Source organism: Bufo gargarizans, chromosome 1 (assembly GCF_014858855.1).
Source record: "Bufo gargarizans isolate SCDJY-AF-19 chromosome 1, ASM1485885v1, whole genome shotgun sequence".
Lineage (NCBI taxonomy): Eukaryota > Metazoa > Chordata > Amphibia > Anura > Bufonidae > Bufo > Bufo gargarizans.
This window is the reverse complement of record NC_058080.1, coordinates 494,682,688-494,754,776: the sequence shown is the minus strand read 5'-3', so window position 1 is coordinate 494,754,776 and position 72,089 is coordinate 494,682,688. Positions and strand designations below refer to the sequence as shown.

Here is a 72,089-nt window from a genome sequence, read left to right as displayed (position 1 = left end):
CGCTCTGACGTCATTCTGGAGCTCCCCGGGAGCCGCGCGGACTGTAAGTATACCGCTCCCCCGCTCCCCGCTCCTACTATGGCAACCAGGACTTTAATAGCGTCCTGGGTGCCATAGTAACACTGAAAGCATTTTGAAGACGGATCCGTCTTCGAATGCTTTCAGTACACTTGCGTTTTTCCGGATCTGGCGTGTAATTCCGGCAAGTGGAGTACACGCCGGATCCGGACAACGCAAGTGTGAAAGAGGCCTTAAAATGCATCTTAAAGTTGAGAAAGTTTCAGTAATACAAAGTGGTCAGCATTGTGAAAGGCAAAGAATAGCCCAATAAGGGTCTTATGGATTTTATAAGCAGAATTCACAAACTGGGGGACATTTACTAAAGGTTTTATGCCACTATTGTGGAGTAAAAAAGTCAGAAATTGTGGCGTATGATGGTGCCATATGTGCACAATCATTTTTCGACTTTTTAAGCTTCTTGGCAATTTTTCAAATGGGGGAAAAAGGCTGGGGCTTTACAAGGCCCGTCAGATTCACTATAATTTTCACCAGAAAGTGGCATAAGTTATAGCTGACATCTACGCCAGTCTGTAGTTGGCGTAGACTTCAGTTTTAGGTGCATCTCACGCCAGTGCAGGAAGATCAAGACTGGCATATGGATACACCAGTCATGATAAATGTTCCTCGCTGTCTTAAAACCTAAACTTTTGAGCCAGCCTACAAACCTGTACCAAAATGTACTCATGAAAAGAGTTACACACACAATACAAGAACCATAAACTGACAGACTGGTAGAAAAGGAGAGAGGCCCTACAATCTAAATCAGATTCCAGAGTACAGTATAGGGGAGGCCCAGGAGAACTCTTGGAGATACTTATGAGAGGAACAGAGAAGAGATTGGCAGAGGAAAATGGTGGATTAAGTGGGCAGCAGAATTGAGCATGAATTAGATGGGCATAAGAGTCATTACATATATGAATTTAGCTCTGGCGTTTTTACCTGTTTTTAGCAACCTGCGGTATTTGGCATTTTTCTAGTGTTTTTTTGCATACAGTGGGAAGAATTTATCATCCACTTTCGAAGGTTTTCTAGCGTAAAAAAAGTCACAAACCTTTTAAACGTCATTGTGCCTAAATCTAGGCACAAAAAGTTCTTCTACAATGCATTTTCATTCATTTATGCCAGATTTCTGAAGTAAATGATGACTGAAATCTACACCAGCTCGGTACAGTTCAGCTTAGGCACAGGGACTGCCAGAGGATGTGCCTAATTTATGACAAGGTGAGTACCTTGGGCAGAATAGGTTGAAGAAAGGTGAGGGCAGGGTTGAAGATGAAAAGTCAGGAATGGGATAAGAATAGAGGTGGTGAGGTGAGACGTGGAGATTAGGAAAGTCGGTCATGTAGATTTAAAACAGAGCAATGAATATGTGATTAAAGAGAGCCTGTCATGTAAAGTTCACCAATATAACTACCAGCAATGGCCATCAGAAGGTGTAAAAAAAAAATTATAACCATACTTTTATGTCATCTGGATGTTTATTCCATGTCCAGGAAAAGCACTTTTATTCCTATGAAAAACAGCTCCCAAGTGCCCAACTGGGTGGACCTTCCTTTTCAAAGTGCCAAAGCCCGCCACCCTTCCTAATTTTGTGCTCCTCTCCTAACCTAAAAGGCTTTCTCCCCTCTCCCTTGACATTATTATTTCCCATATAATAACAATTCTGGAGCATCTATTCTTGAAGGGTGCGAGAGTGCTAGATGGGAGGTCATAAAGTAGGATGTTGCAGTAATCTAGGTGGGAGATTATTAGGGCATGCACTAGCATTTCAGTTGCTTCAAGGGTGAGGAAGGATCAAATACGAGAGATGTTCTTGAGTTGAAAGCAGCAGGTGAGGTGAGGGTCTGGATGGGTGGCTTGGAGAGGGCAGAATCAATTGTTATTCCCAGGCAGTGGACCTGTGAGACTGGAGAAAGCATCATGCTAGTAAAGGTAACCTCTCACAGTAGTTATGCCTACATTGTGCCCCCTTACAGTAGTTATGCCCTCTCTGTATCCCTTTCACAGTTGTAATGCCCTCTTTGTGCCCCCTTCACAGTAACAGTCCCCATTGTACCCACTTCATAGTAATAATCCCCATTGTGTCCCCTTCACAGTAAGGATGCCCATTGTGCCCCCTTAGAAGTAATGCCCACTGTGCTAGTAAAGCCCTTTGTGCCCCTTCCATAGTAGAAATCCCCATTGTGCCCCTCCACAGTAAAAATACCCACTGTGCTCCCTTCACAGTAATGATGCCTACTGTGCCCCCTTCATAGTAGTAATGCCCTCTGTGCCCCCTCCATAGTAGTAATGCCCTCTGTGCCCCCTCTGTATTAAAAAACAAACAAAAAAAAACTAACTATTCATCTTGTTTCGTTACTGAAACTCACATACCTCTCTTCCCTGCAGACACAGATTGCTCTGCAGCACAGTATGGGCGGAGCTTATGCAGATTTCCAGACTACAGGCTCCGCCAACACCGGCTGGCGCGATCTGTGTCTGCAGGCTGAATGGTGGAGCAGGGAGAAGTCTTCCTGCTTCGCCATTCTGTGCGCCGCCGGCCTGAAGGAGGGGAGGAGCGCGGGGAGCTGAGCGGTGAGTGACAGGACCGAAACTCCCAGCGCTCCAGCAATGAGAGCTTCCATTTGTATTGGCTTAGACCCCCTGCAGGGAGGTTCTCCTGCAGGATCAATGCTGTCTGAATTGGGTGTGAAACTGTAAAAAAAAAGGTGGCCTGCAAGAAGTTCCCTGCCATATAGCTGGCGCTTTGAAGCAGGGCCCTCCTGTGGAGTTCACTACCTCTGCTATCTTTCAGCAAATGGTGGGTGTGGGGACATGGATGACAGTAAATATTAATCCATATTCCTCCCAGGAGGTAAATTGAAGTTTTCCATAGGATAATGTGGCAGAGGAGGCTGTTTCGGTGGGTGTTAGCCATGTTACTGTGAGGCCAATGAATGTATGTTTTTGGGAAATGAAGAGGTTGTGAATGTAGGAAAGTTTATTGCGAACAGAACAGGAGTTCCATAATGCTCCGGGTAGAAAGACTAGGGGAGCTGGGGCCAGGTGAATGGGTATGAGGTTAGAGGAGTGAGAGCAGTAAGTAGTACGGGTTCAGTGATAGAAGGTAGATAAGAGAGTGGGGATTTGTCTAGGACAATGATGGCTGAGTGTCCAAACTGTAATCGAAACCCCACATATTTATCGCAAAGTCCCAGCACGGCAATTTACCCTGAATACTGCAGTCCAATATAGTATATCCTCCATGTACTTTATCATTTAGCTATAATAGCCTGCCTACATTCAATGTACTGTCTGTGCTGTTCATAGCGAGCCCTGTGCTGATGAATGGCAGGAATAGTTTAAGGCTTATTGGCACACCATAGAGGGCTCTGAGTGTCGCCTCAGAAACCCGTGCCACAGGTTCGCCACCACTGGTCTAGGGGGTCCAGGACTAGGAGATATGTCTCCAGAAGTCAGAAGAAGATAAGAGAGTGATAGCAGGTGAGAGAAGGCTAGGGCATGAAATGGCTGTGTGTGTTTAGAGGAGAAGGTTTTTGTATTTAGGAGGAGGTCAGCAGACATAGCTAGGCGAGAGGATAGAAAGGATGGTGAGATAAATAGCTCCTTGCCTGGTGTAGGGATAGTGGGGTAATGAAATATTCAGAGGGAAATGGAGGAAATGGTTAAAACAAAAGAAAACATGTTTAGGAGATATAGATGTAAATGATAAAAATGGCAGAAAGTTTAAGGGAAGTAGAGTTACTTTCTGGTCACTTGCGGTTCAATTCCTGGTATAATTCCTGCTGTACACTTAAACATTGCAGTTAGATGTTGTGTAAGGCTGGTTTCACACGGGCGTTGCGGATTGGGGCCGGATGCGTTCAGAGTGCGTTCAGTGAAACTCGCACTATTTTGCAAGCAAGTTCAGTCAGTTTTGTCTGCGGTTGCGTTTAGTTGTTCAGTTTTTTCCTGCGCGGGTGCAATGCGTTTTGATGCGTTTTTCACGCGCGTGATAAAAAACGGAATGTTTAAAAACAACATCTCTTAGCAACCATCAGTGAAAAACGCATCGCACCCGCACTTGCTTGCGGATGCAATGCGTTTTTCACGCAGCCCCATTCACTTCTATGGGGCCAGGGCTGCGTGAAAAACGCAGAATATAGAACATGCTGCGATTTTCACGCAACGCAGAACTGATGCGTGAAAAACAACGCTCATGTACACAGACCCATTGAAATGAATGGGTCAGGATTCAGTGCGGGTGCTATGCATTCACGTCACGCATTGCACCCGCGCGGGAAAACTCGCTCGTGTGAAAGGGACCTAAGACCGTGAACCGTGGAGGGCTCCCCAGGATACAGCGAAGTCACAGACAAGCAAGGCAACACTGACACCAGCTTTTGCAAAAACAGAAACTTTACTGAACAGTAGAATTAAACACAATCTCAAATGTAGTGAAAATGTCCTGAAGTTACATACGCTCGGCTTGGACGCCCAGACCCCTGTGCTGCACAGCACGGCACCCCAAGATGACCAACAGACACACCCTTGCAATACTTGACCTATTGCGAGCACAACTATCACTTCCTCACTTACCTATTATTACCCTAAAGAACGGGAATAATTGTGTGGGATGCAAGATACAGGCAGCCCGCGGTGCAGCACAAGCCCTCACAATCTTAAAGGTATATACTATAATTTTCTCTTCCCTTGTTCCCAAACGACACTATTGCATGTGTCCTTAATACTCCCAGCCAAGACGCTGGAGTAGTGAATAGTTTCAGAATCTTTGTAACACAGTCCTTGTAGCACAATCTTTTTAACACAATGCTTGTGACACGATCCTTGTAACCTCCTGCACACAGAATCCCTATCTGTCTAACTAAATGCAGGCTAGATCACCGTCTCTAGTTTTTCCAGGCTCCCACAATATACTGCGGTGCTTGCACGATCTGGCTTACCGACGACCAGGGTATGGTCTTTATCCGATGATGACTTAAACCGAATTACAAGTCCTTCCATCCACCATGAGGCCCTGCAGGGTGTGTAGCTCCATTCCACGGCTCTTCTAGCCGTCCGGGAACCAATCCTCTCTTTTCTGGACGACATCTGGATTGCTGACAGTCATCAGTCACTTCCAACAGTGACTCCGGCCATCCCGAGTCTCACTGACGCACCGATGCCACCCGATGTGGTCTCCCAGCCTCTGTCTCTCCAAACATGTCTGCTCTCTTGCTTCCTGTTTCTTATCATCATCATCATCATCAGCAGCAGCATGAGTAATCTGCTCCACCTCTTATGCATATTAAATTACTTAGCAAAACTTAACTGTGTGGAGGAACAGCGGCCAAACCGCAAAATAACAGTTCTAATGAAAAAATGTGTACAGAATCGGCATGAGCTGTTTCTCCATCTTACAGCTGCACGGGGGAAAGCACACGGCGGGCTTGGGTCTGATTTTCATTTTTAACAGTAAAGTGATTTTCCAGGAGTTCAATATTGATGGTCTATCCTCTTAATAGGTGATCAGTATCTTATCAGTAGGGGTTTGAATCCCGGCACCCCCTGATGATCAGCTGTTTGAAGCGGTCATGGCGGCCCGGTGAGTGCTGCAGGGCGGCCAGTGATGCAACGTTTGTTGGTCACATGGTCCATTGTATTTCAGTCCCATTCAAGTAAAAGAGTCTGGGCTGCAATACCAACCATAGCCGCTATATAGTATGCAGCGCTATGCTTGGTAAGCTTTGAGGAGACTGCAGCCCCTTCAAACAGCTGATCAGTGGGGATGTAGGGTGTCGGACCCCCAACAATCATTTATAAGTGACCTATCCTGATGATATTTTGAGGGATAATTGAACTCTTGGAAAACGCTTTTAGTTAAGAAATTCATCTGAAGCAAATTGCCAAAACTTTAGATTCGTTTGGAAGACTTTTTGTGAAATTCACGACCAATCTGTTTAGTTTCGAATCAATTTGCTTATTTGTGATAAGGACAAAAGAAACACATGAACACTGATCACACAAATAATAAGGCTAGAACACTAATTTAGGGGGTCTCTTCCACACCTTACATGCTGATTCTCAAGTCTTGGAAGTTATTCTTAAAAGTAGGCAAGGATAATGTATTTTAGAACATCTCAATGATGTCACCAATCCCAAAATGAATCGGAATATATCAAATGTATGTAGACATTTTTTACAGATACATAAAGGTTCATTAATGGGGCTGAAGGTAATTGGCATGGAGAAAATTAAAAAACCTTTCAGAGGAGGTGATGTCATGGATTTGTTACATAATAGGGAGGTGTTTTGGATCTTTCAATGTAATACGATATACCCCAAACGGCCTAAATATGAAAAGCGAGATAATGTACCATTATTAATTTGGTCCGTGCTGTGGCAGCGGTTCTTTCTATTTTTTGTAAAAAAGTGTATGAGGTATGGTATAATTATTGACATCTAGCTATTCCTGGTGTGAACAACATCTAAGGATAATTGTGGAGTATTTGTCTCAAAAATACATGGGGGTATGGTGTGATTATTGACGTACAACCATTGCTAGTGTGTGCAGAGTATTCACTGTAAGCATGTGTGGGACATACTGCAATTACTGACATCTAACCTGTCTTAGTGTGAACAACATCCAAGGATAATTGTGGAGTATTTTTTGCAAAAATGCATAGAGTATGTTGTAATTACTGACATATAACCATTGCTAGTGTGAACAGCATCCAAGGATAATCGTGGAGTATTTGCTGCAAGAATGTATGGGGCATGTGTAATCACTGACCTTTGACCATTGCCAGTGTAAATAATATCCAAGGATAATTGTGGAGTATTTTTTGCAAAAATGCATAGAGTATGTTGTAATTACTGACATATAACCATTGCTAGTGTGAACAGCATCCAAGGATAATCGTGGAGTATTTGCTGCAAGAATGTATGGGGCATGTGTAATCACTGACCTTTGACCATTGCCAGTGTAAATAATATCCAAGGATAATTGTGGAGTATTTGTTGCAAACATGTATGAGACCTGGTGTAATTGCTGACTATCCAACCATTGCTAGTGTGATCAGCATCTAAAGATAATTGTGGAACATGGTGTAATTACTGACTTCTAACCATTGCCAGTGTGAACAGCATCCAAGGATAGTATGGTGATTCCAATCAGTATTGATAGGAATGGTGCTAGTTTATAAACTCATGTTAGTTTATGTGATACCCCTCCATATGGTGATTTATTCCTCTCTTAAACTGGTATTATATGTACATTTACTTTATTACAACAAGAATTACATGGGGTTGGGGTGTTGGAGGATTTGTTCTGTTATTTAGTTATTGTATTTCATTGTGTTTTTACAAGTTTTAGTGAGCAGTAAGCCCCATTGCAGACGAGCGTGTCCGGATTAGGTCCAGATGCGTCCCGGTGCATTGCGGCAAACCCGCGCGAGTAGGTACGCAATTGCAGTCAGTTTTGACTGCGAATGCGTTCCGTTGTTCAGTTTTTATCGCACGGGTGAAATTTTTCTTTGCACACGCGTGATAAAAAACGGAATGTGGTACCCAGACCCGAACTTCTTCACAGAAGTTCAGGGTTGGGTTCAAGGTTGTGTAGATTGTATTATTTTCCCTTATAACATGGTTCACCATGGAGAATGCTATTATTTTCCCTTATAACCATGTTATAAGGGAAAATAATAATGATCGGGTCTCCATCCCGATTGTCTCCTAGCAACCGTGCGTGAAAATCGCACCGCATTCGCACTTGCTTGCGGATGCTTGCGATTTTCACGCAACCCCATTCATTTCTATGGGGCCTGCGTTACGTGAAAAACGCACAGAGGAGCATGCTGCGATTTTCACGCAACGCACAAGTGATGCGTGAAAATCACCGCTCATGTGCACAGCCCCATAGAAATGAATGGGTCCGGATTCAGTGCGGGTGCAATGCGTTCACCTCACACATTGCACCCGCGCGGAAATCTCGCCCGTGTGAAAGAGGCCTAAAGGGTTAAGTGCAAGGAGTGGCTGACATCATAATCACCTGTGTGGTAAAGAAAATCCTAACCTGGTTGGTGCAGTTTTTTGCTTCCCAGGTATATAGGAGCATCATACTTGCATTTACCCCATACCATGATTAAAGATCGTATACATCGAAACGCATTGGTAGCGTCACCATCATCTATGTGAAGAAACTGCATTCTTTTACATTTATGAAATAAAGACTGAAGATTTTTATTTATCTCGGTGCTGGACATCTCTTACTACTTTTCTGGATCTGTACGGACTGGACCGGGTCCTTGCACGAGACACCATATGTGGAGGTGCTGGCTTAGGCCTCATGCACACGACAGTATTTTTTCACGGTCCGCAGAAACGTGACCGTTTTTTCGTCCGTGGGTCTTCCTTGATTTTTGGAGGATCCACGGACATGAAAAAAAAGTCGTTTTGGTGTCCGCCTGGCCGTGCGGAGCCAAACGGATCCGTCCTGAATTACAATGCAAGTCAATGGGGACGGATCCGTTTGACGTTGACACAATATGGTGCCATTTCAAACGAATCCGTCCCCATTGACTTTCAATGTAAAGTCTGGAGTTCTTTTATACCATCGGATTGGAGTTTTCTCCAATCCGATGGTATATTTTAACTTGAAGCGTCCCCATCACCATGGGAACGCCTCTATGTTAGAATATACTGTCGGATATGAGCTACATCGTGAAACTCAGATCCGACAGTATATTCTAACACAGAGGCGTTCCCCCCCCCCCCCCCCGCACACTGCCACCAATGTATTAAAACAATAGAGGGAGGAAGGGGGGGCGCACACTGCCACCAATGTATTAAAACAATAGAGGGAAGAGGGGGGGGGGGGGGGCGCACACTGCTACCAATGTTAATGCAATAGAGGGAGGGAGGGGGGGCCGCACACTGTGCCACCAATGCTATTATTACAATAGAGGGAGGGAGGAGGGGGCCGGGGGGGGGGGGGCGCACACTGTGCCACCAATGTTATCATTACAATAGAGGGAGGGAGGGGGGGCGCACTGGCCACCAATGAAATTTAAACTGGGGAGGGAGGGGGGTCTGCCCCCTGCTGCCTGGCAGCCCCGGATCTCTTACAGGGGGCTATGATAGCACAATTAACCCCTTCAGGTGCAGCACCTGAGGGGTTAATTGTACGGATCACGGCCCCCTGTAAGAGATCGGGTGCTGCCAGGCAGCAGGGGGCAGTCATGTACACAGTTCGTTGTATATTCTAACTAGAAGACTGTGTTAGAATATACTGTCGGATCTGAGTTTTCACGAAGTGAAAACTCAGCTATGAAAAAGCTTTTATGCAGACGGATCTTCGGATCCGTCTGTATGAAAGTAACCTACGGACACGGATCACGGACACGGATGCCAATCTTGTGTGCATCCGTGTTCTTTCATGGACCCATTGACTTGAATGGGTCCGTGAACCGTTGTCCGTCAAAAAGATAGGACAGGCCTTAAGGCCTCATGCACACGACCGTTGTGTGCATCCGTGGCCGTTGTGCCGTTTTCCGTTTTTTTTCGCGGACCCATTGACTTTCAATGGGTCCGTGGAAAAATCGGAAAATGCACCGTTTTACAGCCGAGACCGTGATCCGTGTTTCCTGTCCGTCAAAAAAATAGGACCTGTCCTATTTTTTTGACGGACAACAGTTCACGGACCCATTCAAGTCAATGGGTCCGTGAAAGGACCATGGGACGCACTGGCCACCAATGAGTTAAAAACAGGGGCAGCAGGGGGCAGTCATGTACACAGTTTTTCTGTATATTCTAACCTGAAGCGTCCCCATCACCATGGGAACGCCTCTGTGTTAGAATATACTGTCGGATCTGAGTTTCACGATCTAGCTCATATCCGACAGTATATTCTAACATAGAGGCGTTCCCATGGTGATGGGGACGCTTCAAGTTAAAATATACCATCGGATTGGAGAAAACTCCGATCCGATGGTATAAAAGGGACTCCTGACTTTACATTGAAAGTCAATGGGGACGGATCCGTTTGCAATTGCACCATATTGTGTCAACGTCAAACGGATCCGTCCCCATTGACTTGCATTGTAATTCAGGACGGATCCGTTTGGCTCCGCACGGCCAGGCAGACACCAAAACGACTTTTTTTTTCATGTCCGTGGATCCTCCAAAAATCAAGGAAGACCCACGGACGAAAAAACGATCACGGACCTACGGACCCCGTTTTTGCGGACCGTGAAAAAATACTGTTGTGTGCATGAGGCCTAACTCTTCTAATCGTTATACAAGGATAATGTTGCATTGTTCAAGTCCCAAAACTTTTTTTCAATTCTGCATCAACCTTCTCTATGATATTCACATGCCTCAGTATGACATATGGACAGGGGTTGTAGTGTAGTGTTACCTGACAAAGCTGCATGTGTTAGCAGTGATAACCATGGGGACACAGTGCACAGTACCTTGAGGTTTTTATTCATCTTCTTAACGCTATTTAATCTTTTTGCTGTTTTTCACAGCACACTTGTACTGTTTTTTTGTGACATTATATATACTTTGTGCTCTTATAAGGCTACTTTCACACTAGCGTTCGGGGCTCCGCTTGTGAGTTCCGTTTGAAGGCTCTCACAAGCGGCCCCGAACGGATCCGTACTGCCCTAATGCATTCTGAGTGGATGCGGATCCGCTCAGAATGCATCAGTCTGGCACCGTTTGGCCTCCGCTCAGCAGGCGGACACCTGAACGCTGCTTGCAGCATTCGGGTGTCTGCCTGGCCGTGCGGAGGCAAACGGATCCGTCCAGACTTACAATGTAAGTCAATAAGGACGGATCCGTTTGACGTTGACACAATATGGCTCAATTTTCAAACGGATTCGTCCCCCATTGACTTTCAATGTAAAGTCTGGACGGATCCGTCTGCGGCTACTTTCACACTTAGAATTTTTTCTAAACTATAATGCAGACGGATCCACTCTGAACGCAAGTGTGAAATTAGCCTAAATTGTTTTCTTTTTTTACTTCAACACAGTTTCTCCTTCTGGAACATGTTTATTGTTACAGTAAATGCATGAAACTCGGGTGATTTCACCTAGCACTTAGTTTCCCACTTGGGATTTCAACATTATACTGCTACATTCATTGACAAAAAATAAAAAAATAAAGCACCCAGATAAAAATGTTGGATTGCTACAAAACAGTTATGTAAATGATTACAGGTGTGTCATTGGGGGGGTCATTTATTAAGACCGGCGTTTTAGACACCAGTCTTATAAGGCACTGCGCTGGCCTCTACATAACTTTGGCTGATCCGCTGCCGCTTCTAAATCTACACCGGCTCCCTTGCTGATGTAGATTTAGACCTTTTTCTATGCCTAAAATAGGCATAGAAAATGATGAGTGAGGTGGGCCTGCTGGCCTGTCCCCTTTCCCTCCCCACGCCCATTTGTTTTCAACCTGGCATGAGCGGGGAAAGGTTGCAGATTGCGGTGCAAAGTACCTTTGCACCGCAATCTGCGCCAGATATACGCCTGATAATATTGACGTATTTATGGTAGTAAATAACCTCCTAGGTCTTGTCACAAGAGGCCGTAAAAGTTATTTCCTCATTGCCCTATAAAAAGGCTCACAGACGCTACTTTTGTTACGGCCAAGGCTGCCCAACTCACTGGTCCTGTTTCCCAGAGGTGCAGACCTACCTCCTGGGTTGCTCTGTCCCTCCACATAGGCTGCAGCCTGCTTGTCAACAAGGCCTCTCCTCCTCTGCCTATAGGGCACGTGTGCACACTCCGTCTTAAAGGGCCAGCACACACTCTAATCTGCTTAAGGATATAGCTGGCTACCTTGGGATACTTAAGGCACCTTCCCCTGTGGGTTTCCTAGCTTGCTAGTATCATGCAAAGGTGCTTTGTTTCTGTTGTCTGCCCGTGTACTGACTTTCCACCCATTTTCTGCATTGTGACTGTCCGCTGCCTGACCTCCATATTGACCCCTCACTGCCTGCCCTGACCTCGGACCATTTACCATTCTCCACATACTCTGCCTGTGCTGACTTCGGCTTGTCCCTAAGTATGATTTTGCCTGACCCTTTGGTGCCCTGCATCAGAGTCTCTTGACCTCTATGGGTCGGCTTTCAATCATACAGATACTACTCCAGGAGGTAGCGGCGGGGTGGTTCTCCTGCAGCAAAGTCCAGATCCCTGTACTGGTGTTAAAGGGGGAAACCTAAGGAGTGCCAGGATAGTGTCCTTAGGAGTAATCCAAAAGTCAAATCTGTTGGTTGACACAGTGGTTCCACACCCACAGCTGTAACAACGTTTAGGTAGTGTACATCTTGGTGAGAGATCATTGACTTTTAGGCATGCCTTTATTATGCTCTCGAAGACATTTGGCCCAGTTTAGAGAAATTGAGAGGGGTGTATCATTGGACTGAGCAGGATGGTTGTTTTGATGAATTACCCACATTTAGGCTGTTCTGAACTAGCTGTTAGGAGGTGTTGTGAGCTGTGGTTACTGGTGGGCACACACAACAAACAATCTCTGGAAAGCCCTGACAGATCATCATCAGAGAGGATTTTTTGATCCGCCGCCAAGCATGAGTACCTCCCACAGTTTCATTGTCCATCATCCTTACACAGGTGGCACCTCAATTACATACTCACTACATCACTGACCGGATCATGTCCAGGCACTCAGCAGATGGAAATTTGATGTCATGGCTCTTATTATGTGTACTGCTATGGACCCGCGGACACTATCACCTTTGTTTGCAGGTTCTGTTTAGGATTTGAGGATGATCAGGTTCAAATATGGAGGCCTCATGGTGACCACTTCAATCCTGCTTTTGCTGTGAAGCGTCACACTGCCCCACCTGCTGGTGTGATGATCTAGGGAGCCATCGCATCTGACAGTCGGTCACCCCTAGTAGCGACACAAGCAGCTTAGTAATATGTGCAGGACATCCTGTGTCCACATGTGTTGCCTCTCATAGCAGGGCTTCCAACTGGCATTTTTCAGCAGGATAATGCTCGTCCACATACAGCGAGGGTTTCCCAGGAATGTCTCTGCCAGATTACAACACTTCCTTGGCCTGACGGTCGCCCGATTTAACGCCAATTGAGCATTTGTGGGACCAGCTGGGATACCAGCTTCAGCAACCTACCAGTTTGCAGGATCTACAGGTCCCAGCTGCAATATGTGTGGACAAATGTGCTGCAATATACCATACAGAACCTATATACCTCCATGTCCAACTGTATCTCATCCTGTATCCAGGATAGAGGAGATATAACGGGTCCTTTCAATTATCCAGTTTTCACCAATAAAATCGTTAATTTCTAACGATAATTTGTTTTCCCTTAGTCCTAACAGCAGCACAGATGGGGGTTAACTGCCCCCCGTGGACTGGTAGGACCGGCGGAATTTTAATGAGCCCAAAGATTAAACCAATAAAAGAACTCCAGCTCCCTTAAAGGGAGGGGTTCATCCCCCAGCCCACCGTGTATGTTACAAGAAAAAAAGTACTTTAGGGCAGGAAATTTGTGTGCTGCTGTTAGGACTAAGGGAAAACAAATTATCGTTAGAAATTAACGATTCCCTTACGTCCTACCAGCAGCACAGATGGGGAGATAGCAAGAAGAATCCCCTAGGGAGGGTCCTCATGCTCGGCAGAAGTAAGGACTGTCTGCCCAAAGGCCGAGAACTCCGATATCCTAGCATCGATCCTATAATGGGAGATGAAGGTAGACTCAGAGCTCCAGGAGGCTGCCTTACAGATCAACTCTAGCCCCTTAAGGACACAGCCCTATTTCACCTTAAGGACCAGGCCATTTTTTGCAAATCTGACCAGAGTCACTTTAAGTGCTGATAACTTTAAAACGCTTTGACTTATCCAGGCCATTCTGAGATTGTTTTTTCGTCACATATTGTACTTCATGACACTGGTAAAATGAAGTCAAAAAAATTATTTTTTTTGCACCAAAAAATACCAAATTTAACAAAAATTTGGAAAAATTAGCAAATTTCAAAGTTCCAGTTTCTCTACTTCTGTAATACATAGTAATACCCCCAAAAATTTGGATGACTTTACATTCCCCATATGTCTACTTCATGTTTGAATTATTTTGGGAATGATATTTTATTTTTTGGGGATGTTATAAGGCTTAGAAGTTTAGAAGCAAATCTTGAAATTTTTCAGAAATTTACAGAAACTCAATTTTTAGGGACCAGTTCAGGTCTCAAGTCACTTTGCGAGGCTTACATAATAGAAACCACCCAAAAATGACCCCATCTAAGAAACTACACCCCTCAAGGTATTCAAAACTGATTTTGAATACGTTGTTAACCCTTTAGGTGTTGCACAAGAGTTATTGGCAAATGGGGAGGAAATTTGAGAATTTTATTTTTTTGTCTAATTTTTCATTTTAACCCATTTTTTCCACTAACAAAGCAAGGGTTAACAGCCAAACAAGACGGTATCTTTATTGCCCTGACTCTGCCGTTTACAGAAACACCCAATATGTGGCCGTAAACTACTGTACGGCCACACAGCGGGGCGTAGAGTGAAAGGTGCGCCGTTTGGTTTTTGGAAGGCTGATTTTTATGGACTGGTTTATTTACACCATGTCCCATTTGAAGCCCCCTGATGCACCCCTAGAGTAGAAACTCCATAAAAGTGACCCCATCTAAGAAACTACACCCCTCAAGGTATTCAAAACTGATTTTACATACGTCGTTAACCCTTTAGGTGTTGCACAAGAGTTATTGGCAAATGGCGATGAAATTTGAGAATTTCATTTTTTTGCCTAATTTTCCATTTTAACCCATTTTTTCAACTAACAAAGCAAGGGTTAACAGCCAAACAAGACTGTATCTTTATTGCCCTGACTCTGCTGTTTACAGAAACACCCCATATGTGGCCGTAAACTACTGTACGGCCACACAGCGGGGCGTAGAGGGAAAGGTGCGCCGTTTGTTTTTTGGAGGGCTGATTTTTATGGACCGGTTTTTTGACACCAAGTCCCATTTGAAGCCCCCCTGATGCACCCCCAGATTATAAACTCCATAAAAGTGACCCCATCTAAGAAACTACACCCATCAAGGTATTCAAAACGGATTTTACAAACTTTGTTAACCCTTTAGGTGTTGCACAAGATTTAATGGAAAATAGAGATACAATTTCAAAATTTCACTTTTTTGGCAGATTTTCCATTTTAATTTTTTTTTTCCAGTTACAAAGCAAGGGTTAACAGCCAAACAAAACTCATTATTTATGGCCCTGATTCTGTAGTTTACAGAAACACCCCATATGTGGTCGTAAACCGCTGTACGGGCACACGGCAGGGCGCAGAAGGAAAGGAATGCCATACGGTTTTTGGAAGGCAGGTTTTGCTGGACTGTTTTTTTTTTACACCATGTCCCATTTGAAGCCCCCCTGATGCACCCCTAGAGTAGAAACTCCAAAAAAGTGACCCCATTTTAGAAACTACGGGATAGGGTGGCAGTTTTGTTGGTACTAGTTTAGGGTACATATGATTTTTGGTTGCTCTATATTACACTTTTTGTGCGGCAAGGTAACAAGAAATAGCTTTTTTGGCAGCGTTTTTTATTTTTTTATTTACAACATTCATCTGACAGGTTAGATCACGTGGTAATTTTATAGAGCAGGTTGTCACGGACGCGGCGATACCTAATATGTATACAATTTTTTTTATTTATGTACGTTTTACACAATGATTTCATTTTTAAAACAGAAAAAATGTTTTAGTGTCTCCATAGTCTAAGAGCCATTGTTTTTTCAGTTTTTGGGTGATTATCTTAAGTAGGGTCTCATTTTTTGCGGGATGAGATGACGGTTTGATTGGCACTATTTTGGGGTGCATATGACTTTTTGATCGCTTGCTATTACACTTTTTGTGACGTAAGATGACAAAAAATGGCTTTTTTTACACCGTTTTTATTTTTATTTTTTTACGGTGGTCACCTGAGGGGTTAGGTCATGTGATATTTTTATAGAGCCGGTCGATACGGACGCGGCGATACCTAATATGTATACTTTTTTTTATTTATGTAAGTTTTACACAATGATTTCATTTTTGAAACAAAAAAAATGATGTTTTAGTGTTTCCATAGTCTAAGAGCCATAGTTTTTTCAGTTTTTGGGCGATTATCTTAAGTAGGGTCTCATTTTTTGCGGGATGAGATGACGGTTTGATTGGCACTATTTTGGGGTGCATATGACTTTTTGATCGCTTGCTATTACACTTTTTGTGACGTAAGATGACAAAAAATGGCTTTTTTTACACCGTTTTTATTTTTATTTTTTTACGGTGGTCACCTGAGGGGTTAGGTCATGTGATATTTTTATAGAGCCGGTCGATACGGACGTGGCGATACCTAATATGTATACTTTTTTTTTATTTATGTAAGTTTTACACAATGATTTCATTTTTGAAACAAAAAAAATGATGTTTTAGTGTTTCCATAGTCTAAGAGCCATAGTTTTTTCAGTTTTTGGGCGATTATCTTAAGTAGGGTCTCATTTTTTGCGGGATGAGATGACGGTTTGATTGTTACAATTTTGGCGTACATGGGACTTTTTTGATCACTTTTATTACCTTTTTTTGGGAAGTAAGGTGGACAAAATTTCAATTTCATCATAGTTTTTTATTTTTTATTTTTATGGCGTTCACCGTTCGGGTAAAGTAACATGACCGTTTTATAGATCAGGTCGTTACGGACGCGGCGATACCAAACATGTGTAGGGAATTTTATTTTTTTAATTTTTAATCAGTGATAAATGTGTTTTTTGATTTTTACCTTTTTTTCACTTTTTTTTTGACCCAGACCCACTTGGTTCTTGAAGATCCAGTGGGTCTGATGTCTGTATAATACAGTACAGTACAATATATATTGCACTGTACTATATTTTACTTACACTGAACAGATCTATGCTTTCAGCACAGATCTGTTCAGCACCATGGACAGCAGGACGCCTGAGAGGCGTCCTGTTGCCATGGGAACCTTCCCCGTCTGCTCAGTTATGGTCAGAACTGCGCAGACGGGGAAGGGTAAGGACGGGGCTCTGGGGGGGCTGTCTGGGGGCTCTCTCCCTCTCCATTGAGGGGCTGCAAAGGCACTGCAGCCCCCCGATCGGAGAGGGAGGGAGCTCCCTCTTACTGTTAACTTTTTCCATACAGCGGTCCGTACGGACCGCTGTATGGAAAGGGTTAAACGGCTGACATCGCATCACCGATGTCAGCCGTTTATACCAGGGTGCCAGCAATGTGCTGGCACCCTGGTATACCCACTGTACACCAACGATTACGCAATAGGAGGCGGGCGGGGGATCGCGATCCCGCCTGCCGCACCGCCCGCCTCCCGCACCGCCCCCACCGCCCGCAACACCCCCCCTGCACCTCCCACCGGGCTAAAATCATTCAGAGGTGCAGGGGGGGTAATAAATATATATTTTCGCCACACTAAAGTTTCTGATCGCCGCGGTCAGGGACCGCAGCGATCAGAAACTGCAGAAAGCGCAACAAACCGCAGGTCTGAATTGACCTGCGGTTTGTTGCGATCGCGGACATGGGGGGGTCACGGGACCCCCCCGCGCATTTAGCCGAGGTGCCTGCTCAATGATTTGAGCAGGCACCTTGTTCCGATCACAGCCGGCCGCACGGCAGTGATCGGAACAACACATGACGTACCGGTACGTCATGTGTCCTTAAGGACTCGGGAAACATGCCGTACCGATACGTCATGTGTCCTTAAGGGGCTAGGGGGAGAAGATTTCTTTCCGCAACAGAGGTAGCTACGGCCCTTGTAGAATGGGCCCTCACAAACTCCGGAGGATCTAAGGCTTGGGAAATAAAGGCTTCCCTAATGGCCTCCTTAACCCAGCGACTAATAGTCGTCTTAGACGCTTTACGGCCTTTTGACTTACCGGCAAACAGGATAAAGAGATTTTCATCCATCCTGAACTCTTTAGATCTATCCACATAGATCTGAAGGCATCTAGCTATGTCCAGTGGATGTCGAACTGGAGCATCAGAGGAGGAGGCAGAGAGCAATACAGGTAGAGAGACTACCTGATTAATATTTTGAAAGGTAGAAACCTTAGGTCTAAAGTAAGGTAGAAATTTCAGAAGGACCCTGTCTTGTAGAAACATGGTATAAGGGTAAGATGCGGAGAAAGCTTGAAGCTCCGAGACTCTTTTGGCCGAAGTTATGGCCAGAAGAAAAACCATCTTAAGAGTTAAAAGCTTAAAACTTGCCTCCTCCAAGGGTTCAAAGGGGGGAGATGCTAGCCCCTTAAGAACAACTGACAAATCCCATTGAGGAACGGGTCTCAGCATTGTAGGCTTCAATCTTTCCGCTCCTTTAAGGAAGCGCTTGATGAGCGGGTCCCGAGAATATGGTCTGTTAAGACAGGCCGAGATGGCAAAAACTTGGACCTTCAGGGTAGAAGGGGAGAGACCTCTGTCTATCCCATCCTGAAGGAACTGTAAGATCGCTGCGAGGGGCGGATCTGCAGACGCCACCTGGTTGGAGCTACACCAAGAGGTGAAGATCCTCATAATCCGAGATTAGGCCTTTCTGGTAGACTCTGCTCTGGAATGCAATAAAGTTCTCAGGACCGACTCAGAGAGCCCTTCCACTCTGGGAAGGGACTGGTCAACCTCCAGGCTGTCAGGTTGAATCTGTGCAGATCTGGGCAGAGATGCGTGTCCCACGACACCAGGGTCTGCTCCGGGGGGAGTCTCCAATATTGTCCCCGACTCATCTGAATGAGCTGGGTAAACCAGGATCTCCTGGGCCAGAACGGTATGATGGCTATTACCGAGGCCTGATCCTGACGGATTTTCATCAATACCCTCGGGATCATGGAAAAAGGAGGGAAGATGTACGCCAGCCTGAACCTCCACGGTATTGTCAGAGCATCTATCGCCAGGGGGTTGTCCTCCCTCTAAAGGGAACAGAACCTCTGTACCTTGGCGTTGAACTTGGTTGCCATGAGATCCACCTCTGGCATCCCCCACCTGAGGACTAATTGTTTGAAGATCTCCGGATGTAATGACCATTCCATGGTCGGTAGGCCGCGACTTAGGCGGTCCGCGATGACATTGAGGGAGCCTTTGATGTGAGTGGCGGATAGATGGGATAGGTTCAGCTCTGCCCACCGAAGAATTACCCCAATCTCTAAAAGAAGGGGTACGGATCTTGTGCCCCCTTGCTTGTTTATATAAAGCACGGCAGTCATGTTGTCTGACTGGACTTTCACTGCTTTGCCCCGAATCTGAGGGGCGAAGTGAAGGAGGGCTAGCCGGATAGCACGCATCTCGCGGAGATTTGAGGAAAGATGCCGCTCCTGAGGAGACCAGGACCCCCGAACTGGGGACCCGTCTAGATGAGCGCCCCAGCCTACAAGGGACGCGTCCGTGGTCAATATGAGCCAAGCTGGTTGGGTCATAGACCTCCCTTCTGGTAGATGAAACCACCATCTGAGGGAATTCCGGGATTGATTGGATAGGGAGCACAGGGAATCTAGCCCCCTGGGGCTGCCGTTCCACTTGCTTAAGACCTCCGATTGAAGAGGTCGGAGGTGCCATAAAGCCCAAGGGACTGCATCCGCAGCCGCTGACATGAGCCCCACCATCTTCATGAGGGTCCGTATGGAGACTCGTCGTGGTATGTAAAGGAACCTTGCTAGGTCCTGAATCCGCATTCTTCTTTCTGGTGTCAACTGGAGGGACATCTGTAAAGAGTTGACTATGAATCCCAGATAGTGGATAGAAGTCGAAGGGCTCACGTTCGATTTCGACCAGTTGACCATCCAGCCTAGGCGGAGCAGAAAGGATATTGCGACATGAAGTTGGTGGGAAAGTAGAGGGACTGACGAGGCTAGAAGAAGCCAGTCGTCCAGGTAAGGGACAATGGTCAGACCTTGGAGTCTCAATGCTGCCACTACCGATACTACCACCTTGGTGAAGATCAGGGGGGCAGACGAGATTCCGAAGGGAAGGGCGGCAAACTGGAAATGTTTGCACACACCTGATATCTGGACCGCGATCCTGAGAAACTTCCGGGAGGAAGGATGGATCGGGATGTGGAGGTAAGCGTCTTTGAGGTCCAGAGTAGCCATCACATCCCCAGGGTTGAGGAGGTGGCTGACTGACCTTATGGTTTCCATGCGGAACCTGGTCCTCTTTATGAAACGATTGAGAAATCTCAAATCTATAATCATCCGAAGATCTCCCGTCTTTTTGGGTACCAGAAATACCGGGGAATAAATCCCTAAACCCCTCTCCCCTGCCGGTACCTCCTCCAGGGCTCCCTTGGAAAGGTAGTCTTGGATATAGGCTTCCAAGACCCTCTGCCTGGTTGGCAAAAAACTGCGTGTAGCAATGAATCTTCCTGGGGGGGGAGAAATAAGGTCTATTAGATAGCCGGCGGTTACTATATTTTGGACCCAGGGGTCTCCAATTTCCTGGGCCCACACGTGACTGAAAAAGAAAAGACGCCCCCCCCACAGGGAGGTGGGGGAGGGGTACGGGATAATCGAGAGGCGTAACGGTAGGGACAGCAGGGTTTATCCAAGAGCCTCTGAGAGGCCCATAGTCAGGAGGGCTTTGCCTCCCTGGGTTTGCGGGAACGCCTGGAAAATTTTCTAGGCGGTCCCCCCCAATCCTTACGTCCCTGCTGTCCTGGTCGACCTCCGCGGGCTTGTCTTCCCCTGCCCCGAAAGGGCTGCTGGGGAAGGCTCTTCCCCTTTTTGTCTGATAGACCCTCCATAATGGTGTCTACCTCAGAACCGAAAAGACGGCTTGGTTCAAAGGGGAGCCCACAGAGGTTATATTTGGACGCGTTATCCGCATTCCAAGGTTTGAGCCACAGAGGTCTCCTGGCGGCAGACACCAAAGCCATAGTCTTGGCCGCCAATTTTAATTGGAGTTGGGCTGTGTCACAGAGGAAATCCACCGCTAAGTTGACGGACTTGAAGGCAGCAAGAATATCGTCCCGAGAGACACTTTGGTCAACATCAGTCTGAATCTGGTTCAGCTTGGTTCTGAGGAAGGAGGAGACCTCTGTGGCAGCAATAGAAGTCGAGGCCGAGGCTGCGGCCGCTGAGTAACCTCTCCTGAGGGTGCACTCTGCCCTCCTATCTAGAGGGTCCTGCAGGCTAGACCCATCGTCTGCAGGGACCATAGTCCGCCTGGACAACTTGGCAATCGCCATGTCCACCTTAGGAATGGAACCCCATGATTCCACTAAGGGTATAGCCATAGAAAACATAAGCTTAAACTTCCTGGTAAGGACTGGGCCTTTTTCAGGCTTTTTCCACTCCGTGCGCATCACGGAGAGAAGGGTCTCATCTGCCTTAAAGACCCGCTGGGTCCGGCAGGCGGGATCGGAAGACTCCCCTACGTCAACATCATGGTCCCCCGACCTGATGGACCTTAGAAGCTTCTGGGTCTTTTCCGGTGGAAAGAAACCAGAAGACGTCTCTTCCTCATCCGAGGAAGATGACCCCACAGAAAGGGGCATAGGCCTATCAGTGGGGGCGGGCACCTCCATTGGTGTTTGGGAGGGAACAGGTAGTCTCTCATTAAGGAGACTTACGACCACTTTAATGGAGTCGTCGACATAAGTCTTAGCCCACTGGTACATATCCTGCATGGAAGGCTCGGTAGCAGTGGCGGAACGACAGCTGTTGCATCTAGAAAATGGGCAGCTGTCCTCAAGAGGCGTGTTGCAGTCATAGCAAGCCAGGTGTCTCCTCTTGGTGGCTGATTTCCGAAGCTGATCGGGCTCTCTGGGAGAGGCCATAGCTAAAAAAAGGGAACAAAAAGGAGAGGAATTTAAAGCATCATTAAATGGAATAAGAAAAAACCCTCCAGTATTTTAAGCACGAACCAGAGGAGAGAACAAGATAGCTGAGCAAAAGAGAAAGAGCAGTCTGAAGGCAATGTCTCACAAATCAGGAGACTCTGGAGCTAGCTTGTTAAAGCAGCGCAACCAGAGACCGACTGAGGGAATCAGGGAGCTTAAATAGGATAGCTCCGCCCAGGGGAGTGGCCAAAGTCCAGGCTAAAAACCTCCCCCTAAGCACAGCCACAAAACAAACTCCCTTTGGAAAAAAAAAGGGGGAAGAAAAGGCCTAAGCCTATAAGGAAATGTCCCCACATATCACTCATCCCTGCTGCGCAAGAAAAAGAAAAAGAACGGCCGGAATAAATCCGGCCGGCCGACGCCGAGGAAACCGGAAGTGACGCCGAGGCAAGGGCCGCGTCACTTCCGGTCATGGCGGCGCCCAGCAACAGGAGCGCTGCCGGCTATCGCAGGGGAGTGGGAGGACCTGCGAGCATGGAAAAACCATGCTACAAGAGCGCAATATAAGCGCACACAGATAAGTAAAAGAGGGACTAAGAAGACTAAGTCAGCATGATAGCGTCCCAAAACCCCTGTCTAAAAAATAAACCAGGGGAAAAAAACTCGCCAGTCCACCTGTCCGAAGGACAGAAAAAAACACGGTGGGCTGGGGGATGAACCCCTCCCTTTAAGGGAGCTGGAGTTCTTTTATTGGTTTAATCTTTGGGCTCATTAAAATTCCGCCGGTCCTACCAGTCCACGGGGGGCAGTTAACCCCCATCTGTGCTGCTGGTAGGACGTAAGGGAATTATCCTTTTCGCTCTAATATTGTAAACACTTTCATATATCATCATTACATTCACACATAGAAAGTTTCATTTGATTCCAACAACTCCTTTTTGGTGCATTATATTTTTTTAGTCAATGAGTGTATTTTGTCTGTGACAACTGCTGTGTTTTTGTTCTTGTGGTGTTGTATGTATTTGCTTATTTTCTTGATTGACCGGTTTTCACCTCCTATGCTACAGCCCTGTTGTAGTATCTCTACAGTGGTGGTACCAGTTTTTTATTATAAACGGGTACCTTGGTGTTTGGTAAGTTTTTAGAACTTTTGCATGAAATAAAGCTTTTTAACTTTAATCATTGGGTACACACTGTTTTTGGATTTATCTTGATGGCTTTTATATAAGGTAAAGTTCACCTTTTTAAATTTATTTCCCTTTTTTTTCTGTTCAATTAGAAGAGCAGAAACATGGAAAAAAACTACATGCCGGATCTGTCAAATGCTGGTCGGTGGTGCCCAATGGATAAGGTCCGTTAGGTTCTGCTGTGTGTCTGTCATCTTGAAGGGAAGAATATCACTGTGTTCTGCCCTGTTCTTTTTGGACAATATGACAGGATCCCCTGATGGAGGTACCAGACGGTAATGTGAATGCCTCACGTAATACCAGCACGTAATGTAACAGGCTTGTCAGTGTACTGTTCATTCCTATCCATGCAGTCCTATAAAATCTGCACATTTACAGTGTAAATGAAGACGTCTCAGTAACCAGCCCTTCTGTAAAAGCCCTCGACGCTACCAGCATCATTCAGGTGAATAACTATTCATAGCAACAACAAAAAAGAATCCATCCTGGAAGACATGGCAGGCCTGATTAGAATTGATGAGCCTGTTTAGCTGTATCCATGTTTTCGTCTGTCAGTGTGTATGTAACAAGATAGCAGGGGATGCTGCAGCCCTCTTTTCCATGGCAACTGTTTCCATGGGACCGCCTCTATCTTCCTCCTGCTACCATGGAGACGGTAGTCATGGGCCAGCTGCAGGATGTTGCTAGGGAGAAAAAGAAGGCTGTGTGCTAATGAGCGGAGCTGTATAGACCACAGTGCATGTGTATATATTGGTAAATAATGGCAGATGATGCAGAAATAATCCACCCAAACCTGCAGCCCCACCTTCCTCATTGCTCTCAACTGTTCATACATGTCAGGTGTGCACATACATGTAACCCTCAAATGATGAGTTTTACACTTTACAAAGAAGACAAGCTGCCCCTGAAACCTGGGCTTCGGCTCTTACCCAGTCACCTCGACTGATCCCTAATTCCATGGCTGTATCCATCCTTCTTTCACCTACACCCAGCATCTCCTCTTCGCCCACAGCGCCTGGATATCATAAATGTTCCAAACTTCCATCACACCTCCCCCTCCTGGCCACCACTAACCCTCTTTACACATCTCCACCCTGGCAGAAGCCCCTCCACATTCAGCTCTCCTCCTCCTTTCCATCCTCCACCCCCTTCCAGCCGTCTCAAACCTGCATCTATAAGCACCGAGAGGTGAGTGAACAGCTCTGTGTGAGCGAGCCGATGTAAATGTGTGATATATGTATAGGCGTGTGACTGTATATGTACTTATAGCTTCCCATTACCCTGGGTATTTCATACACAAGGATCAGTAGGTACTCCTTTGCTAATTCCCTGCCCGTGTATGCACTTGCACAACAGCTTTAGTCAATATCAGCCTACATCTTCTTGTGTCTTTTGAAAATGACTATTTCTCGTCAGTTTATATAGTATTTATAGATGTCTTCTGAATACACATGTAGGTGATTGACCTAGAAATATTATCTACAGTAGTGTTTGTTTGTTTTTAGGTTGACATGTGCTTAGATACATTTTTATAATATTTATACTATTATATGTATATTGTATATGTCCTTTATAGTGTATCATTTAGTGTTTTTTTTACTATTTTAATCATGTGTTGTCTAAGTTGATAGGCTTATAAAAAAATTTCATTTTACCATACATCATGAAAAATTTCGATACTGGCTGGCAAAGTAAACAATCGTATGGCAGTAGATAAACAGTTTGAACCCCCACTATCCCCTTTTATAGCTTTAAATATGTGGGCTCTCTCGCGGCATTGACTACAGAGTGTAAACTCACTGGACCGTGTAAAGTATTTGGTGTAACCGTCATGTTCTCTCTTTCCAGGTATTTTTAGTAGCCACATGCGCTAACTGAGATTGACTGTGAAAGACAATTAGAGACTGGATAAAATAGAGTGCTTCTACCTGGAGAATGGACAGACAAGTGTAGGAAGAAGTAATAAAAGAGATCCAAAACTACAAAAACTTGTGTTCATAGAAATACTCTGGAGGATAAAGGTGAACCTCTGTAGAGAAGAGATACATTGCCTAGACTGTACATGAAGCCAGCCGTTGAGTTATCAATGTTTGAATGCCAGTGGATACAGAGAAACTAATTATGCTTGGATTGTGGAGTTAAGAGTCAAACTGGGGGTCGGACGAAATCGATGTGAGACCGGCTCTTGCATGTTCAGCGGGGGAACATTTGGGTTTTCAGATGGTGGATGTTATGTGGGAGACTGGCATGAGGGTCGCGCACATGGATATGGGATATGTAAGGGCCCTACAAGGCAGGGAGAATACAGTGGCCTTTGGAGTAATGGATTTGAGTCTCTGGGAGTATATACATGGCCCAGTGGTAACACATATCGTGGCTACTGGGACCAAGGCAAAAAAAATGGTTTAGGCGAAGAGCACAAAGGACGATGGTTGTATCGAGGCGAGTGGACACATGGATTAAAAGGAAGGCTTGGAGTGAGGGAGAGCCTCTCTGGAGCAAGATATGAGGGTCTATGGACAGATGGACAGCAGGATGGATATGGCGTGGAGACATATTCAGATGGAGGTAAGACAGCAGTCATTTAGGTTATAGTGCCCATTTTTATTATTTAACGCATTAAAAAGTGCACATTTGAAAAAATGTTCTCTCCTTTTGTAAATTTAAGCCGTCAATGTGACAAAGGAATAAGGGGGAAATTGCATAAAATAATAAAAGTTGCTGTACTTACCTGTTAAGTCCCCTGTTATTTCAGTGCTGCTACCCGCCGGTCTCTGTTTACTGGGCTGCACCAAAAGTTGCGTCAGGTACAGCAACAAAGCCAGTGACTGGTTGAAGCGGTCATGTGTTGATGTGACATCATCAATGCAGCTTTGTAAACAGAAACTGGCAGCAACACAGGACGGGAATTTAAAACCAGGGACCGCAAGGAGAAAACAGAAACAGTTTATTACTGCTTCCTTTTTCCCCCTCCCCACAGTACATATAGCTCAATAAGTATTATGCATGCAGTGAATAAATAAAAGTAGCATAGCCGCTTTCTCTTTTGGACCTGGTGATCACGTCACTAGGTGCATAGGTGTGCGCAGCCTATTGCATTAGGGTGTGCACCCTAAAGCACAAACACAGACGCAGCACGCGCACGTGTGTATGTATATATATATATATTATATACACACACATATATCTACACAAATACACTCTGTATACATACATACAGACTTTCACTATTAATATAATGAAGGGAGAAGAAATCATTTTTAAACTTACCATATTTTTCGCCCTATAAGACGCTCCTGCCCATAAGACGCACCTAGGTTTTAGAGAGGGACAATGATAATAAAATAAAAAAATCATTACACCTCAGGTCAGACCACCAATCAGACTCCCAATGTCAATAAGACCCCAATAAGACCTCAGATCAGACCCCAATTTAAATTATCTCCAATCAGACCTCAGATAAGAGCCCCAGTGCCTCATATCAGCCCCTAGTGCCCCCATATAAAATAAAAAAAAACACCTTTCCTGCTCCAGACGCTGCACTCTGCTGTGTGGGCGTGCACAGAGTGAGGTCACAGCGTGGCCTCACACTTTGCGCAGCCTTCACAGTGGAGCACATGAGGACCAGGAAGAGGTGAGTATAGCGCTTTCAGCGCTTCCTGGCCCTCTGGTACTAAGCAGTGCAGCACAGGGTTGACAGAACCAGTGTTCCCTCTAAGCCTTGGCAGCTGCTGAGCGGGATCGGCTCAGAGCTGGGTACAGCGCCATCAAAGGTGGGTGATAGGAAAACCTAAGATAACTGTCACATCAAAGAGCATACAAACCACTGCGCCATCCCATATAATACAGTATAACACCTGCACCATCCCGTACAATATACATATCTTACATAGAAAAACTAATAACCAAGAGGCTAAACAAAACTCTGTTTCTGACCCTTATGTTAAAACATAACTTTCATTAAATTGCTCTAACACCTAAACAACTAAAGGAAAAATAAAGAATTTAAAAAAAACCAGCTTTTTCTCTAGATGACCTTATGTTAATAGTAGTGTTAATAGAGTCTCAAAGGTCTGTAAAAATAGTGTAGCTGTTTTTATAGACCCTTGAGACTCTATTGCCACTACTTTAAGGTCATCTAGAGAAACAGCAGGTTTTTTAAATTATTTTTTTCCTTTAGGCAATCAAATGAAAGTTAACATAAGGGTCAGAAGCACTATTAGTTTTTCCATTCATAAAGCTCCACATTGAGCTCCCACCCAGCAGTAGATAGAAGCCTGCAGGACACTTCACCTTGTCACATCACCTGGGCACATGGTGATGGCTCCATTCCTATGCTGTCCCTGGCACTTCAGCAGCAGGGGTGGCGCGCTTCCTGTTTTCATAACTGAAAAGGAAGCTACTGCTGCTGCTGTGTTCAGCTCCCGAGAGAAGGGGGTGTGAGAGAATCAGCCAATGGCAGGGCAGCCAGCTGATACTGGCCAATCAGCAGCCTCCTCCCTAATAACAAAGCTCTGTAATGTACAGAGCTCTGTTATTGGAGAATTCAGGCATCAGCTGTATTGCTCTGCTGCCTGCAGTGCCGTTCACAGCGCTCAGTGCGCTAATGAACAGTGAAATCGGCGGCTCAGCGCACATTGTAAACCTCAAGTCGGCTTGATTAGGATGTGCCCAGGCACACCCGGCACACCCCGTGCGCACGCCTATGACTAGGTGTCTCAAGTATAGCAGACCCAGATCAGCTCTGTATAAGTACAATGCCTCCACATCGGACTGTTTTCCCCTGTGACTGTTCTTGTGTCCCAGAGGTCTTTTAATGATCTTTTGGTGGACATATTATGTCCTAAAATATATTTAACAAGTAAAAAATAAAAACAACCACATCAACTAAAACCATCACTATAATTGCCCAGTTCACGCAAAACTATATATATTATATATAAAGAACAAGAACACAAAATAGGGAACCCATTTTAATCATTTATTTTGGCATCAGTTCATATATAAAAAAATAAAAAAGCTCTAGATGTAAGTAAAGAAAAAAACTTAGAAAAAAATATTTTTACCATCCAACAAACTAAAAAGTTAAACCACCACATGCACTAAAATACAAAAAACACCTATATCCTATGGATATGCCATAAATATTGAGATGGGAATACCCTTTTTAAGTTGTTTAGAACAACAAAGGTCTGTATAAGGCCCTATACGGAGGAGGAAATCGCTGAATGTAATAGCAGCGGTCTCCTCCTCTAGCGAGCAGGCAATTGACGGGAGGGAACGCCTCCATCCCGACAATTGTCTGCTCTATTTCTTCGTGTAATAGGGCCTTAAGTTAGTGAATTAATAATATAATGACATGTCTTTTGTCTTATGTTTACACTTTTTGATTTTATCTTTCTTTTCTTCTCTTCAGGTACGTATCAAGGACAGTGGCAGGCTGGTAAACGTCATGGATACGGGGTACGTCAGAGTGTCCCATATCACCAAGCTGCACTCTTACGCTCTCCTCGAACACCAACCCTCAATTCTTTGCCTCATTCCCCTGGTGCCCATTCTCATGCCAATCCAGGATTCCTGCCAGGAAGTCCAGCCTCCGGATCACGTGGGGGATTTGTTCTAAAAGTTCAAGGGGTTGGATCAGATGGTCCGGGAACTGGAGTGAGTGGTAAGCCCAAAAAGAGAGGCTTTTTTTTTACACGTTCACTCATACTAAGTGGTTTCCGACTTCATCGTGGATCAGACACCAAAGCACCTTCAGGTGGTCGAGACAGCCAACGTAGTTCTTTAAGAAGTGAGACACGGGGGGCTGGAGGTTCCTTGGGGTCTAGTGCCAGTCAGGATGGATCAAGTGCTAGTGTTGCAGAAACAGAGTCTGAGTTGGCAATTGCTGCATGGGAAACAGAGACTTATGCTGGTGAATGGAAGGGTGACCGCCGCAGTGGATATGGAGTAAGCCGAAGGTCCAACGGACTTTGCTATGAAGGAGAATGGTTACGAAATCGACGGCATGGCTATGGAAGAACCACCTATCCTGATGGGTCACGTGAAGAGGGAAAGTACAAAATGAATATGCTGGCGAGTGGAAAAGTCAAGAGCCTGTTCCCGCTACGAAGAGGAAAAGGGAGGGAGAAAGTGGAAAGAGCTGTGGAGGCTGCAAGAAGAGCAGAAGTTACAGCAAGACAAAAGCAAGATATGGCAATAGCCAGGTAAGTCTAACTAGAAGAGGTTACCTAAACAAAACAGTTCTTCCATACATTAAGTTTTCATTCTATTTTATAAAATAAATTCAGTCTTTCAATGGCATTTTTTAAGGAAGACTTTATCCTGTATTCCACGCCATGAACAAGTCTCGTTAAAGTTTGTTCACTGGGTTGTTCAGGATTAAAAACAAATGGCTGTTTTTTTCACACAAAAAAAAAGCACCATACATGTCCACAGGTTGTGGCTAGGGATGAGCGAATCGACTTCGGATGAAACAACCAAAGTCGATTCGCATAAAAGTTAATTCTAATACTGTATGGAGCAGGAGCTCCGTACAGTATTAGAATGTATTGGCTCTGATGAGCCGAAGTTATTACTTTGCGAAGTCTTGTGAGACTTCATATAATAACTTCAGAAATTGATTTAGACTGTAAAATTTTTTTTCCCAAACTCGGGTTCGGTTCCAAGTGGTAGCTTGGAACCGAACCCAAGTTCGGGAAATGTTTTTTTTACAGTATAAATCAACTTCCGAAATTATTATGCGAAGTCTCGCGAGACTTTGCAAAGTAATAACTTCGGCTCATCAGAACCAATACATTCTAAGGGTCCATTCACACGTCCGTTATAACACTCCGTTTCCGTTCCGATTTAAAACGGAACGTTTTTTCGGATCCATTAATTTCAATTGCCTTTGCAAAAATGCGGACACCAATCATAGTGCTGTCCGAATCACGGAATCCGTTCCGTTTTCCTATTTTCGAGTATGCGGATCCTAAAAAAAAATTAAGCTTGTCCTACTTTCTGTCCGTTTTTCGGGTCCGTTGTCCATTCAAGTCAATGGATCCGCATAAATGCGGATGACATGCACAAAACCATCCGAATGTCATCCGATTATGCGGATCCGTTGACAGGAAAATAGATGGAAAAAAAACAACTGAATAACGGAAACATGGAACGGATTCGGAAGCACTTTAGTAAAAAAAACGGAAGGTTGTACTGAAAAACAGATCCGCAAAAAAAAGGAAAGTTTATCTGGAAAGGTAAAAATACTGACGTGTGAATGGACCCTAATACTGTACGGAGCACTTGCTCCATACAGTATTGAAACAACGTTTTATGCAAATCGACTTCAGATGTTTAATCCGCAGTCGATTCGCTTCTCCCTAGTTGTAGCATTGAAATGACTTGGACTGAGCCTACAGCAACCATGATTTTCTACTCCTGGACAACCCCTTAAAAGTGAAGTCAGTCTTGCCTTTCTTTATCTTAACCATTTAGGCTAGTTTCACATCTGCGGCAGAGAACTCAAGCAGGCTGTTCCAGTAGAAAACAGCCTGCCTAAGTTCCCCGGATCCGGCATTGCCAGATACTACCGCCTTCAATGTGACAGGATCATCTTGTCATTCTCACTATATTTTCCTAACCAGAGCTGCCATAGCAGCCTCACTTAACCTGCCAAAAATGTGGGGGCCTCCCAAGTACCCCAGATGCCAAATGTAGGGGCATATTGGATGTCAGCATACTGTAGCTAATTCTTTCTTATGCTGTGAGATAAGCTGTACATTTGTTGAAAAGAGTGTCTAACCTTCAAACATAATATTTGTATTGTCAGCTGTAGAAACAGCTTATTTCTTCTGCGATGGGTGACCAGATGTCTCTCACAGCCAGACTCCTGACATATGCCCATTTGTGCAGCCAACAGAGATCAAAATACTATACTACTTGATGCCAAAAGATTACACAAGTAGTCATTATGAGGTTAAAGGGGTTTTGTAGTTTTATAATATTGATTACCTATTCTCATGATAGGTTATTAACATCAGATCGGTGGGGGTCTGACTGTTCGCACCCCCACTGATCATCTGTTTGAAGGGGCTATGGTGCATCCTCTTTAGGGTTTACCTGCACACTGTCTATATTGTAGTGGTGGTGCAGTGTAACTACAGCTTCTCTCATTCAAGTGAACTGGAGAAGAATCTGTTATTACATTACACTGCCCGCGAGTGCTGTGGCCCCTTCAATAAGCTGATCATAAATATCATGAAACGGAACAACCCCTTTAACCCCTTAAGAACTAGGCAATTTTTTTTTTCATTTTTTACTCCCAGCCTTCCCAAAGCCATAACTTTTTGATTTCTCTATTCACATGAGAGCTTGTTTTTTTGCAGGACAAGTTAGTACTTTCTAATGGCAACTGTTACGGTTGCATATAATGTAGTGGGAAGTGGGGAAAAAATTACAAATGGGGAGGAATTATAAAAAACACACAATTTTGCCACAGTTTTATAGGTTTTGTTTCTTACCTTTTCTATGCTGTAAAACAGGCCAGTTACTTTCATTCTCCAGGTCAGTACGATTACAACTATACCACATATGTATATTTTTTCTTGTGTTTTAATACTGAAAAAATAAAAACTTTGGAAAGCACTTATTTTTATCTTTGTATCGCCATATTCTGACCCCAATAACTTTTTTATTTTTATGTGTATGGAGCTGTGTGAGAGCTAATTTTTTTGTGGGTAAATTAATTTTTAATTACTTTTTATAAAAAAAATTGTGTTTGTTGTATGAGATAAATATTTTTATATTTTAACAGTACAGGCATTTTTGCATGCGGCAATTCCTATGATGTTTATTTTTTATTGTTTATGTACTTTTAATTTTGGGGAAAGGAGAGTGATTTGAATTTTTCTTTTTTTATACTTTTAAAAACTTTTTTATTTTTTACACTTTTTAATAGTTCCCCTAGGGAACTTGAACAAGTAATCATTAGATTGCTTCTCTCATGGACTCCAATGCAGTATCATTGGAGTCTATGAGAATTTTACTGCGTTCCTATGGAGCCCTGGCACAGGCACGACCTCCATAGGAACCAACAGCCTATGCAGCAGCCTCAGATTATTCAGGAGGACCGAGGCTGCCACACACACCATCTGGCTCGCCGATCTTCACTCTGGAGAGCCAATGCATGGCCGTTAGTGCTCACATTTGACCTCTGAGGGGTTAATGTGTCAACGTTATTGCCGATCGCATACATTAGCCCTGGGTGCCTGCTGGCTAACCAGAAAAATTATATTTGCAAGAGTCACAGTCCACATACCCAACACACAATGGAACTGCTAAATCATTGACTCTCATATGCATGCTCCAACGTGGTGTGCATAATATAGTGCACAGGCTGCCCCAATGACCATGTCTATATTGGGGAAACTATGCAGAATCTAAAACCCAGGATGAAGCTACACAGACACACAATAAAGAGTAATCACATATTATATGCGGTTACAAATGTCATCTTTTGCCGGCAACAGAATTTGCCATCTAAGGCCGGGTTTACATATGCGCTGTGAAATCGGGCAGTCTGTTTCGGCAGAGGAACAGACTGATGGAGTTTAGAGTTTAGCGAGTGATGGCATTAGCGATCGCTCCACCCCATACTGTCGAGGAGATCACTGCATGTAATTGCAGAGGCGCTCTCCTTCACTGTAAAATAGGCGTCAGATCATCAGCCTCATCTGCCAGTGTAATACAGCCCTAACACCTTCGATTTATGACCCACTGTATGACACACAGTCCTCCTCTTCCCAATTAGGCTGACTCAAGATCTTCTAAGACTTATCTCCTATTGCCTATTCATCTGTAGCTAAAACTTCATATTTTTTTTTACTCATCTTGAAGGGTTTTTCTAGGCTCCTGATATTGATGACCTATCTTTAGGATAGGTTATCAATATCTGATTGGTGGAGATCTGACACCTGTTCAATGCAACTGCTGGTGCTGGAGCTAGTGCTTTGAGAGGAGCCTGACAGCTAAGTTCAAAGTGTAGTGGTCATTCTGGGTTACTACAGCTCAGCACCCATTCAAGTGAATGTAGCCAGGCACAGCCATTACACTGACTACACAATGTAATTGTGCTACTGGCTCTGCTCAAAGTTCTAGTTCTGCTGCTAGCAGATGCAGGGAACAACTGCTGGGTAGGGGTGTGGGGTATTAGACCCCCACCTATCAGATAATGAGTATATCCTTCCTGAGTATAGGTCATCATTATCACAAGCCCAGGAAAATGATTTTTTTTTTTTTTTTTTAAACCAAATTTTATTCATTTTTATTTGTCAATCCAATAATCATAGATTCAGTGTACTCATTTCCATTGAATACATTCAGATTTATCAGTTAATTACATTACAAAAATCCAATGTATCATTCCATGTAAATCTTTAAATGTTTAGCTTTTTTTTTTCTCTTGGTAACGCACCTGTAAATATATTCTTAAAGTGCCTAGATGGCAGAGCTTAAATGCTATAGACACTTTGCACATGCATTAAATGTTTTTTTTCTCCAGGATTTTAATATTGATGACCTATCCTCCGTGTGAGCGCAGCCTTCCTTTCATTGTTTACCTGTTTGCCATCTACATTGCAGCAGTGAGCAGGTGTAATTCCAAGCCGTCCAATTCACTTCTATGGGATGGCTTATTCCTATACACTTGAATAGGAAGGAGCCGTCCCATAGATATGAATGGGACAGCTTGTAATTAAATCTGCTTGCTGCTGTGATGTTGGCGGCGAGCGAGTAAACAATCAACCAGCTTATCTGATATTGATGACCTACCCAGAGGATAGGTCATCAATATTGAAATCCCATAAAACCCCATAAAATCCCATAAAAACACCTTTAAATGCTAAATTATGCAACTTTCTAAATAAGCTCTATTAGTCTCTAACCAGAGTCTTTGGAATTTCTGAGAAACATTGGCACACTGATCCTGCTGTGTAGACTCTCACTGCTCTCCCCCTGACTTCTTTCAGTGTTTGAAAAAGCAGTAGGGAGGGGAGAATGTTATACATGGTAGATCATAGTGTGGAGAGAGGGAACAGCATCCACTGTTTTCAGGAAGAGCAGATCACATAATCTGGCCTGTATCAGGATATAGAAAGGTAAACACCCACAAGGCAGTTCAGATAGATAAATCATCCATGCGGTATATGAGCATATAAACAGAGGAGAGGACTTAGGAAAGAATGGAGACTCACATGCTCCTCATCATCAGTGTCTGTTAGCACAAAGTAGTAGAGATCTAGTGAAGGCAGCAACATCCTGGACACACAGACCTCAAATCCAGCATGAATTACTGAGAAGGGACATGCGCACATGAGGAAAGTCTCAAAGTAGGAGAAGGTTGCAGACTGCGTATCTAAGGAGATTAGCCTCTGCAACTTTTCAAAACCAGTGTAACCCCTAATATTTGTAACATGGGTCCATTGCCTTTAACTTTTGATTAGGAAGATAGGTTTGTACCACATTTAGAAATAACTGCAAGAAATAAAGTACCATAATGCCATAGTTATAGAAAATATTCTTGTGCTAATGCTACATTCATTTAGTACATTTGAGATTCTTGGCAAATACATTTTGTACAAAATTATTTGGGTCCAACTGCTGGTGTCTGGCGGCCAGTATGGCACCACTTTAACAGGTAGTATTTAGTGTTAGGTTCCTGTCTTATAGAGATCGCCTGGACGCCGGCAAACGGGCCCATATAGTAAAAAATGTATTTGCCAAGAATCTCAAATTTAGAAAATAAGCGTAGCATTAGCACCATAATATGTTCTATAACTGTGGCATTATTGTACCTTATTTGTGTTTGCAGAGTGCTGTTGCATTGTATTTTTTTTTCCTTACATTTAGAAATAAGCCATTTTTGTTAGTAAAGTCTCTTTTTGACAACTTTGTTGGACAGATCTGAAAAAAGGCACGCAGTTAGCATCTGTCTGATGAATCTGTGTTGTGACAGATGGGCTCACACTACATGATCGATTGTGTGCTAAGACCCTTAGAATTATTATTCAACTTTAATGATAGTGATTTTTTTCTTCAACTAGAGGCAAACTTTTGGCTGTGAAAAAATACATTTGCGAAACACAGGCTTACAAGATTATTGCTCTAGCGTCCCACACTTGCTGCTGCCCCACTGCTCCTTTTGGGCATGAGCGCCACACTACTGTCCTGCTCTGTCCATCCCCTTTCTGTAGCCAGTGGCGGTCTGCTTTCTGCAGGCTGTCAGCTGCCAACTACACTGGGACTATTCCAGTAGGTAGCAGCCTGGTTGGTAACCTGCAGTGAAGTCTAGATCCCTGTATAGGGGTTAAAGGGTGAATACTAGGGAACTGCCACAACAAACTCCCTTAGGTTTAGCCCAAAGCCAAGCCGGTTTGTTGACACAGTGGGTCCACACTCACTGTCTGCAAAAAAGACATTTGAAGAATAAGGATTGATATTTAATAGCAAAACAAAGGACAGGTTGTAGAGGCTCACACTCCAAAAATGTAACGGTCCATTCCAAAAATGTATTGCTGTGGCCTGCTGTTGTGAGTCCCAGTTTGGCATTAGCTGCTGCATTCACTGCACAAACTGCTCCTCCTATAGGGGTTACATAGGCTTGTAGTAGTACACTAGACCTGTCTTTTTTTTCTTTTTTGCAAACCTGTAATAATAATGGAAAGATTATCCTCATTATCTGCCTGTATCTACAGCACTAGTAAAGTGAGCTACAGAGAACAGTAAATATCACTGTGACTACTCTATTGGCCAGTAGGAAAATGTATATTTCAAGATTTTTTTTGTGTGGATAGTTATATAGAAATAAAAAAGAAAAAATAGGCATTAAGTAAGGTGCCTGGTGTTAGGTTGATAAGTCACATGTTACCCAATTCAAAAATGTATAGTATTGCTAATCCTAGATGTATTTTTTTCCTTTTTCTTCTTTTCCCCTCTTACGTTTCTTGGATTGTAGAAATTGAAATAGCTGTACAGACCAAATTGCAAAAATCATTAATTGTGGATGGTGTAATTGCTTTGCTGCCAAGGAAAAATTATGATCAATGATAATGTTGGAGAGAAGAGAACAGTATGGTCAGATTGAGGTATAATTCTAAACAATGAATTCCATGGACATTAAGTACAGATCAAAAGGTCATTTCATTAAATTGTATATGCCCTGAGACACTGTCTGTAGGCAAATTGGTGTACCCGGTGATTTAAATCATGAATTAAATTGGGAACACTGTCAGGATAGTTTATTCATACAGTATGTATCGACATAGTTGAATTTCCTGCATTAACACAACCATGAGTGACAATCCCGGGCAAGGAAATTAATGAAAATACAATAGGTTGCTTCTAGGTGGTAGCATCCTATGTCTCAGTCATATAAATTAACATCCAAACAACAGAGTAAAAAATGAAAAGAGGGAATAATGAAGAAATAGGTAAAATGTATATGATTGGGAGGGGTGTGTGGGTAGACAAGGTAGAGTGCTGAAAAAGGAGAGATTGAATAGGATCTCAAGGGTCACTACCTCAATAAGCTTTCCACTAAGCATATTGTAAGGGCTGCCCATTATACTGTATATATTTATGCCCTGACCCGATGAGACAAGGACCTCTCCAAACCATGAGATCTGGTATCAACACATTAGCAGCAGATCCTTTAAAGGGGTTATTGAACTTAAATTTTTTTTTTTAACAGACCCCTTTGGAGTGGCTGAGCCGCAATTGGGTTCAAACTTACCTGGTCTCCACTGCTGGGTTCTTCCTTCATCACTCCATGGTCGCCTCCAAAGGTCCTGGGTCTTTGGGAATCAACATCCTGTTAACAGGACCGCATTTGACCACTGCAACCAACCACTGGCCGTTGCAGTGATGTGTCACCCATGAAGAACGTCACTGGACCACGTGCCACACAGGTAATAGGTCACCAAAGCAGCCAGTGAATGGCTGCAGTGGTCACATGCTGCCCCATCAACAGGATGTTGATTCTCAGAAACTCAGGACCTTTGGAGGCGGCCCTGGAGCAATAGAGACTAAACCCAGCATATGGGACCAGGTAAGTATGAACCCCACCACTGGTCTGGCCACTCTGAAGGGGTATGATAAGAAAAATGTTAAGTTGGATAAACCCTTTAAGTCATGCAAGTTGCAAACTGGAGTTTCCATGGATCAGACTTGTTTTTCCAGCACATTCCATTGAAGTTCGATTGGATTAAGATCTGGTGAATCACCATAAGAAGAAATGTCAACATATTAAACACTGCCATGTTCCTCAAACCATTCTTGAACAGTTTTTGCATGTTAACAGGGTTCATTATGTGTTGAAAGTGAACTTCGTTTCCCACAATGTTTAGGTAGGTGGTATGTGAGTCAAAGTAACATCCACATGAATGCCAGGACCCAAGGTATCATAGAAGAATAATGCCCAGAAAATCCTACGCCTCCCCAGTCCTTCTTTGCATAGCTCATCCTGGTGCCATCTCTTTCTTTGTTGAACAAAGCAGATGCACCTGACCATCCACATGTTTTGAAGAAAATGTGATTCATGAAACTAGGCCACCTTCTTCCATTGCTCTATGGTCCTGGTCTTATGCTCAATGTCTATCGTAGGTGCTTGCAGCGGTGAACAAGGATCAGCATGGGCACTCAATCAGTCTGCAGCTATGCAGTCCCATATGTAGCAAGAGTTTTGAAAATTAGATGCACTGTGTGTTCGGATACCTTTCTCTCATAGCCAACATTACTTTCTCTATGCAGTTTTCCACAGCTCCATCAACAGTGTAGTTGAGATAGCTCGTTACTATAGTGCTGATCCCTTTAAAGTCAGTGGGAGTAGCGCTGCAGTGATGAACTGTAATCAGCTACATATACAGCAAATAAACACCTATCGCTCTTGGAAAACAACAATAAAAAAAACTAAAAACTCAAAACTGCTTGTTTTTTTATGCTAACGGTGCCTTACCAAGGGCCAAAGACATTGACTAATGTGGGAAGTCCCACAGGAGACTGTTGCCAACTGAATCCCACACATTTCTGCCATTGAAGTGCCTCTGTTGGTCACGGAGAGCCCACCCTCTGCCAACACAGATTCCCACACCAATGATTGCAGTACACTGTGTGCTTCGTCCTTGCATCACGTCTGCACACAGTGCAGGTACTAGTGGTGGCTAATCACTACCTCTCTGTAACAGACTCAGCTCTCCAGAGACAATTAGATATTTCAAGGAGTTTAAAAGTTCGTGGCAGTAGTGTAACTCCAACGAGTAACTCAACTCAACTGGCATGTGTGGATTGTAGGACCTCAGCATGAGAATTCTACCATCTCTTGTTCACATACAACTATGCAGTCCTCATTTTACCTTCCCTGCACTGATTTCTATGATTAATGTAAAGAACAAACAGGAAGCTTAAGGATCAGCGAGTAGTAGCCTGGAGAGTTAAGTAACCCACTAGACAGCAGGTATGAAAGATTAACTCTTCCACCAACATCCACTACCTGCTTTTAAAACACCAGGGATCCTAGAAATGCAGACATAAAACTTTCCTCTGCCTCAGACTACTAGGGATGCTGACATTAAACCCTTCTATGCCCTAGACCACAACGAATAACGATATTAACCCCTTTTCTGTTATAGACTATTAGGTGCGATGCAGTGACTGTATTTTTTGCTTTATAAGACACACCTAATAAGAAGCACCTAGATTTTAGAGAAGATCAGATCACCATATCAGATCAGACCTGAAATTAGACCCCGTTATCAGATCTCAAATCAGACCCCCATATCAGACCTCAAATAAGACCCCCACGTCAGACATCAGATCCTCATTTCAGACCCCCTATCAGACCTCAGATCAGATCCCTATATCAAATCTTCAGATCAGATCCCCATCTTACCTTAAATAAGACCTTAGATGAGACCTCCATATCAAACCTTAGATCAGACCCAATATCAAACCTCAGATCAGACCCCACATCAGACCTCCATGTTAGACCTCCCCATATCAGATCAGACCCTCTTTCGACTTCTATGTAAAACCCCCATATCAGATGTGAGATCAGACCCTCATCAGACCTCAGATCAGACCCCTATCAGAGCTAGAATAAAAATAAATAAAAAGTTACCTTCTCTGCTCCGCTGCTTTTCTGCAGCTCCAGCGGTCTCTCCTGTAGTCACACTCCCTGGTTTGCTCCGGGCCCACACTGCACTGTCAGGACAGTTCAGCGTGGGCCAGAAAAGAGCAGGGAGCGGTGAGTACAGGCAGCGCTTGAAGTGCATCACTTACTGCTCCCTGCGACTCCTGAATACTATTGAACGTTTCCATAATGGGAGTGCTCACTAGTATTTACTTTATAAGACACACTGCCATCCCCCCCCACACACGCACGCACGCACACATACATTTTAGGGGGAAATCTTATAAAGCAAAAAATACAATAACTTCTTCACTTCACTATATCACAGAGTTTATGACAGTAGCCCTTTCTCTACTCTAGACCACCAGTGTTCCTGACAGTAACCTTTTCTTTGCCATAGGTTACTATTTATGCTGACACTAACCTTTACACTGCCTTAGACCACAAAGGATGATGCCATTAACCCCTTCCCTGCCCTACACCACAAGGGGATCCTTGCAGTAACCTATTCTCTGCCCTAGACTGCCAGGGAAGCATACATTAATCCCTTCACTACCCTAAACACCTGGGTTACAGGCATCAACCCCTTCACTGTCCTAGACCCCAGGGATATTACCATAAACCATTACTATGGAACTGCCATGCAGTCAGTTTCTCAACAGTCCCATAGAGTTGAATGGGGCAGCAATTCACAAGTTTGGCCATCACTTCATTCACTTTACGAACTCCAGGACCCTTGTAATATGTGTAAATCCTTGTGGCCAGATACCCACTGATCAGATACTTATCCTGAGGATAGATTATATGTTATTGGGCCAGCATTAAATGTTATTTTAATATAGTTCAGCTTGAAAAACTAGTTATGTTTGTAATTTACTTTCTGTTACAAAAATGCTTTAGTTCTGAGATATTCTCTTTACTTTATTATAATGGCGCCCCCGGGTATTTAATATGTATAGTAATGTGCACGTTCACCTACTGAGGTGGTTGCACATGGTCAGTTCCGTCCTTCTTTTGCCACTACCTCTATCTACTGTTAGAAACTGTTAGGCCCCTTTCACACAGGCGAGTATTCCGCGCGGATGCGCGTTGAAAGCATTGCACCCGCACTGAATACCATCTTATTCATTTCTATGGGGCTGTGCACATGAGCGGTGATTTTCACGCATCACTTATGCGTTGCGTGAAAATCGCAGCATGCTCTATATTGTGCGATTTTCACGTAACGCAGGCCCATAGAAATAAATGGGGTTGCGTGAAAAACCCAAGCATCCGCAAGCAAGTGCGGATGCGGTGCGATTTTCACGCACGGTTGCTAGGAGACGATCGGGATAGAGACCCGATCATTATAATTTCCCTTATAACATGGTTATAAGGGAAAATAATAGCATTCTGAATACAGAATGCATAGTATAATAGGGCTGGAGGGGTTTAAAAAAAAGATTATTTTTTTTAACTTACCTTAGTCCACTTGTTCGCGAAGCCCGGCATCTCCTTCTGTCTCCTTTGCTGAACAGGACCTGTGATGACGTCACTCCGGTCATCACATGTTCCATCACATGATCCATCACCATGGTAAAAGATCATGTGACGGACCATGTGATGACCGGAGTGACGTCACCAAAGGTCCTTTACCTGTAATTAATGCTCACCCGAGGTCCTGTTCCGCAAAGGAGACAGAAGGAGATGCCGTGGACTAAGGCGATTTAAATAATTTTTTATTTTTTTTTAACCCCTCCAGCGCTATTGTACTATGCATTCTGTATTCAGAATGCTATTATTTTCCCTTATAACCATGTTATAAGGGAAAATAATACAATCTACAGAACACCGATCCCAAGCCCGAACTTCTGTGAAGAAGTTCGGGTTTGGGTACGAAACATGCGCGATTTTTTTCACGCGAGTGCAAAACGCATTACAATATTTTGCACTCGCGCAGAAAAATCGCGGGTGTTCCCGTGTGAAAGGGACCTTACAGTTACAGGCTATTATCCACTTGTGGGTGATTGTTTTTCAAAAATACAAAGGAGAAAATTTAGAAACAATTTTGGTATACCATTAATATGTTCCTAAAGGGATTCTGTCACCTAGTTTTCGGTTATAGAGCTGCAGACATGCACGGCTAGATCGCCACTAGCATGTCTGCAATATACCGGTCCTATAGGGCTGTGTGCTTTTATTTTGTTTAAAAAATGATTTTAGAGATATGTAAACGAGCCTTGTAAGGAGCCCAGGGGGCTGTACTAACCTTCTTGGTGCCCAGCCACGCCCCCCTGTGAAGGAGCCCAGCACCGCCTATGTCCTCCGAATCTCCTCCTTTCGTCACAGTTAGATTGCTGTAATCTCGCGATCCGCGAGCTCGCACATACGCAGTTCATTCCCTGAGGCTGATGCCAGCACAGGGAAGGAACACTATACCGGCACTGCGCATGCGCGAGCACGCGCATCGCGAGATTACGGCAATCTAAATGTGACGAATGGAGGAGATTCAGAGAACATAGGCGGTGCTGGGCTCCTTCACAGGGGGGCGTGGCTGGGCACCAAGAAGGTTAGTACAGCCCCTTGGGCACCTTACCAGGCTCATTTACATATCGCAAAAATCATTTTTTTAAACAAAATAAAAAGGACACAGCCCTATAGGACCGGTATATTGCGGACATGCTAGCGGCGATCTAGCCGTGCATGTCCGCAGCTCTTTAACTGAAAACGAGGTGACAGAATCCCTTTAAGACCACCCAGGGGTTTTTAGGGTTGTTATGTCCTAATTCACAGCCTCTTACCCTTGGACAAGTCCACCAGATATGGATCATCGCTCTGGTGGTGGAGAAGCCTCAAAAACAATTGGAAGGATAGCTCAGGATAGCATGGCCAATACAGGCAGGGGTAATATATCATCTTGTTAATACTTTTAACTTAGTTTCAAATATGAATTTATCGAGCATCCTCTTGGAGCAAAAGGTTCAAATTTGGGACCAACCTATTTTTCTAATCTTAGAAACTCTAAACTCTTTTAATTACAGAATGTTTTTGAATGGAATCCATCAGTGTTGTATTCACTTTTACTGTAAATGTATACTCTATTTGCTAACATATAATCATAAATGTAGATGTCAGTGGATATATCAGTGCAGAAATTTCAGTCATTAGTGTGTGCTTCTAATGGATTGAGCATTTAAACTGGTCATGAAAAAGTGACCCAAGCATCTATATACTACTTAATAATTTAAGCTGTCTTAATAGCATAGTAGGGGAGGGCTACAGATGTGATGTTACAGGGCTAGTGATAGCAACTAGGTTTGGCCATAGAAGCATTTGGTAAATATCACTATTTCCATTGTGGATATTTACAAAGTCCTGTTACTTTTCAGCTTCTTGCACATACTATGTTGTGTTATTAAACATATATTATAACACCTCATTGCCTTATCTTCTATGATTTATATATCTTTCTCATCCAAGTGCTGCTGGCAAGCTTCCAAAAGACTGAGAGGATATTGTTCTGCCTTTTATTTTACACTTAGCCAGGAGCAAATTGCAGGGAAGCATAAATTATATTCGTTAGCATTATGGTATTATCTGCTTTATTCTTGTATTTGCATTTTATCGACAGTATAACTTCAGTTACAGCAATCAAAGAAATCACTAGCAGTCCTACACTCAAGAAAATGAGGGAGAAGAACAAAGAACTTAATTAACATTTACAGACAGATGGACATTAATACACGTAAAGTAATGAAGCAGAATTCCATACTTTTAATGTAAATAAGGTTAAGTGAGTTGGATTGTTAATCTTCAACCTGGAATTTTTTTGAATCAGTATAACTTGATACTTTCGATCATCTATCCTTAAGGCCCTATTCACATTCAATAGCTGTCTGGCGAACCATCGTTCAACATCGTTCAACCAACAGCTATCTCTCCTGACTCCCTTCCAGCTCCCTCAAACACATAAATATTCAGTGTGGCTGAACATGTATGTGTATTCTAGAGGGAGACTGGAGAAAGCTGCTGCCAGGCACTTCTGCCGGTGGATTATCTCCTGGGAGAACAAAAGGATTACGCAAAAATATTCATTTTGCCCGATCATTCTCTCTCCCTACATCATCTGTTGGGGGGGTTAGTCAGGAGCTCCCCATACAAATTGAGTGTTGGCCAAACCCGCCATTCTCGAGGGGTTCGGCCGACAATAAATTAATGTGTATGTGGGCCTTTAGTATTGGTCAACAGTATGTGATCGTTGGTTGTCTGGGACCCCTGCAAAATAGCAGTGTGAAGGTTTTGGGATGACCATGTCCCCTATATTGTTTACATAGACAGTTTGCACCTGAATGGGATGAGCTATATTACCATGTACATTCTGAATGTGCAGATGAGGCCTTGTGCCTATGTAAACAATGTTGTAAGTGCCCCTTTGTTGTGCTGACCAAGGGGGTTCGACATCATACCTCTTTTCAAAAGCCTAGGGAGGGACAACAGCAGCACTAAGTACTAAGCCATACCTCTAACTTTGCCCAATCTAAACACTCCCAATCCAACCCAGTCCCCTTATAGTAAAAGGCTCCCTTACTGCCTCCAAACAGTAGTTATGCCTCCTTAGTGCCCCCACACAGTAGCCATGTTCCCTTAGTGCCCCCACACAGTAGTTATGCCTCCTTAGTTCCCCCAAACAGTAGCCATGTTCCCTTAGTGCCCCCACACAGTAGTTATGCCTCCTTAGTTCCCCCAAACAGTAGCCATGTTCCCTTAGTGCCCCCACACAGTAGTTATGCCTCCTTAGTTCCCCCACACAGTAGCCATGTTCCCTTAGTGCCCCCACACAGTAGTTATGCCTCCTTAGTGCCCCCACACAGTAGCCATGTTCCCTTAGTGCCCCCACACAGTAGTTATGCCTCCTTAGTGCCCCCACACAGTAGCTATGTTCCCTTAGTGCACCCACACAGTAGTTATGCCTCCTTAGTGCCCCCACACAGTAGCCATGTTCCCTTAGTGCCCCCAAACATTAGTTATGCCTCCTTAGTTCCCCCACACAGTAGCTATGTTCCCTTAGTGCACCCACACAGCGTGATGCAATGATATCATCTCACTTGATCTGAGAGTGCACAGGCAGGAAAATGATCCCCAGCCTAGGCGCTCTCCTACTCAGCCCTGTAAAAGAGATGATGTCTGACGGTTCCCTGCTTCACTATTGCATTTTACTGTATCTGTGTTCTCAGGATGTAGGGGACATAGCTCAGTCACCCCGGGACCCCGGGACCACAGGACAGCCTCCGAAATCTGGGACTGTCCTTCTGGATCCAAAACAGTTGGGAGATATGTACTCTGATCAAAGAGTGCTGAGGTATCCTAAGGGCAGGCCAACAATGTTACTATCCTGGAGAACCCCTTTAAATGCTACCTATATTATTTAATAAATATTGCTATAGGATATTCATTTTCATGGAATGGTCTATAAAACACCTCCAAACAATCAGTGGTTTGAAACATAAACATCTTATCACTGTGAGGAAGATTTTCTATAAGAACCATGACTGGGCCTAGCAGGTACTGTCATAGGTGCCTAGCAATAGCTCTCGTGAGTGCTGTGCACAAGGCAGGGAAATGCATTATACATTTTATATATTGGATCCACAATGAACAAACATTTTTGTTGTTGATCTCTATGTGCATTTATTTTGGCCAATTATCTTTACAATTATTTGGATACAAGCAAATCGTAAAAATAATTTCCATGTGAGTACGAACCTATATGTATTCACTTAAAGAGGTCCAGATGAACCCGATTTTACAGAAAGCTTCATTACATATTTCAATAATTCATAGCTTATGTACATATAAAATACACAATTAAGCTCATTTGCATTTATTTTAACCCCTTAAGGACCCATGACGTAGCTGGGTCCGATCCCTAAACATGGCGCCCCCGTGCAGCGGGCGCCTTAGCCGAGAGGTCTCTGCTATTTTAAATAGCAGAGACCCGCGGCACATGTATGAGATCAGCCATAAGGCTGATCGCATACATCTTACCTTTCAGATGCCGTGGTCAAATGCATCTGCGCAGACCGAAACCCGAAGTCGCGCGCTTCCGATCCCGTAACAGCGTTCCCCGGCTGAGATCGGGGGACCTGTTATTATGATCTAATTGACCAAAGCCCTAAGCCGGCTTCTTAATTAATTAGATGTATATATCAATACAGGCCACTAGGTGGCAGCCTTGTATTGATATAGTGCAATTGAAGTCTTCAATGATGGCTATTTAGCCATCACTAAATACTATGGGCAATCGAATCATTGCCAGTTATTGTCACCTAAGGTGACTTAAAAAAAGTAAAAAAAAAAAAGTTTAAAAAGTTAAAAAAGTTCTAATCATTCTAACCCCCTTTCCTTAAAATAAAAATACTTAACCAATAAAAAAAAACATCATGGGCATCACCGCGTGCGAAAATGCCCATACTATTAAAATATTAAAATATTAATGGCATACGGCAAATGACGTAGTGAAAAATAAAGAAAAACAGCCAATTTACCATTTTTTGTCACTTCAGCGACCCAATAATTTTTTAATAAAAAGTGATCAAAAAGTCGCACACACTTAAAAAAAGAACAGATTTTTCTGCAAAAAATGAGCCCTCACACAGCCCCGTACACAAAAAAGTTATAGGGGTCAGAATATGGTTATGAAAAAAAAATGTTTTTTTCCTAAAAGGTTTTAATTTTTTTTTCAGTATTAAAACACAAGAAAAATTATTCAAGTGTGGTATCGTTGGAACCGTACTGACCTGGAGAATGAAGATTTTTTCACATATTGTACAGTGTAAAAAAAATACTAATAAAAACCTTTATCAGAATTGAATTATTTCCAAATTCTACCCTATTTGGAATTTTTTTCCCGCTCCCTACTACATGGTATGCGTAAATGGTGCCATTAGAAAGTACAACCTGTCCCGCAAAAAATAACCGCTCATAAGGCTATGTCTATGGAAAAATAAAAAAGTTAAGACTATGTGAAGGCGGGGAGTGAAAAAAGAAAACACAAAAATTTAAAATCCCAGGGTCCTGAAGGGGTTAAATGTTCTACTGTTTTGTGTCCACAGCTGCTATGCATACCTATGTGTCTTCAAGCAGTGCCGGTGTGTTGTCTGTTCCTGTACAAAAATATAAAAAGCCCACAACAAGTCACTCAACGCCTGTTGATTTTCATGTTGCAATTACTGTGAGGTGTCTGTATGAACAATAATTTATGTGATCGTTTATTTCCCCTTCTCTCATACAGTTAACATTATTGTCGGCGGCGCATCCCCTGTTGACAAGGGCTGTGCTGCCAAGAAACATAATGACCCTTTACCCTAAGTTCACACTTGAGCGTTTTACAGCGCGTTCCTACGCGCTGTAAAACGCGCAACACATGAAAACCAATGCTTCCCTATGGGGCTGGTTCACATTTTCGCGTTTTACAGCGCGTTTGAACGCGCTGTAAAACGCCCGACACATAAACAAGTTCAGGAGCTTTTTTTGGGGCGTTTGACGCGCGTTTGGGCCATAGACTCTTTGGACAACACTGCTGTCAATCACCCAAACGCGCGTCAAACGCGCGTTTACTATTACAAAAAACGCGCATAAAAACGCGCGACAAAAACGCGCATAAAAACGCGCGTTTGAGAAACGCTTAGGTGTGAAACCAGGGTTAGTATCATCTATTTTCCTCCACCTCTGCTGTCTGCAGGTTGTTAAGTAACCAGGGAGGAGGGTAACATATGATTGCAGGATCATACTACACACTGGGATTGTAGTCATGGAGACATATAGGTCTTCATAAGAGCTGTATACATAAAATAGTACCATAGTTTAATCAAGATAATAACATAAAGTTGCCCATGACATGAATACCTTGATACTTACAGTCAGGGCCAGTTTTAGACAAAATGTGGCCCTGGGCAAAATCAAAAAGGGGGGCCCACATCTTGTAATAATGTGCTAAAAACACAGTCCGACACCCCCGCCGATCAGTTGTTTGAGGAGACGGACCGTGCTGTTCACTGCTGCTGTCCCATAGACATACAGCAGCAGAGCAGAAAGAGAGAAGGGATACGGCACGCGCGCACAGCGCACTCCATCTCCTCAAACAGCTGATCGTCAGGAGATGCAGACCACAGTTTTATCTGTGGCTTGTGTTGTTGCGCCCCAATGCATGTGGTCCTAATGACATCACCAGTCCTGCTAAGGTCTCACGTGATGACGTCATCATGCGAGACCCAGAGCAGGAGGTTGCAGTGATGTCATTGTGGCTTCTTTCTCTGTTCTAATGCCTCACAGGCTACATTCACACTAGTGTTTTTGCTGGATCCTAAAGGGTTCAGCAAAAATGCTTCCGTTACTGATAATACAACCATCTGCATCTGTTACTCTGATATTACATAACAGGAGGTATAAGAGGAGAGCACTACAACTCCCAGCATTTCCCTGGCACGTACATTGAATCCATACTTCTTCACATAAACGGCTGGTCTTCTTCTTCATTACTTTACTGCACTGCTGAGCACCGCCTCCTGTTCTGGTCACATGATGGTGAGGTCATCACAGGTCCTTCATCCCCTGTTCTCTGCTGAGCTCCGCCTCCTACATCTGACAATATCGCAGCTCCTGTCAGCACTTTGGTAATGATTTCTCTTATATGTGAGGGAGGAGACCGTACACTGCATTGTAAAGTGCAGCTGTTCAGCTGTCCGCCCGTTTGCTTCCTCGGACGTTCAGCTGAACAACAGCACTGAAGCAATAAAACCGTCACCTCATCCTTAAAAAAATGAGACCCTACATAATAAAATCGCTCAAAAAATAATAATATATAGCTCTCAGAACATGGAGGCACTAAAACATAATTTTCTTATTTCAAATATGCTATTATTGTGAAATTAAAAATAAAGTGCACATATTAGATATCGCCGCGTCCGTAACAACATGATCAATAAAAATATCACATAACCTAACCCCTCAGGTGAACACTGTATTTTTTTGAAAAAGTGCCAAAAAAGCAATTTTTGTCACCTTACATCATAAAAAGTGTAACACCAAGCGACCAAAAAGGCGTATGCACCCCTCAAAATAGTACCAATCAAACTGTCACCTCATCCCGCAAAAATGAGACTCTACCTAAGACAATCGGTCAAAAAATAAAAAGGCTATGGCTCTCAGACTATGGAGACACTAAAACATCATTTTTTTTGTTTCAAAAATGCTATTATTGTGTAAAACTTAAATAAATAAGAAAAAGTATACATATTAGGTATTGCTACACCCGTAACGATCTGCTCTATAAAACTGTCACATGAACTAACGCCTCAGATAAACGCTGTACAACCAATTTTTTGGTCACCTTGCCCCATAAAGTGTAATAATGAATGATTAAAAAATCCTATGTACCCAAAAATGTTACCAATAAAAACCTCAACTCTTTCTGAAAAAAAGAGCCCCTGCACAAGACGATCAGCAGAAAAATAAAAAAAATATGGCGTTCAGAAAATGGAGACACAAAAACATAATTTCTTTCAAAAATGCTTTATTATGTAAAACTGAAACAAACGAACAAAGAAAGTAGACATATTTGATATCATTGTGTCCGTAACAACCTGCTCTATAAAAATAGTACATGATCTAACCTGTCAAATCTTGTAGAAAATAAAAAAAACTGTGCCAAAACATCAATTTTTTGGTTACCTTGCCTCACAAAAAACGTAATATAGAGCAATTAAAATCATATGTACCCCAAAATAGTACCAATAAAACTGGCACCTTATCCCCTAGTTTCCAAGATGAGGTCAGTTTTTGGGAGTTTCTACTGTAAGGGTGCATCAGGGGGGCTTCAAATGGGACATGGCATCTAAAAACCAGTTCAGCAAAATCTGCCTTCCAAAAACCATGTGGCGCTCCTTTTCTTCTGCGAGTGTTTCTGTAAACTGCAGAATCAGGGTAATAAATATTGAGTTTTGTTTGGCTGTTAGCCCTCAATGTATTAAAGAAAAAAATGTATCAAAATGGAAAATCTGCCAGAAAAGGGAAATTTAGAAATGTAATCTCCATTTTCCTTTAATTCTTGTGGAACACCTAAAAGGTTAACAAAGTTTGTAAATCAGGTTTGAGTAACTTGACGGGTTTAGTTTCTACAATGGGGTCATTTATGGGGGGTTTCCACTAGGTTAGCCCCGCAAAGTGACTTCATACCTGAACTGGTACTTAAAAAGTGGGTTTTGGAAATTTTCTTAAAATTTTTAAGAATTGCTTCTAAACTTCTAAGGCCCCTTTCACATGGGCGAGTTTTCCGCGCGGGTGCAATGCGTGAGTTGAACGCATTGCCAGGGGCGGATTAAGTGCATGATAGGCCCTGGGGCTGTCTACCCAACTTGGGCCCCCCCCTCCATTCCCTCCATTTTAGTTTAGTTTTTTTTTTTTGTATGAAGAGGCTGCGGTGCCTTATGGGCGCCACAGTCTCTTCTTAGGCCATATGACATCTTCAGACAAAAAAAAAACAAAAAAAACAAATTGGGTCCTAAACTGAAAAATTTAGTCGTCAAATTTAAAATACATACAATTGTAATAAAAAAGACATGGAGGAGAATACAGCACCACATACCTCTTACATCCAGTGACATCTCCTGTCATGTAAACCTTCTCTTTCCTCTTCTCCTCCATTTGACCCAGACCACCATGGCAAATTCTTTTAGCCGCATCTCGTCTCTACAGTTTGTAACACAGACACGTTAGATTTCTCAATTTTTCCATCAACCTCCTCATCCTGGTGTCCCCACAGTGTCATTCTGCTGCCACCCCCAATACTGTGCCCGTTGTGCTCCCCAATGCCCCAGGAACTATACTGCTGAAAAAATAGTGACCCTGATAGATATAATTGGGGTAATTTATCAAACTGGTGTAAAGTAGAACTGGATTTCCAAAAGAGCTGTCAAATATAAAAGGTGGAATCTGATTGGCTGCTATGGGCAACTAAGCCAGTTCTGCATTACACCAGTTTGATAAATTACCCCAAATGTTCCTATAGTGTCCACAGCAGCTATAATGTCCCCTAGAGTGCTCTGAGTAATAATAATATTGTGCTCCAGGCAATAATCCATGTATAGTGTCCCCAGAAATAATAGAATTGCCCCTACAGTGCCTCCCCAATAGCAACACCCCCATATAGTAATTTCCCCCAAACTGCCCCCATATAGTAGTTTGCCCCCACACTAGTAATTTCCACCACACTGCCCCCACATAGTAATTTCCACCACACTGCCCCCACATAGTAATTTCCACCACACTGCCCCCACATAGTAATTTCCACCACACTGCCCCCACATAGTAATTTCCACCACACTGCCCCCACATAGTAATTTGCCCCCACACTGCCCCCACATAGTAATTTGCCCCCACACTGCCCCCACATAGTAATTTGCTCCCACACTGCCCCCACATAGTAATTTGCCCCCACACTGCCCCCACATAGTAATTTGCCCCCACACTGCCATTTCCCCACACTGTTCCCACATAGCAATTTCCCCACACTGCCCCCACACAATAGTTTTCCCCACACTGCCCCCACATAGTAATTTGCCCCCACACTGCCCCCACATAGTAATTTGCACCCACACTGCCATTTCCTCACACTGTTCCCACATAGCAATTTCCCCACACTGCCCCCACACAATAGTTTTCCCCACACTGCCCCCACATAGTAATTTGCCCCCACATAGCAATTTCCCCACACTGTCCCCACATAGAAATTACCCCACACAAAAATTACCCCACACTGTCACCACATGGCAATTTCCCCCACACTGCCCCCACACAATAGTTTCCCCCACATAGTAATTTGCCCCCACACTGCCCCATATAGTAATTTGTCCCCACATAGCAATTTGCCCCCACACTGCCCCCACATAGCAATTTGCCCCCACACTGCCCCCACATAGCAATTTGCCCCCACACTGCCCCATCTAGTAATTTGCCCCCACATAGTAGTCCCTCTCATAATAATTTGCCCCCACATAGTATTCCCTCATATTAATTTGCCCCACACAGCAATTTGCCCCACACTGCCCCCACACAGCAATTTGCCCCCACACTGCCCCATCTAGTAATTTGCCCCCACACTGCCCCATCTAGTAATTTGCCCCCACATAGTATTCCCTCCCATAATAATTTGGCCCCATACAGCCCCCACATTCCCCCCCATGTAATCGATTTATCTTCCCTAATATGTCCTCCTGTGTCCCCCCCCCCAAGTAGGCAAATGAAATAAAGAAAAAATAAACAAAAAATTAAAAGATAAATACTCACCTATGTCCAGGGCCAGGCGCTTGCTCGCAGAGGAAGGCGGGCGGGATGAGTCAGGCGCGTCACAGTGCTGCGTCCCGGCACAGGCGCGCAATGACATCATCACGCACGCCTGCGCCGGTGATCGGCGACGGGACAGGGAGCTATGCGCTCCCGTGCCCCGCCGCAGTATGTGGGCATTCAGGTCAGCGTTGGGCCCCCCAGCGGTGCTGGGCCCGGGGCTGCCGACCCGAACGTCCCTATTGTAATCCGCCACTGCGCATTGCACCCGCACTGAATCCGGACCCATTCATTTCTATGGGGCTGTTCACATGAGCGGATCAACAGGAGTGGATCCAAAACAGAGATTACACATGAATGGAATATTTGCATGTCTTCTGTGTTTTGTACCCACTCCTGCTTTTGGCTACCAAATCACAAGCCAATTCTGACGGGACCATACAGGCCTTACAGCTGCTACATAGATAGGATCCATTGTGCGTCTCATTTTTCCAACACATCAGAAAAAGGCTCAAATAAATGATGATGTTAGCCAGGTTGAAAGGCAAAATAGTGGCCCAGTCATGAAGTGGGGAGGGTGGGAACAGCACGAGAAGTCCACAGAGTGGCCCTATGACATAGTGGTGAGGTGGAAGCAGCATAAGGAGACCACAGAGTGGCCCAATGACAGAGTCTGGAGGTGGCGGCAGCATCAGGAGGAGGCCACAGAGTGGCACAATGATAGTGTGGAGGTGGCGGCGGCAGCATCAGGAGGCCACAGAGCAGCACAATGACATAGTGTGGAGGTGGCAGCAGCATTACAAGACCACAGAGTGGCAAGGTGACATAGTGTGTAGGTGGCAGCAGCATTAGGAGACCACAGAGTGGCAGGGTTACATAGTGTGGATGTGGCAGCAGCATCAAAAGACCACAGAGTGGCAAGGTGACATAGTGTGTAGGTGGCAGCAGCATGAGGCAACCACAGAGTGGCAAGGTGACAGTGTGGAGGGGGCAGCAGCATGAGTAGACCACAGAGTGGCACAATGACAGTGTAGAGGTGGCGGCAGCATCAGGAGGCCACAAATCAGCACAATGACATAGTGTGGAGGTGGCAGCAGCATTACAAGACCACAGAGTGGCAAGGTGACATAGTGTGGAGGTGGAAGCAGCATGAGGAAACTACAGAGTGGCAAGGTGACATAGTGTGTAGGTGGCAGCAGCATGAGGCGACCACAGAGTGGCAAAGTGACAGTGTGGAGGGGGCAGCAGCATGAGTAGACCACAGAGTGGCAAGTGTGGAGGCCACAGAGTGGCACAATGACAGAGTGTTGAGGTGGTGGCGGCAGCATCAGGAGGAGGCCACAGAGTGGCACAATGACGGTGTGGAGGTGGCGGCAGCATCAGGAGGCCACAAATTGGCACAATGACATAGTGTGTAGGTGGCAGCAGCATTAGGAGACCACAGAGTGGCAAGGTGACATAGTGTGTAGGTTGCAGCAGCATTAGGAGACCACAGAGTGGCAAGGTTACATAGTGTGGATTTGGCAGCAGCATCCAAAGACCACAGAGTGGCAAGGTGACATAGTGTGGAGGTGGAAGCAGCATGAGAAAACCACAGAGTGGCAAGGTGACATAGTGTGTAGGTGGCAGCAGCATGAGGCGACCACAGAGTGGCAAGGTGACATAGTGTGGAGGTGGCAGCAGCATCAGGAGACCACAGAGTGATCACTTGGCATCAGATGTGTGGCAGCATCAGAATATTAGCTAAAGCAGGTAGCCAGAAGAAAGTCTCTTTTTTCAAGGTGTTGATGTGGCACCATAGCTGATCCACGCCTGATTCATCTTGACAAAGGTCAGTCTCTCCACATTTTGGGTGGACAGGCGAGTTCTTCTTTTGGTAACTATAGCCCATGCCACACTAAATACCCACTCTGATGCCACACTACTGGCCGGGCCGGACAGCTTTTCCAGTTACGGCCACAAAACCAGTTTGGCTGCCCCGTAGTCCAGCAGATCTTCAATGTGGGGTGGCAGGGTACTGCTGGTTCAGGTTCTGCTCCAGGTCCAGATGCTGCTGCTGGTAAGTAGTTTCTTCTTTAGGCGGGTGAAGAAAGCTGCCCATCAGCGACTCTAGACTCAGGCTGCTGCTGATGGAGCTGGTACTGCTCCTGCCACCCCTCCCCAGAAGCCATGACAGTGGAATGTGAGCGCAGAGGGCCCCCCAGTCAGACCTGAGAGAGGATGGACGATGGTGCAGATAGGCAGCGGCCAACTGACTACATAGGATGTCTCTATAGTAGTTCAGTTTGTCCTCCCCCTCAGCGGGTGTAAAAAAAATGGCCCCATTTTGGATCGGTAGCGAGGGTTCAACAAGGTGGAGAGCCAGATGTCATCCCTCTGCCAAATGGTGACAATTTGGCTGTCACTATGCAAGCAAGTGAGCATGCATCGGGCCATTTGTGAAAGTAACTCAGAGTGACTCCCTGCCTCCATCTCCATTGCATACTGCCACGGTGTGTCTGGGTCCTCTGCCTCCTCTTCCTCATCACCCTGTAGCTCCCCTGGCTGCTCCTGCTCCTCCTCTCCTGTCACCTGTGTGTAAAAACCACCCATTTCCCTACACATTACTTGTGCTCCAATGTCCTCCTCCTCATCCGCCTCCAGTTCAGCCCCCACAGGGCTCATGTGGCCGTGAGATCTAGGCGCCACATCTCCAGTCCCCTGACCAGCCAGATTTACCAGCATCTGTTCCAGGACATGAAGCAGTGGAATGACATTGTTCATCCCGTAGTCCTAGCGAGTGACAAATAAAGTGGCCTTTTCAAAGAGCCTACGCAAACGGCAGGTGTCACGCATGAGCTGCCACTGGCTGACATCGAAGTTACACAGGGGGGTACTACTGTCCGCTTGGATCATCAAGAAATCATTGATGGCCTTTTTCTGTTCGTATAGTCGGTTCAACATATGGAGGGTGGAATTCCAACGGGTGGAAACGTCGCATATCAGCCTATGTTAGTGGATACCGTTCTGCCGCTGCAGCACAAAGAGGGTGTGCTTTGCGATGTACGAGTGGCTGAAGTGCATGCAAAGTTTCCTGGTCATTTTTAGGATGTCTTGCAGATGGGTGGAAGACTTCAGGAACCTCATGACAGCCAGATTGAACACATGTGCTATGCAGGGCGCATGGCTCAGCCCTCCCTGATGCAGCACCGACACCATGTTCTTCCCGTTGTCGGTCACCATGGTTCCGATTTTCAGTTGTTGTGGAGAAATCCAGGATTCGATTTCTTGATGAAGGACACGGAGCAGTTTCTCCCCTGTGTGAGTCCGTTTTCCCAGGCAAACGAGGTAAAGAACAGCATGACACCGCCGTGCCCTGCACATGTGGTATGCTGGAGGGGCACTGTGACTTGTCCCTGCAGTGGAGGCTGAGGACATGGTGGAGGATGAGGAGTCAGAGGCGGACATTGTCACAGGACCAACGACGTGACAATGTGGAGGCGGCATTACCTGGCCGAGTTGCTAGTGTGGCTGTGCAGGAACCACATTCACCCAGTGGGCTGTAAAGGACATATATTGTCCATGACCATAGTTAAAGCTCCACACGTCTCTGTTGCCGTGCACTTTGTTAGACGCTGACAGGCTCAAGGACTTGCCCACCTTCTGTTCTACATGTGTTTGCAGGGCTGGTACTGCCTTTTTGGCAAAAAAATTACGGCTTGGGACTCTCCACCTTGGCTTGGCACAAGCCATCAGTTCTCTGAAAGGTGCAGAGTCCACCACTTGAAAAAAGGGAGGGACTGCAGCACCAGCAACTTGGACAGGAGCACGTTCAGCTTTGCGCCGTTGGATAAGTTCACGCATACTGTTGTCTCTTGGCAATCGCTTCGGTGATTGATTGCTGACGAAATGACTGACGAGGAGTAGGAGAGCGAGGAGCAGGAGCATCAGGACCAGCAGATAATAGGAAGGACAGACAGCTCCCTTCGGCTTAGATGGTGAAGCCTTGACTGCCTGAAATCGGTTGCGTGCCACTGGGTGATGTAGCGGTTGCTGCGGCAGGCTGGATCACCACATCGGAGCCACGGTCTTTCCAGGCCACTTTATGATGACACTGCATATACTGACGCAGGGCTGTAGTGCAAACATTGACACCCTGGCCACACTTCACCTTCTGCCCACAGATTCTATATATGGCCATGTTCACCTCCTCTGATGGCTAACCAAAAAACTGTCACACCGCCGACTAAGTGATTTTACTCCAACACTACACACTGACTGACTGCTACCGTCGCTGCCTCCATGAACCAGTGCACCGCTACTTCCCGGGCAGGTAAACAGGTGGTCTACCCCGGGCACGTTTGGCTCCTGACCTCCCATGCTGCCACCCTGCTGACTCCCGGCCATGCTAGCGACTTGCTGGCTCCACTGCAGCCTCACGGGCAAGCTGCCATCCTGTTCTCCCGATGATGATGAAGCCCCTTCGTCACCAGACTCCCAGATGCAATCAGCTACATCATCATCATCGAGTACTGTCTGCACGTCACTGATGTCTTCCTCAACCGTCTCTGGGTCATGTGCCTGACCGCTCACAACACCAGCTCCTACGCCACTCTCCTCATCACTACTTGCCCGCCTAGTAGAGGAAGCGGCGGATGTCTCCTACCCATCTTGGCTTGCCAATAGCTTCTGACCCTCTTCTAGTAGCTCGTCCTCACTGTATAGTGGAGCTGAGCCCACAGCATACAATACTACTTTGGCTGAGGGAACAGAAAAAGACAGAGGCAGGTTGAGGACAGGTGAGATCACAAGGCCTGCTCCCGGGCCATGCCAACTAAGGGTTGTGTCTGACGAACCCACTGACTCTTGGCTGTGGGTGTCTGATGTCACTTGCGACAAAGTTGAAGATCGAGTCAACCATTCAAGACCCGCTGGGTCGCTGGTCAAGATACAACCGATAGCTGACACTGGGAGCTCAGGCCTCTTGAAGTGACCACTGCTGCCACGGCCCCTTACTCTGGTGTGACCTCTGCCTATGCCAGAAACATTTAGGCCTCTGCCACTCCCCTGTGCAGGGCCTGGCACTTAGATCAAATAAATAAATAAATAAAAAGGAAATTATAACACCCCAAAAAAGTCTGTAATTTTCTCACTTCACACAACGGCTAATAAGCCCTTTTTTTTACACTAATACACACAAAAAGGGCTTTAGAACATATAACTGCACCACTGAAAGGCCAATATATTTTTCTTTTGCCACTAATACACGCAAAAAATGGCTTTAGAACATATAACTGTACTGCTGAACGGCAAATATATATTTATTTTGCCACTATTACACGACAAAAGAGGTTTTATAACATAACTGCACCGCTGAACGGCAAATATATTTTTATTTTGCCACTATTACATGCCAAAAAGGGCTTTAGAACATATAACTGCACCGCTGAACGGCAAATATATTTTACTTTTGCCACTAATACATGTCACAAAAGGCTTTAGAACATATAACTGCACTGCTGAACGGAAAAAATATTTTACTTTTGCCACTAATACACGCCACAAAAGGTTTTAGAACATATAACTGCGCCGCCTAATGGCAAATATTTTTTCCTTTTGCCACTAATACACACCACAAAGGGATTTAGAACATATAACTGCACCTCTGAATGGCAAATATATATATTTTTTGCCACTATTACACACCAAAAAGGGCTTTAGAACGTAAAACTGCACCGTTGAGCGGCAAATAGATATATATTTTTGTCACTAACACACGCCACAATGGCTACAATTTGCACAAGCTCACCAAAATTGGACTGTTGAAGACTGGAAAAATGTTGCCTGGTCTGATGAGTCTCGATTTCTGTTGAGACATTCAAATGGTAGAGTCCGAATTTGGCGTAAACAGAATGAGAACATGTATCCATAATGCCTTGTTACCACTGTGCAGGCTGGTGGTGGTGGTGTAATGGTGTGGGGGATGTTTTCTGGGCACTCTTTAGGCCCCTTAGTGCCAATTGGCCATCGTTTAAATGCCACGAGCTACCTGAGCATTGTTTCTGACCATGTCCATCCCTTCATGACCACCATGTACCCATCCTCTGATGGCTACTTCCAGCAGGATAATGCACCATGTCACAAAGCTCGAATCATTTCAAATTGGTTTCTTGAACATGACAATGAGTTCACTGTACTAAAATAGCCCCCACAGTCACCAGATCTCAACCCAATAGAGCATCTGGAATGTGGTGGAACGGGAGCTTCGTGCCCTGGATGTGCATCCCTCAAATCTCCATCAACTGCAAGATGCTATCCTATCAATATGGGCCAACATTTCTAAAGAATGCTATCAGCACCTTGTTGAATCAATGCCACGTAGAATTAAGGCAGTTCTGAAGGCAAAAGGGGGTCCAACACCGCATTAGTATGGTGTTCCTAATAATTCTTTAGGTGAGTGTATATAGCGCTACAATATTCTGCAGCGCTTTACAAATTCATAGGGTTCATGTACGAAACAAAACTAACTGGCTAATACGCAACTGAAAAACTAGGAGTCAGGGCCCTGCTCGCAAGAGCTTACAATCTATGAGGAATTGGGGGTGACACATAAGGTAGTTGATTGTGATAAGTAGGATTTGAGACATAATTGAACTGACAGGAGTGGTGCCGGCCGATCTGCTTCGGGTTTGGGACTACTAGAGGATCGAGTTCAGGTCAGAGGAGTTGGTGGGGGAGAGGTTTAGTCGGGGAATAGTCAATTTAGGTAGCTTGATAAACCTGCCTGAAAAGATGTGTTTTTAAGGCACGTTTGAAGATGAAGAAGTTGTGAATTGACCTACTATTCCGGGGCAGAGTATTCCAGAGAGTAGGTGCTGCTCAAGAAAAGTCTTGAAGACGGGAGTGAGAGGTACGAATTATGGAGGTTATTAATCTTAGGTCGCTAACAGAACGGAGAGCACGATTGGGGTGGTAGATGGAGATGAGGGAGGAGATGTGTGGAGGTGCAGCATTGTGGAGAGCTTTGTGGGTGAGGGTGAGAAGTTTGAACTGTATTCTGTGGTGGATGGGCAACCAGTGAAGTGACTGGCACTGACTAGTAGCATCAGTGTAGCGGTTGGATAGATAGATGAGTCTGGCTGCAGCATTTAGGACAGACTGAAGGGGGGCAGAGTTTAGTGAGAGGGAGACCGATTAGTAATGCATTGCAGTAGTCAAGATGAGAATTAATCAAGGCAACAACAAGAGTTTTTGCCGTTTCTACCGTACGAAAAGGGCATATTCTGGCGATATTCTTGAGGTGCAGACAAAAAGAACGTGTAAGTAATTGAATATGGGGAACAAAGGAAAGATCAGAGTCAAATGTGGCTCCAAGACAGCGGGCATGTTGCACAGGAGTTATGCTGCAGACCGAAATTGAAATATCAAGTTTAGGTGAGTTAGTAGATGGGGGAAAGACAAGAAGTTCAGTTTTTGAGAGGTTCAGTATTAGATACAGAGAGGACATGATGTTAGAGACAGCTGCCAGACAAGAACTGGTGTTTTGGAGTAAAGCAGGGGTGATGTCAGGGGATGAAGTGTATAGTTGGGTGTCGTCAGCATAGAGATGGTATTGAAAGCCAAATCTACTGATCGTCTGTCCAATGGGGGCTGTATAGAGGGAGAAGAGTAGAGGACCTAGTACTGAGCCCTTAGGAACACCGACATCAAGAGGAAGAGGAGAAGAAGAAGAGCCAGCGAATGATACACTAAAGGAGCGACCAGAGAGATAGGAAGAGAACCAAGAGAGAGCAGTGTCCTTAAGGCCAATTGAGTGGAGCATGGTGAGGAGGAGTTTATGGTCTATAGTATCCAACACTGCACAGAGATCCAGCAGAATCAATAGCGAATAGTCACCATTTCTTTTTGCTGTTAGGAGATCGTTAGACACTTTAGTAAGGGAAGTTTCTGTAGAGTGAAGAGGGCGAAAAGCAGATTGTAAGGGGTCAAGAAGAGAGTTTGCAGAGAGATAGCTTATTAAGCGAGAGTAGACAAGACATTCAAGGAGTTTCGAGATGAAGGGGAGGTTAGAAACAGGTCTGTAGTTAGCAGCATAGGTCAGGTCAAGAGATGGTTTCTTTAGTAGTGGGGTGATAATAGAGTGTTTGAAAGAGGAGAGAAAGATACCAGAAAAAAGAGAGAGGTTAAAAATTGTAGTTAGGTTAGTGATGACAGCCGGGGAGAGGGACTGGAGGAGATGTGATGGAATAGGATCACTGCTACAGGTTGTGGGTCGAGAAGAAGAGAGAAGCCTGGAGACTTCTTCCTCTGTTATAGGGTCAAAAGAGGAGAGAGAGCATGTGGAGGAGTTGGAGGGAGGAGGATTGAAATTATTTGGGGACTGGGAGATTATTTCCTGCCGGATAATGCTAATCTTGTCTCTGAAGTAAGTGGCCATGCCATCAGCGCAGAGGTTAGTGACAGGTTCTGGAACTTTAGGGCTTAGAAGGGAATGAAAAGGGTCAAAGAGTCGTTTTGGGTTATTTGAGAGTGAGGGGATGAGAGAGGTGAAGTACTTTTGTTTGGCAATGTTGAGAGCCGAATTATATGTTTTGAGGATAAATTTATAATGGAGGAAGACTGCTGATATCCGTGATTTTCTCCATAAGCGTTCTGCACATCTGGAGCAGCGTTGTAGAAAACGTGTTTCAGGTGTGTGCCAGGGTTGCCGTGTTCTGTGTCGAGAGGAACGGATTGATATCGGAGCAACTTCATCTAGGGTGGTTTTGAGGGTCTGGTTGTAATGATTGGCAACCAAGTCTGGACAGGGGAGGGAAGTGATTGGGGTAAGAGCAAATTGTAGGGTGTTAATAGGTTGCTGGCAGATGATGGTGTATAGGTTTCTGTAAGTGTGAAAAGTAGGATTGCCTTGAGAAAAGTGAGAGGTCTTTATGGTAAATGAAAGAAGATTGTGGTCAGAAAGTGGGAAGGATAAGTTTCTAAAGTTTTGCGTGGCAGAGGGAGTAAGTTGTGATAGGCCAAGAGAGGAGGTTAAAGAAAGAAAGTGAGCGGCTGATGGGGAGATAGGATCATCAATGGGAATATTAAAATCACCCATAATAGTTGGTGACTAAGATAGGAAGTGAGGAAACCAAGCTGCAAAGTGATCCAGAAATTGGTGGGGGGAGCCTGGGGAACGATAGACAACTGCAACTCTCAGAGGGAATGGATGGAAGAGTCTAATGGCTCTTTTTTTTTAAGCAAGCTGTAGTTTATATTGATACCATTTTGGGGTGTGTATGGCTTTTTCATCACTTTTTTTTTGGGTGGTTAAAGTATTATTTTTTTTCATTATGGCATTCGCCGTATTGGAAAACAATTTTTATATTTTAATAGTTTTTGACATTTGTGAACACGGGATTACTAATTATATTTATTTTTTATCCATTTTCTTATTTTTACGTTTTTTTTATATTTTTTTTTAGAAACATAGAAACATGAATAGCCCTTGGCCCTATCTTATATGAAGGATGGCATTGTGCCTATCACATGCATGCTTAAACTGCTTCACTGTATTTGCAGCTACCACTTCTGCAGGAAGGCTATTCCATGCATCCACTACTCTCTCAGTAAAGTAATACTTCCTGATATTACTTTTAAACCTTTGCCACTCTAATTTAAAACTATGTCCTCTTATATCAGTTTTTCTTCTTTTAACCTCTTCAGGACCCAGGGCGTACCGGTACGCCCTGATGTCCTGGTACTTAAGGACACAGGGCGTATGGGTACGTCCTGTGTATTTCCGATCACCGACGCCCGGCGGGCGGTGATCGGAACCCGGTGCCTGCTCAAATCGTTGAGCAGGCACCTTGGCTAAATGCAAGGGGGGGGTCCCGTGGTCAATTCAGAGCTGCAGTTTGAGGCGGCGATCGGCGGTGCCATCGGGTCCCCATGCGGCTGTAGGGGGGGACCCGATGGCATTGAAGGCAGCGCGATGCCTAAGGAAGGAATCGCGCTGCCTTCCGGTGACGAGCCTGTGAGATCCAGCCCCCTGGATCTCACAGGCCAGAAGCTGTATAAGTAATACACACAGTATTACTCATACAGCCAATGCATTCCAATACAGAAGTATTGGAATGCATTGTAAAGAATTAGACCCCCAAAAGTTCAGGTCCCAAAGTGGAACAAAAAATAAAGTGAAAAGCAAAGTTTTAAAAAGAAAGTTTTCCCCCCCAAAAATGTAAAGTTTCAAGTAAAAATAAACAAAAACAAATTGGTAAAAAATAGGGGGGGGGGTAAAAAAATGTATACATATTAGGTATAGCCGCGTCTGTATCGACCAGCTCTATAAACATATCACATGACCTAACCCCTCAGATGAACACTGTAAAAAAATATAAATAAAAACGGTGTAAAAAAAGGCATTTTTTGTCACCTTACATCACAAAAAGTGTAATAGCAAGCGATCAAAAAGTCACACGCACCCCAAAATAGTGCCAATAAAACCGTCATCTCATCCCGCAAAAATCATACCCTACCCAAGGTAATCGCCCAAAAACTGAAAAAATTATGGCTCCCAGACTATGGAAACACTAAAACATGATTTTTTTTGTTAAAAAAAAAGAAATCATTGTGTAAAACTTACATAAATAAAAAAAAGTATACATATTAGCTATCGCCGCATCCGTGACAACCTGGTCTATAAAAATATCACATTATCTAACCTGTCAGATGAATGTTGTAAATAACAAAAAATAGAACTGTGCCAAAACAGCCATTTCTTGTTACCTTGCCTCACAAAAAGTGTAATATAGAGCAACCAAAAATCATATATACCCTAAACTAGTACCAACAATACTGCTACCCTATCCCGTAGTTTCTAAAATGTGGTCACTTTTTTGGAGTTTCTACTCTAGGGGTGCATCAGGGGGGCTTCAAATGGGACATGGTGTCAAAAAAAAAACTGTCCAGCAAAATCTGCCTTCCAAAAACCGTATGGCATTCCTTTCCTTCTGCGCCCTGCCGTGTGCCCGTACAGCTGTTTACGACCACATATTGCGTGTTTCTGTAAACTACAGAATCAGGGCCATAAATATTGAGTTTTGTTTGGCTGTTAACCCTTGCTTTGTTACTGTGAAAAATGGATAAAAATGGAAAATTTGCCAAAAATTTAAATTCTGAAATTTCATCTCCATTTGCCAATAACTCTTGTGGAACACCTAAAGGGTTAACGATGTTTGTAAAATATGTTTTGAATACCTTGAGGGGTTTAGTTTTTTAGGTGGGGTCACTTTTATGGAGTTTCTACTCTAGGGGTGCATCAGGAGGGCCTCAAATGGGTCATGGTATCAAAAAAAAACAGCCCAGCAAAACCTGCCTTCCAAAAACCGTATGGTATACCTTTCTTTCTGCGCCCTGCAGTGTGCCCGTACAGCGGTTTACGACCACATATGGGGTGTTTCTGTAAACTACAGAATCAGGGCCATAAATATTAAGTTTGGTTTGGCTGTTAACCCTTGCTTTGTAACTGGAAAAAAATTATTAAAATGGAAAATCTGCCAAAAAAGTAAAAATTTTGAAATTGTATCTCTATTTTCCATTAATTCTTGTGGAACACCTAAAGGGTTAATGATGTTTGTAAAATCAGTTTTGAATACCTTGAGGGGTGTAGTTTCTTAGATGGGGTCACTTTTATGGAGTTTCTACTCTAGGGGTGCATCAGGGGGGCTTCAAATGGGACATGGTGTAAAAAAAAACTGTCCAGCAAAACCTGCCTTCCAAAAACCGTATGGCATTCCTTTCCTTCTGCGCCCTGCCATGTGCCCGCACAGCGGTTTACGACCACATAGTGGGTGTTTCTGTAAACTACAGAATCAGGGCCATAAATATTGAGTTTAGTTTGGCTGTTAACCCTTGCTTTGTAACTGGAAACAAATTATTAAAATGGAAAATCTGCCAAAAATGTGAAATTTTGAAATTGTATCTCTATTTTCAATTAATTCTTGTGGAACACCTAAAGGGTTAACAAAGTTTGTAAAATCAGTATTGAATACCTTGAGGGGTGTGGTTTATAGAATGGGGTCATTTTTGGGTGATTTCTATTATGTAAGCCTCGCAAAGTGACTTCAGACCTGAACTGGTCCCAAAAAATTGGGTTTTTAAAAATTTCAAGATTTGCTTCTAAATTTCTAAGCCTTGTAACATCCCCAAAAAATTAAATATCATTCCCAAAATGATCCAAACATGAAGTAGACATATGGGGAATGTAAAGTAATAACTATTTTTGGAGGTATTACTATGTATTATAGAAGTAGAGAAATTGAAACTTGGAAATTTGCAATTTTTTTAAAAAAATTGTAAATTTGGTATTTTTTATAAATAAAAATGATTTTTTTTTTGCTTCATTTTACCATCGTCATGAAGTACAATATGTGACGAAAAAAACTATCTCAGAATGGCCTGGATAAGTCAAAGCGTTTTAAAGTTATCAGCACTTAAAGTGACACTGGTCAGATTTGCAAAAAATGGCCTGGTCCTTAAGATGAAATAAGGCTGTGTCCTGAAGTGCACACAGCCCAGGCACTGTTATCAGCTGCTGGGAAGGACCTAGCTTTAATCATTTACCTACAGTCCCTGGCTGTCAGTAATGTGACCTTGCACGCAGCGTGCTTCTGCGTCCCCCGTCCTTCAACACATAGACGGACCATGCCTAGCAACCTTATTTTAAGCACAGGTAAAAATAGGCAGTACAGGCAACAAAACTGTGGAATTAAGGGGTAATTTTGAATTTTACCTATTTCCTCAACTAGTAGATCATCTAATTATTTGACTTGGCTAGTTGGTCTATATATCACGCCTACACAAGTTACCTTATGATTATCAAGCTGCAAGGTAACCCAAACTGACTCTAAATTGGTCTTACTAACGTTTATTAAATTAGATGTTCTGCTATCTTTCACATACAGAGCCACCCCTCCCCCTTTCTTGCCTTCTCTGTCTTTCCTATATAGAGAGATCCCTGGTCTTGTTATATCCCAGTCATTACTCCCATTGAACCATGTCTCAGTAACAGCCACTAAATCTATATTCTCAGATGCCATTATAGACTCAAGTTCATTGATCTTATTCCCTAAACTGTGAGCATTTGTAGACAAGACTCTGAGCTTGTCATTTCTTAACCTATGTGCTACTGGCATCTTCTGGCATTGTTCCAGGGGACAGTCAGACTGCTGGATTATCACTCTTTTGTCCCCCCCCCCCCCCTTCCTAGTTTAAATGCTCCTTAGCAAATACTTTGAACTGTTCACTGAGGACATTCATTCCCTTGAGAGAAAGATGCAAACTATCTTTCTTGTACAGTTCTTTTCCATTCCAACGAGAGCTAACATGAGACACAAAGCCAAACCCTTGGTTCAGACACCATTCACCAAGCCATACATTGAATTCCTTAATGCGCATCTTCCGGTCATGCTGAAGGTTATGCACGGGCAAAACTGCAGAGAATGAAACAGTTGATGCAACCTCCCGTATATCATTTCCAAGTAAGCTTCCTTCACCTTTGAAACCATTTGGCCCATCTAGTCTGCCCAATATACTGAATACTATGAATAGCCCCTGTCCTTATCTTATATGAAGGATGGCCTCATGCCTATCCCATGCATGCTTAAACTCCTTCACTGTATTTGCAGCTACCACTTCTGCAGGAAGGCTATTCCATGCATCCACTACTCTCTCAGTAAAGTAATACTTCCTGATATTATCTTTAAACCTTTGCCCCTCTAATTTAAAACTATGTCCTCTTGTAGCAGTTGTTCTTCTTTTAAATATTATATCCTCTTTTACCTTGTTGATTCGCTTTATGTATTTATGTATTTATGTATTTAAAAGTTTCTATCATATCCCCTCTGTCTCGTCTTTCTTCCAAGCTATACATGTTAAGGTCCTTTAATCTTTCCTGGTAAGTTTTATCCTGCAATCCATGTACCAGTTTAGTAGCTCATCTCTGAACTCTCTCCAAAGTATCAATATCCTTCTGGAGATATGAGTACTGCGCACAATACTCCAAATTAGGTCTCATTAGTGCTCTGTAGAGCGGCATGAGCACCTCCCTCCTTCTACTGTTAATGCCTCTCCCTATATACCCAAGCTTTCTGCTAGCATTTCCTGCTGCTCTATGACATTTTCTGCCTACCTTTAAGTCTTCTGAAATAATGACCCCTAAATCCCTTTCCTCAGATACTGAGGTTAGGACTGTATCACTGATTTTATATTCTGCTATTGGGTTTTTACGCCCCAGGTGCATTATCTTGCACTTATCAACATAAAATTTTAGTTGCCAGATTTTTGACCATTCCTCTAGTTTTCCTAAATCCTTTTCCATTTGGTGTATCCCTCGAGGAACATCAACCCTGTTACAAATCTTTGTGTCATTAGCAAAAAGACACACCTTACCATCGAGGCCTTCTGCAATTTCGCTGATAAAGATATTAAACAATATGGGTCCCAGAACAGATCCCTGAGGTACCCCACTTCTCAGAACAGATCACTGAGGTACCTCACTGCTAACAAGACCATGGTCTGAATATACTCCATTGACTACAACCCTGTTGTCTGTCCCTCAGCCACTGCCTAATCCATTCAACAATATGGGAGTCCGAGCACAAAGACTGCAATTTATTGATAAGCCTTCTATGTGGGACAGTATCAAAAGCCTTACTAAAGTCTAGATAAGCGATGTCTACTGCACCTCCGCCATCTATTATTTCAGTCACCTAATCAATAAGATTAGTTTGACATGATCTCACTGAAGTAAACCCATGCTGTTTTTCATCTTTCAATCCATGGGATTTTAGATGTTCCACAATCCTCTCCTTAAGTATGGTTTCCATTAATTTCCCCACTATTGATGTCAGGCTTACTGGCCTATAGTTGCCCGATTCCTCCCTACTATCTTTCTTGTGAATGGGCACAACATTTGCTAATTTCCAATCTTTTGGGATGACTCCTGTTACCAGTGATTGGTTAAATAAATCTGTTAATGGTTTTGCTAGTTCACTGCTAAGCTCTTTTAATAGATTTGGGTGTATCCCATCAGGTCCCTGTGACTTATTTTAAATCTTTTAATTTTTTTACCTTTATTTTTAGCCCCCTTATGGAGCTTGAACATGTAATGATCAGATTGTTTATACCATAGACTGCATTAGTTTACTATTGCAGTCTATGGCAATAGCGCTATGTTCCACATAAACCCTGCCTTAGTGCTCCCAGCTGAATGCCGGGTCATTTGTGCATTGGAGGGTGCCACACTTAAAGTATAACTGTCATATATATTTATTTGAGTATTGGATTGTGGTGAATAATATCTCCTTGGTGGCCCTATTTCAACTTTTCACTGTGTATTCAATTACCCCTTAATTCCACAGTTTTGTTCCCTGTACTGCCTATTTTTACCTGTGCTTAAAATCAGGTTGCTATGCAGGGTCCGTCTATGTGTTGAAGGACGGAGGATGCAGAAGCACGCAGCGTGCAAGGTCAGATTACAGACAGCCAGGGACTGTAAGTAAATGATTAAAGCCAGGTCCTCCCCAGCAGCTGATAACAGTGCCTGGGCTGTGTGCACTTCTCTCTGTCCCTGCGCTTGGCAGACGCTCCCTCACTCAGCAGAGCTGGAGAATGCAGAGTTAGAGCAGCGCAGACCAGGGAAGGGAGATCTGCCGTCTGCTCAGTGTATAAATGAAAGCAACATGTGGTAAGAGGACCCCTTTGTGCTGCAGGAGATTAACCCTTTAGGGGGAGGGCTCTGGTTACTGACACTTTTGGGGGGCTATTGTTACTGGCTAGTGAGTGCAGGCGGGATTAGCCTCAGGGTGAGGGCAGTGGCGGCCATCTTAACTGAATAGTGAAATTGCAGTTTTATGCAGACTGGTTGCTAAGGGCTGAATCTTATTAAATATGGGGTAAGTCAGTCTAATAGTAACTGATTCTGGAATATCATGTTATTAGTAACTACATATATGAAAATTGAAATTAGGGTCTAAGTGTGACAGTTATCCTTTAAAATTATTTCTCAGATAGCAGCCACAAAGGGGTTAATATAACTTTTAGACATATGTGTTAAATACAGTCCTATAATTTAAGTGTTGGATGGGTGGGTAAGCGGACAAATCAATAGTTCTTGGAGGTTTATGGTGCTTATGCAGTGTGTCATCTATGAGAGTATAACTTTGACATAGTCGCTAGCAAAGAAAGGAAACAACTAGCCACACCTCAGTGGCTAGTTACTCCATATTAACATATGTGGTGCCACAACTCTCAGGAGACATAACTATTGGGGTTGGCATATCTATGACAACAACTATGCCATGCTCAGGGAAGCATGGCCAACAGGAGTATATACATAGCTCAGTTATTTTGGATAGGTGACAGGTCCACTTTCAAGAGCTTTTGTATATTAAGTATAATTAGAGGACTTGTCCAGGATTACAAAACATGGCAAGCTTTCTTTCAGAAATAGCACCACACCTGTCCTTGGGTTGTCTCTGGTATTACAGCTCAGTTCCACTGAAGTGAATGGGACTGGGATGTATTGCTATATACAACCTGTGGGCAGTGTCACCTGTTTTTGGAAGAACGCACCCATATTTTTCTAATCCTGGAAAATCACTTTAAGTTCTATCACAACCTTTATTTTACAATCACCATATTATACTTTCTGTGTATATATAAACGCGCACTGAGTACTGTCAGACTGAGCTTTTGAGACTCTTTTAATCTCCCTCTTGAGGTGTCTCATTATTTCTCTTTTTGCTTGTCAGTGCTGCTGATGCTCGTCTTCAGGCTGATTCTGCTTCTGTAGCTGCACAACAGGCACTGGAAGCATCTCGTACTGCTCAAATCCTCTCCCATGACCTGGAAGAACTGCTGGAGACACCAAGTGAGCATATAATCAAGAACAATACAGCAGATCTGCATGCACACTGAGAATAATTTAACACTGTAGATAGGAAAGATTGAAAACAGACCCTGGTCAGGTTTATAAATCAGAGTGGACAAAGACTCTAACGTAAAGAAATATCCAAAGATACACATATCTAACTTTGGTTTTATTTGTAAATTGTAATAAATGTAATTAGTAATAGTACTGCAATTTCTGGTACATGCATTTTGAAAGTTGGATCATTTTTATATTGGGAAGATACCTGGAGTACTAGAGTACGGTGTAGATGCAGATACAATTATACATGGTGATCACAGGAGCCAAAAGACCTGAGAATCAGGCAACATGACCCTCGTGCTAGGTGCTAGCAACACCACTGTGTTATATATATATACATACATAGACAAGACTAGAATTTTATTTGCTTTGCTGTTTAGAATATGTCTATGTCTTTACAGGCTCACAATGTGTACAGGATGAGGAGGAGCACAGTGTTGAAGGTGACATGCCTTGGCTTAGACAGTGTTCCACCGATATGTGTAATGAAGGAACACCTTTGTCTGACCAAACCCCAGAACCAAGCTTGCCTCCCAGCCACCCTGATACTCCCCCAGGTGTGTTGTGCAGCCATCTCAGAGACGGGACTCCATGCCCCCCCATCCAGGAAGAAGATTCTCCTTCTCAGGTGGGAACTCCTGCACATGTTGTTGATCACCCAGTGGAACAAGAAACTATTGAATCCATGCCTGAAAAAGAACTAAATAACCCTTCACCCAGCACAGAATGCATGGAAGAACCAGTGGATACAGGGGGGACACATGAGCCCCCCAAAAAACCTCGTATGCAAATGGTGAGATACCCTTGTGGGTCTGAAATATGTTCCTGTGCTGTTACTGCTTTTTCTCCATCTGTGTATACTTTTCTTTTCATGTTTCTCTCTCTGATATTAATCTTCCTCTTCTGCAGGATGCTGACCCTCTTGTGGTGGCTGTCGTGCTGTTTCTTGATGTTTCGCTCGCATTCCTCATCTCGTATTTTCTGACATGAGATGAAAAAGTGTTCTTTTATGACACTCTCTCACAACGTCTCTCCTGTCTGTCTCTCCTTCTCTACCTCTACCCCTAATGTTTACATGAAAAGGGCTTCTCTCTCTTCCTTTCTCTTGTCTCTCATCCTACCCTTTTGTCTCACAATGTTACCATCTCTTCATCTCTCTCTTTTGCTGGCAACACATCTAAATCTGACATCCCTATCAACTGTCTCTGTCAAAAAGGTCACACAACTGCTAAAACCAGTTGCAGAGGTCCAGTTTAGGGATAGGTCACCCTGATAATCAGTGCACTTTCACCTATGTCATTGTTGCCATCAGCTGGACTATTTTTTTTATCTTTCTCAAAGTGATCATATTTTGATCATACAAGCTGGGTTCAAACATGGCACAAAGCAACATACTTGGCATATATTGAGCAAATTGGCTAATAAACACCTTTGATTGTGTAGCCAGCTTTAATATTAGTAATTCCATCAATCCCGATCAAAAATGGACTATGACTGTTGAAATTCTTCTACCAATTGTGTTCTTTTCTTCAGTACTGTTTGCATCATTTTTCCTCTTCTCCTCCTATTAAGTATGCTTTCAAGGAATGCGATGATCCTGTTCAGTGTATTTGCAGCATTTATTTTCCACCGCAGTAGACATTTGCACCTAAACAGCCTCAAAATCACCCACCATGGTTATGCTCTCCCCTTGCCTGCGTCACTCCTTTTTTTCAGAACCTTTTCCAGTGCTTCCCCATCTCCTCATGCCTCTTATTGACTTCTGTATGTTCTGACATAGTATGGCCTGCACCATTGCTTTAATCTATTGCCTATTTATCTCTTTTAATTGCCTTGTGCCCCTGTTGCCTCATGCTTTATGCCCCCATCTCAGAGCATGCACGCCACTCCTATTTTTGTAGCAGTATTTTGCCTTTGACTGAATCTGAAAGATGCAAAAAATATATAATTTCAAATAAAGCTAAAATAATAAAACTTTAAAATGTTATAAAAGTTGTAAAGTGAAGTTTCTTTTTGTCATTTATATGAACAGAAGCTGTTTGTACTGCAGGGTTGCATTCACTACACTGAATACATACAAGAATCAGTCAGGTTGTGTAAACTCTACATAATGAGAACCAAATGTGTTCCATATGGAGCAAGAAACAGCATCATTTGGAGTAGAGACGTGAGTTTTACGCATGTAACCTTCTTTAGGCTGGGGTCACATGCGGCTGAAAATCAGGCATCCACAAAAGTAATCCACTGTATAAATTAACATGTTGCGGATTTCAAATCCGTAATACTGCGTTTTTTCCCCCTGAAATTCTCATCCAGTGTGCTGGTAATGTACAATGGTGTGGATTTGCTGCATGAAATCCAACAACGGCAAATGCGCAGCTAATCAGTCACATATGACCCTGGCCTTAGGTTCCCCACACACATGAATGTGGCTCTGGCATTTCTTCGCCAGAATAAGCACTAGCACTTTTTGTTTTTGTGCCACACATGGTTTTTGACTTGCTTTTTGCACAGACTGGCCCAGAATTACTAATGTGCCTGCACCTAGAATATGTCAAAAAAGAGGTACAAATTAGTGGTGCATTTTGGCACAACTAGGATTTCTACACTATCTGTCGCCTTGTTCAACAAGCGGTGGGGCCTCGTGGGAAAGGAGCATGGCCTAAGATGTAAGCCAACCAATAGATGATATCGAGCTAGACAAGTGTCTATCCCTGTGCAGTGACTTGGTTTGAGGTGGCCCCAACACCACCATGGATTGATCTGGTCACTTGAGCATTCTGGCACCTTATCTGCAGACAACTAGGGGCTCTGAGTGCTCCACTTTTATACAGTTTCTAGCTGATCCAGGACTTTCTAGTTGGAGGGTTGAAGCTGGGGAAGCACAGCATAAGGGCACAACTACACTGCAAAATTTGTTGCGCGACATTTTGTCGTACCAATGTCACGCGACAATTTTTATAATGGTAGTCTATGGTGTCGCACTGCAACATGCGAAAGCTGTGACTGTGACGCGACAGTCGCAGAATAGTCCATCTCTAATTGATTTTTTGCGACTGTCGCAGTTGCAGCATGTCGCATGTTACAGTGCGACACCATAGACTATCATTATAAAAATTGTTGCGCGACATTGGTGCAACAAATTTTGTCTTGTAGACCTAGCCTAAAAGAAACAATGTTGCAGTTCACGACTGCCATAGACTTGTATTGTGCTTCAATACAAGTCAATGGGAATGACTAAGCAGTTTCCAGACTTAAACAACATAGCTAAACCAGATGGTCAAAAGTTCACTGTGTCTGTTTTTTCCCTCCAAAATGTAGCTCTACATAGTCCCTTATGGTAACTGTGGAAAATTATTAGCTTCTCAGTGTACAGACTGGAAAGTCTCAGTGCATTCATTATTTCCACAGTGCAGTTCAAATACAGTGCAATAACAGTGCAAATGAATAGGATATATTACAATAGACACAAAATGCGGTTCAACAACATAAAACAGTGTAAGGCCTATTGCACACGGCCGTTTTTTTCCCCGTTTACTGGCCGTTTTTTGCGTTCCGTATACTGTCCGTATACGGAACCATTCATTTC

At 43.9% G+C, this 72,089-nt stretch overlaps 1 protein-coding gene across 1 annotated transcript; it reads left to right on the top strand.

Annotated features, from left to right (window-relative positions):
• Positions 1–25,252: 25,252 nt before the first annotated feature.
• JPH4 (junctophilin 4) lies at positions 25,253–69,490 on the top strand. Its single transcript, XM_044287949.1, has 5 exons — positions 25,253–25,631; positions 28,480–29,272; positions 68,322–68,440; positions 68,902–69,293; positions 69,410–69,490. Exons 1-5 carry the CDS (start codon positions 25,253–25,255, stop codon positions 69,488–69,490), a joined length of 1,764 nt encoding a protein of 587 aa, XP_044143884.1.
• The last annotated feature ends 2,599 nt before the right edge of the window (positions 69,491–72,089 follow it).

What these genes read in the sequence shown, in the direction of transcription:
- JPH4 (XM_044287949.1), top strand. Translation starts at nt 25,253, where the DNA reads ATGTTCAGCGGGGGAACATTTGGGTTTTCAGATGGTGGATGTTATGTG. An exon ending in AGAACTGCTGGAGACACCAA is followed by an intron (nt 68,441 to 68,901) that starts GTGAGCATATAA and finishes ATGTCTTTACAG; the next exon opens with GCTCACAATGTGTACAGGAT. An exon ending in AAAAACCTCGTATGCAAATG is followed by an intron (nt 69,294 to 69,409) that starts GTGAGATACCCT and finishes CCTCTTCTGCAG; the next exon opens with GATGCTGACCCTCTTGTGGT.